The sequence below is a fragment of the Neopsephotus bourkii genome, unplaced genomic scaffold, assembly GCF_033783945.1.
Source record: "Neopsephotus bourkii isolate Nb327-2 ecotype Australia unplaced genomic scaffold, CSIRO-AGI_Nbou_v1 NB_1067, whole genome shotgun sequence".
Classification (NCBI taxonomy): domain Eukaryota; kingdom Metazoa; phylum Chordata; class Aves; order Psittaciformes; family Psittacidae; genus Neopsephotus; species Neopsephotus bourkii.
In genome coordinates this window covers 1,316,434-1,370,323 of record NW_026901555.1, presented here as the reverse complement: position 1 = coordinate 1,370,323, position 53,890 = coordinate 1,316,434, and the positions used below count along the sequence as shown (strand labels likewise).

General features: G+C 39.8%; 1 protein-coding gene across 4 annotated transcripts; it reads left to right on the top strand.

The window, feature by feature from the left end:
* Positions 1 to 12,504: 12,504 nt before the first annotated feature.
* TMEM164 (transmembrane protein 164) lies at positions 12,505 to 52,766 on the top strand. Of its 4 annotated transcripts, none has more exons than XM_061361898.1 (7): positions 12,505 to 12,784; positions 13,042 to 13,627; positions 26,844 to 26,893; positions 28,562 to 28,628; positions 36,445 to 36,523; positions 45,908 to 46,008; positions 46,381 to 52,766. In XM_061361898.1, exons 2-7 carry the CDS (start codon positions 13,163 to 13,165, stop codon positions 46,585 to 46,587), a joined length of 969 nt encoding a protein of 322 aa, XP_061217882.1. In that variant the 5' UTR covers positions 12,505 to 12,784; positions 13,042 to 13,162; the 3' UTR covers positions 46,588 to 52,766. The 4 variants fall into 4 exon arrangements, with proteins under 4 accessions (XP_061217882.1, XP_061217883.1, XP_061217885.1 ...); XM_061361901.1 differs by lacking the exons at positions 12,505 to 12,784; positions 13,042 to 13,627 and adding exons at positions 21,182 to 21,281; positions 22,124 to 22,189; XM_061361899.1 differs by lacking the exons at positions 12,505 to 12,784; positions 13,042 to 13,627 and adding an exon at positions 21,161 to 21,281.
* The last annotated feature ends 1,124 nt before the right edge of the window (positions 52,767 to 53,890 follow it).

Sequence of the window (53,890 nt, the reverse complement as noted above, 5' to 3'; positions counted from 1 at the left end):
CTAAAATGCAGTGAGGACCTTGACCTCAATAGTCTTTCTGTTTACATATGCCATGGCTGAGGTTTGTCCTGACAGAAGCAGCAAGGCCAGCTTCCTGGCTGGTCATTTTTTCCACAATTAATTCTCTTTTCTTTAGAATGCAGATAGTAAAACCTACAATGAATGCCTTGTTTGTGTTACCTTTGTTCCAGTTTGTTATCTCAGATCAATCTTTATGAAGCTATGATTAGAAAAATAACACACGTATGTCTGTGGGCTGGCTGTCGCTTGGAGTCCATCCCTGAGGAATGTGGAGCAGGCAAGTACATACAACATCCTCTGTTGTGCTCCTGTACACATTGTGCTCCTAGGCAGCAGTTGCATGTGCATGTATCCCTGTCTTTGTAATGTGAGAAGTAATGTTGGTAAGATTAGAATGCCTCAAGTTATTGCTTCTCTGTTTGTAGTCATTCCTGTAAGGTTTGGGGGCAGATATGCATCAGGAGATTTGCATGAAGGACAGACACAATCTTGGTCCAAAACATGTTTTGGAGCATGAAGAAATACTTACTCATGTTAGAGTAACTGGCTTCCTATGGAACAATTTACCTATTGCATAAAGATTAAATGGTGTGTTTCCTTGTTTCTTTCCTTAAAGCAAAAAATATAAATCAACCCTTAATTCTTAGCACTGATAGACTGTGAGATCTTTTCTGTACTTATTCATGTAAAATCACATCTAAGAGAAATTTCTGATAATTATTTGCTGATAAATTGGCAATCTCTTTATGCAAGTCTTAGAAAGACTTATTATTTTGAACCCACTCATGGCATTTCTTTGAATAAACTGTAAATGACCCTTAGAACATCTGTTTCTATGATTATATATCTCTGTGAGAATCGGTACAAACTGCTCCTAGTTTTATCAAATGCACTCTCTTTTTGTTTCAGAGACCATTGGGCCTGGAAGGCAAAATTATGGAGCCTCAACACAGAACTCCAGCCCAAGGACAGAAGTATTATATATGCTTTAAAGTGAGTAGGTAGTCTTCCAGTCTTAAAATATTCCACATTACAGCACATTACAGTCTGCCCTGACATGCTCCAGCAGCTCTCCTTCAGCTTGCTCCTGAACTTGTAAGGGAGTCCTTACAAACAAAACAGTCTTGCAGCTTCCATCCTTCCTGACATGATTCACATTAGCAGCCTTCCAGTATCTGAAGAGGGGCTATAGGGATACTGGGGATGGACTCTTCATTAGGGACTGTAGTGATAGAACAAGGGGTAATGGGTTAAAACTTAAACAGGGGAAGTTTAGGTTGGATATAAGGAAGAAGTTCTTTACTGTTAGGGTGTTGAGGCATGAAATGGGTTGCCCAGGGAGGTTGTGAATGCTACATCCCTGGCAGTGTTCAAGGCCAGGTTGGATGAAGCCTTGGGTGACATGGTTTAGTGTGAGGTGTCCCTGCCCATGGCAAGGGGGGTTGGAACTGGATGATCTTAAGGTCCTTTCCAACCCAAACTATTCTATGATTCTATGAGATGGAGCACCAATAGGAATCTTATTTACCCAGCTTGTCAGAATGTCAGGGTTTGCTGGAATTCACAGTATATTACTTTAATTCTCTCTTTGCCGCAGAAGTTTCAGTTGTATCTTGCCTTTTCTAGCACAACCTCTTTCTTCAGAGGCTGATTGATCACTGGATTGTTTCCCATCAGTCTAACAGAATCGCTTCCGTAGCACTGTGGCCTATTGAAAAAAGAGCACAAATTGCAGAAGAGCCTTTTAAAATGTTATTTATGGACAGTTTGCAGTAGTGGTACAGACCCCCTCAGCAATTTCACCTGCTACATGAAACAGTGTAATAAATGTGTGGTTTTTAATTCCTTGGTCACCTCTTTCAGACCCTTTAGAAGTCACCCACAAAAAATTCCCCATGTACACTTTTATCTTTCCCATCTACATATGTCTATACAGGCTCTTGCTGACATGGACAAAGATGCCAGAATTTCCTACAATCTCAGTAGCATTTTTCAGCTAACACGTCAAGATCTCCTTTGCATAAGTAACTTCATTGTCAACATCTTTGGGTCTAAATTCGTCTGTTTCTGTCCATAACTGTTTGCGGTACACAGAATGCTTCTCCATGAAAAGAAGGGAATTGACAGACAAAGATGAGAAGTGTCTTTCAGAAAGCTATTTGGATTTTTACCTCAAGAAGTACTTCCCATGAGATGAAGGATTTGACTCAGCACTCAGGTGTGTAAGGTAAAAGCACTTTCAATGAAGAGACCAGGTCAGTTTCAATCTTTACCACTGTGGCAAAGTTAACAAAACTGTGACAGTTTTAAATGCTCACACTTGTAACATTGACTTCCCTTTCACTGCTGAAACAGAATTCCACTTACACAATCAGTTTGTCCTATCAGTAGCTGCTACCTACTTGTACATGTTGTTCCTTGGGTTTTCTATGAACGTCATAGATGCAAGAATTATTAATAGAACATGCTTCATTTACACAATGTTTCTATGACTCTGTTTTCATTTCTGTCAGTAGCTCTATTACAAGTCGGTTCTGGGCATTGATTATGTAATTTATTCACATGACACTGGATATGCACATTGTTGGCAAAAATAATTGTTACTGTTGTAGTAGTTACAGGAGAAGTAAATGCTTGTGAATGAAACCTAGTTCTGACTATTTGCAGGCACTGGTGTTGGGGTGGGCAATGGCTGCACCCTGAGGTGTTCTCTGCTCCTGCTGGTCTAGTCCTCAGGATTCAAACCTGCCCGAAAGCAGACACCACCACATTATCTGTGGTGATACCTGGCTCCAAGGCCAGTTCAGGTATCAGTGTTACACACAGCTGACAAACACCAGTCACAGTTTCCTCTTGTTCAGATGAATAGTATCACTTACAGACCTATTTTCTTACTGGACAATGATAGTTAAGAAACATGATGCTGGGGAGTTTCAGCTTTAGCCTGTGCTGCCTAGATAATTTAACTACTTCATTAATATACAATAGAAGCATCTTCAGGTAACAGCCTTGTAGCAGCTTGAGAAAATTAGAAGGTAGTGCAAAAATAGGCAGGGTAACAAAAGGTGCATTATATTCACCAGACAAACAGCCTGAGCAATTCCATCTCTTACCAAGCTTTAGGATATTATTTTCATGACTTCCTGCAACTACATCACCGGGCCTAACAAGAGATGTTTCTCTTCACAAACTTTGTCTTCCTTATCTCCTGATTATCAAGGCTACAAACAGCACTATGGCTTTTTGTCTTTAAGCATTATTGATCAAGCATTTTGGATTGCCAAAATCCACCTACTGTTATCTTGCTTCTAATATTCTGACCCTACCAGCTTCTCTGGTACTACACGGGGCACAAGCCTGGCCCACACACCCTATAGAACTGTTGGCACAAACATAAGGGAGTTCAGGAGAAATGGTAGAGGATTTGTGATGAACAGGAGGCTTAAAGAGTTTTAGATTACTACACAGGGTTTAACTTTGGACTCATTATTTCTCTATGGTGTAACTTCATGGCAATTCCTCTTAATACTGGATTAAAAAGTTTGAAATAAGCAAGCCATATTCCCACACCACAGGAGCTCTACAGCAGTAATACCAATTAAGCCCAATAATCTCCCTCGTCTGTAGCTCTAAGATGTTCCCCTGGGTGTTAGTTGATACTTCAGCCAAATTCAGGCTAATGAACAAATCAATAGTTTCAGCAGAGTGGGATTAAAATACCTGCCATTAACTCAAAGTAATCATAAATAAATGCTGTCAAGTTTTCATCTCATGATCAGCATATTCCCAGAAGGATTCCTGCTTTCTTTCCCCATGGGCTAGGTGAGGAAGTTGGCAGGGGATGTGCAATATGCAAAGACAACACCAAGGTTTTTAGGCCTGTCTGGAGGCAGAATGGGTGCGATGCTGCAGCTGGTGAGTTACTTGCTGAGAAGTCTTGTTCAAGGTATTTCAAAGCACAGTACCCCATTTACAAAGAACCTGTGGACCCTCACCCTTCCCCTGACACCCACCCTTTAAGGATCAGGGAGGAGAGAAAAGAAGCACCTGGGAATTATGTTTTAGAATCAGATTTAGAATTTGAAAATCCCATGTTCTAGAGGCTTTAGACCACTGCACTCTTACTCCTCACAGTGCAGACAAAGTAGTTCAGATTGCTCAGGCCATTCAACATCCAAAACCACATCATGGAAGCCTTTGCTTCTCCTAATAGGCAGGCACAGCTAGGTGTCTGTGTAGCAGAACTCAACAGGATTATCAAGAATGAGATTTACTGTTTATTTTGACATTCTGTTGACACTTGTGTCTATGCAGCAAGCTCTAGCCCAAGTTACTGCTAGTGAGCTGTGCTGCTTCCATCCTTTACTGGTTTTTTCTCCAAATGATCTTCCCCCAAACCACTCTGTGTTTGTCGTATGGCAGTGACCAGTGGCACTGATACTTTCCATTGCGTTGCTAAACATCTCCTGCTTCAAAGGAAGGAAAGGGGATCTGTTTAATAGCAGGAACCAGGACAGGACTGGAAGCCTAGCTTTTCCCTAGGGGTGGAAACCAGGTTAAGCCCAAGCAGGCCGTGTGCTGCCACCTGCTGAGCCACCTGCCCTCTTCATTGGGGAAAGTTTTCCATTTTATGTTCTCAGAGATCTGGCCACTGACTTTGGCTATCCATTCACCCTACACTTTCTGCTTACCCCTTCCCTCTGTTTGTAGTAAAGGAAGCTTTAAGTAAATTATTTGAGTACCTCTTTTCAACATAAGTCAGAGTTTCTCAATGGAAAAAATCTGGTCCCGAGTCCCATGTGGTCTGCTGATAAAGGACCTGTGCTGAGGCCCACAGCCATGACCCCCTGTCCAGGCAGGAAAAGATTGTGTGAAGTCTGAGACTGTGGAAAAGCTCTTCCCAGCAATCAGCCGGGGGAAAACAAATAGCAGCTCCCTCTGAAGCATGATGCAAACCACCAGCCAAGCTGTTAAAATGCTCACATGTACATAAGCCTGGTAAATTTAGAGAGCTCTGTGGTAAATATATCTAAGACTTATGAAAGAGACTAAAAGTGGCTGAGCTATCTGGAAATCACAGACCTGAAAAAATCCTTTGCCTCCCCTGTTCTGTGACTGAAAGCTGTCAGTCAGCATCTACTGCTGTAACAGCAATAAAGGAGCCGTCGACTACAGGATTCACCTGGATCCTGAGGTAAGAACATGAGCAGAGATTAAATCTGCGTAAGATGCATATTTTATTTCCTTCAAACACTGTGCATTATATTGGCTTAAGCAACCAAACCAAACCAACCCTCATACATCAACTCATTACAAAACATGCATTGCAGGAAAGCTGAAGTTATTTAGCACTACAATTCAGTCTGGTGACTGCTGCAGCTCAGAGCTGGTTCCTTCCCACTGCAGCTCATTAGAGGACTGTAAAGCCTATTTCCCTCTTTCATCTCTAATAGGAGAGAACACAATTCCTGCCTTCTTTCCATACGTTCTTACCTGCCTCTTTTTCCATACATCCTATGTTCTGTTGATGTATGAGGTAGGTACCTCAGCCTAGGTACCTGCCAAACCCTCAGTGACCAAAAGCCCTGTCATCACACCTTGTGGAGACACAGGCATGTAGTCTTGGTCTTTACAGTAAAAGTCCCATATAGAAGAGTCTCATGTATCATGCAGGTGTGTCAAGTATCATTAAAACAGAACTAACCCAATTCTTACTATTTCATTTCCTATGTGTAGAAAAGTAGTGATAACATCACCAAGGGGTAAAACAACACAAATTGCGCTGCTACTGGAAAAGAAAGGTATTCGTTAGTGGAGCATTAGAGTGAGAATTTGGGAGGTGAACAACCACTAGAGGGCTCGTTATTCCATGCAGTGGCTTTAACAACACGGTTAACTAAATCTTCCAGTAACAACTTAAACGTGACCTCTGTCTTTCGTGAGGCTCCCACACTTCATGAAATGCACGAACCCGCAGGGAAAACATGTGAGTATACCATTTTTTCCTCAATAACTGCTTAAAATAAACTCCAGAGATATGTCTCTCCGTGGGCTGCAGGTAATCTCTGCACCCAATACCTGGAGCATCTCCTCCCCTCCTGCAGTTCACACCTTGTGTGTCTTGGTGTCTTTAGAGTTCTATAGAGTTGTTCTTACATACTTTCACTCCTCTCTTCTGAATGCTGCTTTTACACAGACGTTTTTTTCCCCTTCTTACATACATTATCCCAGAGGTGCTACCACTGTCTCTGATGGGCTTTAGCCTTGGCCACTGGTGCATCTCTCTTGGCTCTAATGAGACCTGGGGGAAGCTTTTGTCAGCTTCTCACAGAAGCCACCTGTGTAGCGCCCCTGCTACCAAAACCTCTCCATGCAAACCCAATACAAGGGTATAAGAGCAGCCTTTTGGTATTTTATAGCACCTATTTTTATGTATTATATTCAGCAGAAATGTTAAATGTGTGACTGATACCTACATAAGCTAATAAATGACAGGAAGGTCTAACAGAACCCATGGGTGGCTCAGAAAGCTTTGCTGAATATGTACAATGCCTGATTTATCCCTGTAAAAGCTGAGGTATTGACTGCCTCCTTCCCTGAGCATCACAAGACATAAAAATACACAATGGCAACACACTATGATGTAATAGACCTGATCACATACTATTCCATGATAGAATGGAACTGTACAAATTTCATACAACTTAACTAACCAGAGATTACATCATGTTAAGAGTTCTCCTTCCTGCCTTCTGTTTTGTTTCTGAGACCAGAATTACATTTGGTTTACATTACGCTAAAAATAGCAGTTCCCTGATTTTGAATACCCAGCGTCACTGTGGTATTAATAATAAAGGCAAATTCTACGCAGAAGTTTAGGGAAGACACCAGCATTCAGAACCTCTCAGGCTAAGATCTGTAAGTTAAGACCATGTCTTAATAATCAGAAGTTAGATTTCAGTTTTTAAAACCAAACTGAGTCTTAACAGGGTTTTTGGTAAGTCTTCATGGGTGTCAATGTGCCCAATAAACTATAGCAAAATAGAACAAAAAAAGGAAGCACAGATTCTTCTCCTTGCCTATCTGTGTAGATTTATAGAATCACACACCTCCTACGTATAGCAGTCATAGCTAAAATTACCTCTAACAAACGTGAACCAAGCTAACAATTCTTGTAAAACTAATAATGGCAAATTCATCAGTGGTTTCATTCACTGACTTCACTGATTTTTCTGAGACATCAGCATGAGAAGTGTTCTACAGTCTAGCCATAGATATTTCAGAGATCACTTCCCACTTGGATGCGGTTCACTGAAAGACTAGCCAAGTGTTGTGAGGAGATTTATTGAATTGTGCATGTAAGCATCTACAAATGTGCATGTTATTAATATAGTATTTTGGTTTGGAAGGCAACAGTGAGAAAAGTGCTGTTCAGGCTGAGCTTCCAAGAAAAAAAGTTTGGGTGGTTCTTAGGGAAATGGTTTTCATTAGACTTCACAATATTATGGTCCTAGTGCTGGACATGAAACAAAGCAAATGCCCTGAAAACTGAAAGAGGGCTAAACAATAGAGCATGCAAACACAAAAGGGAGTGAATGTCACAGAGCACTTTAAACTAATGTTTAGTTACCAATGTGTGAAAAGAGCAGTTATTCTTCTGTTAATTCTCAAGATACTTCAAGTTTAAGAACAACACATAGATAACATCTGGATGGACACTTTCATTTTCTGAAGGACACATTTTGTTTTTTCTTACACTGATCTCAACAAAAATATTTTTCCCCAAGCTCCAAATAACCTCAGAGAATGCCTTTACTCATCTAACACATGAGACTACAAAGAAACACATCACCATTTCTTAGATGCATCCTCAACTTGTGTTACAGTTACTGACAGTCCTGCTTGGCCTTTTAACTTCAACATGGGTTGAAGCTAATTAATTGATATGCAGGTGAGATGTTGACAGTGACTTCTTTCTCTCAAAGCAAACCTCACACATTCATGATATTTATTTCTCCCTGCTTTTACATCCAACTGTTTTGTGTCTATTAATACTGCAGCTTCTTATGTAAGGGAAAAATAAGTCAAATACTGCAAACATGACAGAAATGTGATTCAACAACAAGCTGGCTCACACAGTTGTCACCTAACAAGTTTCTCTTGGTTCTTTATATAATTATTTTTCACTCCATTGGATTAAAACCCATGAAAGGGTGAGATGCTTTTAAAGCTTCTCATTTGAATGTTTCACACTGAAGTTTACCTTTTTTTACAGTATTGTCTAGTGTATGTTCTAGCAAAATTATCTGACAGGGAGAGATATGACAAATGCAACAGCTTTTCATCTTGCTCTCAAGAAAATTCCTTGAGAGGAAATCAGCAATTACACTACCACAGCCTTTCTTTAAATTAATAAAAAGTACATGTGAACATCTGACTAAACAGAAGGGAGTCAGAACAACTGATGGAAGAATCTCTGTGAACGTAGATTTTTAGCAAGACAAAAACAAACAGCAAATGTAGTTTTCAAAATGTGAACTGGTGGTAATTCAACATGAAAAAGTATATGGAATCATAGAATAGTTAGGGTTGGAAAGGACCTTAAGATCATCTAGTTCCAACCTAATAATAATAGCATATCTAATAGTAATACCTATGTTCTTTATTGGGGAGAGACACATTTGCTGTAGGGATCAATGAAAATATAACCACTAGCTGTTGATTTTTTCACTTGTTGATATCAGCAGGCAAGAAGAAAGATACCACCTTGCTGATTTGCTGGGAGGCATCTTCTTGTGCCCTAGGAGAGAGAGCATTGGTATTTCTTCTCGCTCCTGCTCTTTTGAGCATGTTACACTTATGAAAACTACCAGTGAAGGAAATACTGAGGATTAGATGTTTTTCCTAACCTAAACAGTTTTGAAGACTACTTTTAATATTCTCCTGCGCTGTCACTGAAGTTTAATAAGATCGTTTAAAAATGGAACTCAAACCTCATCCATTTCCCACATTTGTGCTCAGTAAAACAAAACAAGTGATCAGCACTTAACCAGAGTCAGTCATGTTGAGAAGCTGGAATCACGTATGTCCATGTGGCTGGTGTTAAGACATTCTCTAGGTCAGGATGTTGACTGTAGGTTAGATTCACCTTAATGCTGGGCAAGTTTGAATCATTATGTATGAGCCACAAGGGTGTGCTCACACCTACAACACGTGTAGTTGCAGCTTTTGTGATAAGCTGAATTACTTTAGGCAGTCGTTGCTAATAATAGCCACCAGTTGGAACCTGGAGTTACCTGTTGCAGTGGAATTCCCCCAGTCATGTTCAAGAGCAGCAAAAGGGCAAAGTTTCATGTTCTCTTCTCAAGTCTTTAGTTATGCTCAATACCATTTCTTAGCCACCCTGTTGGAAGACTGTTTACTATATATGTAAAAAGGCGAAATTCATTGTTAATCTATGAAGAAATGGCAGGGCCCTGAGTGTGCCAGTATGGCTTTATGGCTCCAATTGTGGCAAGGCTTGGGTGAGAACTGGTGCAGAGCCATGGAGCTCCCAGGCAGATGGGCTGTGAGTAGGAGCCCCACACAAGGCTGCTCGGGTGGTTAAGCCTAGTGGCACACTCAGAACCCTGGCATTTCTTCATAGATTAACATTAGATTTTACTTTTTTATATATTTTGCATTTCCAGAAGCCATAGACAGAAAAATAAATCTCATGTTAGATATAAGAACAAGCCTGAGGCTCTTGTGCAAGCATTTTCATTACAGGAATTTATTGCTTTTAGAGAGCTATTTCTATTGACATAGGAGATATATTTGTTTACAATGGGTCTTACAGCCTAAATTACTTAGTGAAAGGATGAGAGGAAATGGTTAACAAACAGAAAAGAACAATGGCTTTTGTTCAGTCAATAACACTAAATTCTCATTCACAGATTACAGAGTGCTTTTCAAAGAAGAGGAAGAGACTGGAACAGAGAAAATGGAGGAACTGTGCCTAAGCCACTCAGCAGATCAAGATCAGAGAACCAGATCTCTTGGATTTATAGTGAATCTCAACCTGAATATGAATTAACAACATTGTGCTGTTCCAAAGAAACATCAGTCGCACCAGGATGTCCAGTTCATATCAACTATGCTCCTTCATTCCAATGAGTGGAAAATTACAGCAAACCAAGAAATCAGCAGGTCACCTCATCCATCACCACGACCCAAACCAGGATCAAATTGATCAGCAAAGTGCTCCAGACTGCAGCTACCTCTGGAGTTACAACAGTAATGTTAATCAGCTTCCTCATACAGTCAACCACAGAGCCCCAGAAGAGTTTATGCTGGCAGAAGGCAGTGGGAGAGGAAAGGAGTAGCAAGGGGAAGAGGAAAGGCAGTGATGATTTACACCAGGTGGCTTATCCCAATATGTGTTCAACTATGATCCATCTTGCTGAACATATTCTTCAGTTTTTTTAAAGACTATTTTAATTTAAATACATCCCACTCAGCTTTGTATCACCTGCAAGATTAATAAATAATGTTCCATTATTTATATTGTTAATAACAAAAAGACCCAGGCTAAAGACAGGCTGCAGAAACCCAGCAATACATTCTTTCCTTTTGACAGTGAACTACTTGCTATCCAGTCAGTTCTGTATAGACTTCACAAGGCATTTATCCAGACCATATTTCTAACTCTTAAATGAAAATGTCATGAAAGTGTCAAAACCCTCATCAAACTGGCAACAGGCTCTGTGTTATCTACAAGGCCTGTTCCTTAATGGAGGGGAAAATCAAGTTATCTGGTGTCATTTATTTTTGACAGATCCATGTTGACTGCTATCATTCCCTGGTTATCATTTGGTTGCTAATAATAGTTTGTGAGATTATTTGTCCCAGGAGCTTTTCAGGGATGCAAGTTTATTACGCTGATCAAGCTGTATTTCTTTGGTTCCATCCCTATCAAGCTAACCTTACTATTATTTCTATTTTACTCATAATTGGGATAAATGAGCCCTTTGAATTATTTTCCTAAAGCACTGTTCCTTTTCTTAACTCCTTTCTTTAGACTTCCCTCCTATGAGATCTTAACTATTAATTGCTTAAGTCTTTAGCTTTCATGACATCTGTTTTTATTTAGCTGTTCTCTCTCCTTCCTCTTCCATGGACAGCAAGCTGTCATTTTGCAAATGTTCTGTTTTGTGGGCAAAATACTGCCCACTTTCACACTCTCAGCCAGTTATTCTTCACTGGCATCCTCTATTGGAAATAGCGGAAGAAAAGAACTGCCAGAATATTGGTGTTAATGCTGAGCTGCTTGGTTTGATTGTTCAGGCTGTGAAGCAGGTTAATGCAGCAAGTCTGTGCTGCAGGCATGTGCAGGTCCAGTTAACAGAGGAGGTGTTTGCACCTATTCACGTTGTGCATCCAACTTCTTCATATTCCCCTTTTTGTAGCAGGTTTGTGCGTAATTAAATGAATGAGAGGTGTTCTAATGAATCAGCAATGGCTGAGAACACAGCATTTTCTAGAGGAATTCTTATCAATTTTAATTATGGAAAGAAGCCCTTGCAAATCTTGGAAAAGCTTGCTGGGCCACCCTTCTTTCCCCCCAAAAGGAGTCATTTCTTTCACAGCAGGATGGCACACACGCAGTGCTTCCAGCTTTACAGACCAGGGGTTGCTGCCTCTCCGTCTGTATGGAAATCACCTCCACTCAGCCAGTGGGTGTATCTGCCTGGTCTGTTAAAACTTATGGGTCAGACTGAGCTTTTCTTTTCAATTAAATAGGCTCTATGGTTTGGCCAGCAGCAGTGCTGTCATAGCGCTGCTGGGTGAAGGGCAGCCCTGGCACGGCCAAGGAGGGGAGCAGGTTGTATGAAGTAAAATCTATAGCCAGCTCTCAGGTGTGTCCATTCCTAGCTCTAAGTAACTCAACAACACCCCCCCTTAATGCACTTTATCTACCTGGATCTTCACCTACCTTTGCCTTTCAGATGGGAACAGAGTTCAGTGTTTGCGCTACAGCGGCTTCACAAAGCCACAAGCCGGGAGCCAGGCCTCCACTGCTGAAGGCTCACAGATGGGAATACATCACCTCGGCGCGCACACCGGGGCCCCTCTCGAGCTTGGCCTTTCGTGGCCGCAGTTTCTTGGCCAGCTAACCCCCGCTGCAGTGGCACTTGAGGAACTCGTTCAGCGAGTTAACGCCGCTTGCCGGCTCGGGTCTGGCCGGGGAGCAGCGGGAAGCTGTGCCGGGCCCTCGGCTTCCCCTTCGGAGGCGGCACAGAGCGGAGTTGGGCGTGTGGCGGCGGCAGGAACGGGCCGCGGGAGGCTGCATGTGAGGAGAAGCAGCGGGTGAAGGCAGGGGTAACAGAAGGAAGCCGAGGACGCGGGGAGCAGACGAGCACTGCCCGCTGAGGTACAGCAGCCGCGGAGGGAGGTGGGAGCAGCCGGGGCGGAGGGAGGGAGGGAGGAGCGGGCGGCCGGGAGCAGCCAATTCGGGGGGGGCTCGTCCATTTTTCGGTGTGAGTCAGGCACGTCGGTGGGGTGATGCTACGACGTTGGGAAGGGGCCGGGAAAGCCGCGGGAGGCGGCGGGGAGCGGCCCGCCCGCCCAGGGCTGTACTCTCTGCCGTGCCGCCGCTGAGGGGAGCGCTGCTGCTTCCTCCTCCTCCTCCTCCTTCCCTTCCCGCGCCGGGGCCGGCGCCATGGCTGGGGGCGCTGGGCCGAGCCGCGCACCCTAACGGAGCGGTGCCCGCCCCCGCCGCGAGGTACGGGGCCCAGCGCGGCGCGAGCCGCGGCCGTTGGGGCGCGCGGGAGAGCCGTTGGGCGGGCTGAGGGGGTTGAAGACGGCGGCCGCGCCGCAGAGACAACTCCTAGCGTTGTCCGGAGGGAAGGGGAGAGCCGGGAGTGCGAAGGAGGCGGACAGCCAGGGCCAGCCAGGCGGGAAGAGGAAGGGGTGCTCAGGCCAGGGGCTTTTGCTGCTGCTCGCAGGCTCCATTCATCTGTGGCTCCTCCCTTCTCGCAGGCTTGAGGGTCGCGTCCTGGTATCGAAAGGAAGAGCCGAAAATGAGCCTCGCCCGGAGCTGAGCTGTTTCTCCTCAAGCTGAGGGAGGACGGGGACTACACAGAGGCCGTCCTTGCATTTCATGGTCCATCAGCTCGGCAGCATTTTGGCTTTGATTCCATCTTGCTGCTACCTGTTCCTGGACAGTGTCGGGGAGGAGAAGAGGCACCATCCCACCATGTCTCGTTACAGCCTCCATAATCTTTTGGACTGGATGTATGGGGGTGTGGACCCCAGCTTTGCTGGTAACGGGGGGCCAGAGTGCGCGGCCTTTCTCTCTGGGCAGCAGCGTCTTCTGGAGAGCGTGGTCTTCCTCAGTGTGGGAATCGTGGAAATCCTTCTGTCCCTCTGGAAACTCAGGCAGCTGCACTTGAGGGACCTGGAGGGTCATCTGCTGCTGCAGCCCCAGACTAAGCAGGAGAGTTTGGGCAAGAATGTGCTGCTGGTGGTGCTGTGTCTCATCTTTGGGCTGGAGATGGGGTTCAAGTTTGCTACCAGGACTGTCATTTACCTCCTAAATCCTTGTCACGTTGTTACCATGATGCAGGTAAGGCTTGTGTACAGTCACCAGGAAGTTTGCTTTGGTTTTATACTTGTAGTGTTTTCCCCACAGTCGATCTATGGGCCAAAAGTGCATAGCAAATGTACAAATGCCAGGAACTTGTATAAACGTTTTAAACCTGATGTAGTTTTTAATCAACTGATTTGAAACTGTGAAAAATCCAAGAAACGTGGAAAGGTGAAATTATAGCTATGACTGATATCCAAATTTCTGGTTGAAAATGGAAAAAATTAAGGCAGCCTCACCGCTTTCTTTCACCTGGTCCTTGTTTCAGGGGTAGAAAATGCTGTTTCTACTGACAGCAGCGGTGAAATTTGCATCAGGTTTAATGAAACCAAGATTATTGTTAAAGCAGCTATGTGATCTACATGCAACTCCCTCGCAAGGGGCTTTTAGGGGTGTGACTGTATTTTGTGAAGGTGTTGAAGAAAACAAATCTCTCTCAATTTTGTGCAGATAGTGTTGGTTTAATGGTAAGAAAGCAAGTGTTACCTGTGTTTGATACATGGGGTGGACAAGCAGATCTGGTTTAATACCCATGGGTAACTTCTGTGCTTTAATGACTTGTGGCTTGGTTGTTGATGCATGGTAATGTGCAATTTGTGTAGCTTCCAAAATAATAGCAACATTCATAAACATTACTAAAAGCTTACAAGCTGTATTTGTCAATAGTCCTGTGCAAGTACTTAACTATCAGTTTCACCGAGCTGCTAAGGAGTGTGGGAGATTAAAAAGTTGTTTGTTTAACTTTGCTAATATTGTGCATTCAACACGGGACGATTTACAAAATTTAAGCTCAAGAATTAGTAGAAGAATGGCAAAAAGGCTTTCATAAAAGCTGCCGTGATAACAACATCTGTAAGATCAGTAACATGAAAATCAGACCATTGCCACTCTTAAGACTCCTTTTGCAGCATGCTGAGTGAACTGGGCTGTATCAGATCAAACTAGTTGATAGCTTTACTCCTGGAGAGCATTTCCTAACAGGAATGGAAACATTGTCTCTGCTTGTATCAGAGGTTTAAGGGTGATGGATATTATTCCAAGAGGGAGAAAACTAGCTTTTATAGCAGTATTCGAGACCTTTACAGGAATCAATTTACAGTTCCAGACTTGAATTAGCAGGTTGTATAGATTCCTAAGCAATGATGCAATGTTAGCTCAGGATTTTATACCATTCAACACTTGCTTCCCAGGAAGTGGGAACAATTGCTGTGCAACCAGTTAGTATTGCTAATGAAGAGGAAAGTAGAAGGTATGCAAGAGCTGTAGAAATAATTATAATATAGTCACATTCTATTTCCTGGCAATACTTAGTGTTTAGTAGAATATTTTCCTATTAATTTTCTGTGAAAAAGGTGAGCATATGTTACCATTATGATTTGAAAGTTTAGTTGTCTTGATCTGGTATTTTAATATGATGTTGTGATAAGTATTCAGCAAAAGCTAATGCCTCATGTATGTGGGTGGGAGCTGGTATGGCTTACCTCAGGCATTAATGCTCTCCTGAGGAAGATGTAACCTCTGTAATTAGCATGGGTACTTCTTGATCTCTTTTTGACCTATTGTGAAGCTTTTTTAAATAATCATATGCTAATTACTTATTAGAAATGTGGAATTGAGAAGGTGGATATGTCTGTAAAATTCAGATGTCATGCCTCTTCACCCTCAAAGGGATGTGTTAGAAATAGGTCGGGGCTTAATGTAGAGAAGGAAAATGGCTGCAAACCCAATGGCTTTCATCAAAGAAAACAGGTTAGATACAAAGACAGTCGATGATCTCCATCAGCAGAAAAGTAATACGTACTAGTTGGAATCTTACAAGCATTATTTTTCTGGCCTGAATTTCATAAGGGCAACAGGTTGGCAAGATGAAATACATGAAAAATTAATTTATCCTTTGCTTCTGTTCTTAAAGTAATTTGTACATAATCCTGTTGTTGGACCTAAGCAGGAGGATGAACAAAGTAGGATGTGAGAGGTGAAACATGCTACAGCAATCAAGATCGCTTCAAAGGGAAGCCAATAGTAGCTGATTTTAAAAGTCTCTTCTTTCACTCGGTTTCTGTTATTTTCAGTTGAGAGTGTTTCACCTTAGAGCAACAAAGGCTCTGGTCTCTGGGCCAAGAATATTTGGAACTGGAAATTATCTTTCAGACATTTTCTGTATGAAATCCCTGCTCTTAAAAGGCCTAAGACTGAAATGAAATCACAAAGTGGGAATTACACCTGTGATGTAGACAAAAACTGCTTGATAAAATGGATACAGAGTTCTACAACTGAGTCTGTTTTGATCAGGCGTTTGATTTCTGCCGATCACACCAACCTGTGTTCAAATAAAATCTTTTTCATAAGTGGGAAGAACTAGTTTAGATGTGCCATTGCGAGGATGAAGTGTTGATCAAGTTAACATATTTACCTGCCTGAACAGTTGTCATGGTTAATTAGATTCAGGGAATTCATTGCTGTCCTGCCACCTAGTTAAATTATCTAATAGTACTGCTCATTTCCAGCCACAGTCTTGGTTTTGGCTTCTTGCATAGATTTTGATGGAAGAGCAGCAGTATTTCTTCATCAGTGATGTAAGTGTAGAATCATTGAGAGAGAAATACTTCAGTTTTTAAAAGAGTTAAACATTTACCTTAAACCAAAGGTGAATGGAAACTTCTGTGGTTTCCTGGACAGTTATCTGGTGGGGTGTTTTTGTGTAGGACATCATGAGTGTGTGGTGCGGCCAGGAGGAAGTCCATAAATGAATTAATACTGAGCTCTTTCTTTACATAGAGAGTGGTCTCACTGAAAGTTGTTTGAATACCTTTATGAAACAAAGCCGAAACTTACTCTCTTTTTAGGACTGAAGCTTAGATATTAGGCTGATGATACTGCTATAAACCTGATGTGAAAGGGTATCCTGAAAGGGAAACCGTAAGTCCACCAGGGTGTTGCAAATGTTTTCTCCTTTGCATAGCAGGAAATAATTCAGCATATATTAAGGGGACCAAGTGTTATATTTTCAAGACTTTAATCCTTTTGAGTATTACAGAACCATAATTAGGGTATTGAAATTGAAGATGTTAAGGAAGTGTTTTCAAGTTTCTGATTTGGCAGTGTAAAAGGGAAGAATCGCCTTAAACCAAATTACTGCACTTAAGGACTGACATTTGTCTGGAATAAAGAAAATGTTTTTGGAGGAAACGCCTGTTGCTGGATGATTACTTCAAACAGTGATCCTTTTAGACAAAGAGAAGTAAACTAAAGGGGAAGTGATAGGTGGAAAAAAGGCAAGGGGAAGGAATATAGGGAAGTCCATTTTCATCCAGTGGTCTCAATCTGATATTCATGTAACTAAAATCAGTGCTAAGTGCATCTGCAGTTCAGTAAATACTAAATCCTGTGTTCATTATTTCCAGTTTTAGCTTCTGTGGAGTTCTGGATCCTCTCTGTCCTCCGTAGAAAGGCTACTGTGTTTTGGGAAACAATGGGTTGTTTTTGGTACTTATGTAGTAAACATAGCTTGCCTGAATTGTACATCATTTGGGAGTATGTCCCAAAATATGTATCAAATTAATTATCTGCCTTTCCCCTCCTCCTTTGTGTTTTTTTTTTTTTTTCCTATTTTTTAACCTTGGAAAAAAATCTGATTATGTGGTCAAATGTCATTTTTCAGGTGTGAATCTGATTTTAATTTGCATCCATGGCTCCTAAATGCTTTGTAATGTTTGGAAGAATCCAGTTAAATCGTGTATGGTTTTCCATATTCTGTCTCTTCACAACCTTGAACTAAAATTACAGGAACATTTGTATCCTGTTATTTGGGAATGAGTCTGAAGAGCTTTGCTTACAGAAATTCAGTAAGTTTTTAATTAAAAGACAGTGAATTGTGTTATTGGGTTACATGAGTAACAGTCAGCAAGCAAAAGTTGCTGTTATTCCATTTTTAAAGGAATAACTCCATTCTGAATTATTCCATATTTAAAGGGTAGCGGTATTCTAAATTGAAGATGATTTTCAGTAGTTTTGTTCACTGCTTAATGTACTAAGATTTTTGGGCAAGATGTAGGGCAGTGCAGCAAAATTTCCAATGAACATATATACATTTTTCAAAATGTAGGTCTCTAAATGTAAGCTTCTGAATCTCCCTTTTTGCATGTGTGCATAATTCCCTTATCTATGTCAATTTTTTTGTGTATACCCTCTATGTTCCAAAACCTGATACTGGTCCTTGCAGAACTTGTAATTTTTAAAGCAGCTCAGAAGACAGGGCTCAGTTTCAAGAGATATGATAAAACTGAAATTTAGTAGAATTTGGTATAGTAAGGATTGTAAAAAAAAAATATTTGAGAAAAACAAGGCTATGTATTGGAGTATAGTATGATTTAGTCCCAAATCGGTACATTTAGGAGATGGGCGAGACTGTTGTAGGAAGGTCAGCAATCCTTTGGGTGCTCTGAAATACTCTCTGGGAGACATAAACTTCAGCACTTTGGTGGAAGATGTGTGTAATATCTGCTTGCAAACCTCTTGAATCATGAAGTTTGCAGTGTGGTTTTTACATCTGTGTAATGCACAAGTCTGTCTTTTTACAACTGCACATTAGCTTGGGATACTTCCTCTTAATTCTGATTGCTTGAGAGGAAAATCACCAGAGTATGTGGTGAAAAAGGGCATATGAAGAATAATTAAAGCACTGAAAATACCAGTAGTTCTTGAAAGGAAGCCTTATCTCTTATCTTAGAAGTGTGTGTTTTATTGCTACAAAGATGATAGCAGCTCAGGGGCCATAGATATCACCTGACAGGTCATGAGACAAATTGTCAGTCCCTTTATACTTGGGATGCTCCAGAACTATTAATTTGGCTTTCAGAAAACCCATGGCTGCTTGTATTGTCCAATCTGCTCTTGGTTCCAAGAAGGGTCAATTTTTTCTTAATTGTTCTAATTTATTTTTAAGCTGTGATTTTGTTGTGTTTAAAAACAGTCAGTTGAAGAGTAGAGACATGAGCTGATGCCATAATTAATGTAGTAATTATTTACTCAGCTGAGGAAAAGCTTTTCTGTGATAATTTTAATGCAGTAGTTTGTTTCACCATTGTGCTCATTTTAGCAAATCCCAGCATATAGTAGAGACATTGAGGAATATTAATATGAGGCAAGGGAAGAATTTGTATTCAGAAATAAGTAATTTTAAATTTAGTATGGAAGAACAGAAAAATATGTCTTAAGGCTGTCAATCACAGTTTGCTTGCTTTGAAGAGTTTGCAGTTCAGCCAATTCAGCTTGGACAAGGTTTGGCCACTGCATTCTCTGTCTTGAGCTGAAAATGTGCGTGCTTCAGTCAGGGTGATGGGGATTGTGGTAATATGTTGTGCTACTGATGAATGTTCTATTTGAGGAACTGGAGATCCAAGCTCTAGGTTAAGCCTTTGTTTTAAAGTTGCTAGAATTTGGAAAGGAATATAGAAAGTGGGGAATTGACAAGAATTAATCTGGCTCTCTAAAAAGGAGTAGGGATTGCATGATTGTAAATGCTAAGTGAAAAAGCTTAACTTTATTACCCCAAATGTTTACACTGAGAGTTATTGCCTAAAGGCTGTTAGGTGAATCCTTAGGTAATCAGGTATTGGTTTGTTTTGATGAGATCATCAGAGATTTAAAGCAAATAGCAATCAAAGTGTAATGTTTAGTTTGAGCAACACGTTATGGAGACACAGGCTTTTTTTTTCCCATTTCTTTTTCACTCTTCTGTGTGCGTTTTGTTTGAGAATGGAGCTGTTAAGAATTGTTTCAGTGTTCTCTCCAACATATTTTTAGGATGGATTTTTTAACGTGTTTAGCAGTTTCACACACCATTTCCTGTAGGCTGTTTGCTAGCAGTTTAAACTGATGCTTCAGGAATATCTGCCTGAGGCCTTTAGGAGCCTCAGTGGAGAGGTAGGCTGATTCAAATAGCAGCAGTAACTGTATTGGACACCTTATAAGTTCCAAAGATCAGGATGCCTTTGATCTAATGATTTACATTCTAAAAGCCCCTTTCTTTGTTGTCTCCCTTTCACTGCTGGTAAATGTTTGTGCTCAAGATCACAGATTGTAAGTTTTACTGTGTCCTGGGTTTAGCAGTAGCAGTCATTTTTCTTTCTTGGTAGCTGGTGCAGTGCTGTGTTTTGACTTTTGGCCTGGGAGCAGAGCTGATAAAAACGATGTTTTGGTTTGGCCAAGGACTTTGTGAGCCTCATGCTCTGCCAGGGAGGAGGGAAGCTGGGAGGAAGCAGAGACAGGACACCTTACCCAAACTGACCAAAGAAGTATTCCATACCACAGCATGTCATGCCCAGGAGGTAACTGGGAGTTACCTGGAAGGGAGAATGGACTACAGGGTTGGGGAGGTATTGGTTGGTGCTTGGTCGGGCTGGGGGGGTGAGTTATCGGTCGCCTGGTGATGGGGTGTTGTATTCTCTTCCCTTGTTATTTCTTTATCATTATTATTATTGGTGGTAGCTGTAGTGATTTGTGTTATACCTTAGTTACTAAACTGTTCTTATCTCAACCCGTGGGAGTTGCATTCTTTTCGATTCTCCTCTCCATCCCCCCAGGAGTAGGAGGAGGGCAAGAGGGGGGGGAGTGAGTGAACAAGCTGTCTGGCTGGGTTTAAACCACGACATACTGCAGTGGTTGTACCTCAACCACATTTAATGTAGCAACTGGAGCTGTTGATGTTCACTGCAGACAAGTTCTGTACTGTGTGTGAATTGGAAGCCTACAAAGAGTGTAATGGGACTCATGTTTCTTGTGACACTTCCTCAGGGCTTTAGATAGATGTGGTAAGGGTTTACATTTATTCAGATTGCCAAGTAATTAGTCAAATGATTTACTTGTTTATATTTTAATACTTGGATAGTGCCAACATAAATTATAAGGAATATAGTGTTATATGCCATAGCTTTTAATAGATTTTGTTCTGTTTGTTTCTTTGGCCACAATTATCTGTAATAATGAAGCTATTACTTATTATCCTGCTGTATTTAAAGACTACAAATTTCTGTTGTAAAATCCTACAGGTTGAGGAATTTTGAATTGTGACAAGAAAAAGGTATTGGTGACTTGAGGTAAAGTAGAGCAGGATTTTTCTATGATAGTTTTGCTTCCATAGGAAACTGATATGAAATATCATGATTGGGGAAGAAGTACTAAAAGTGATGAGTATATATGGACATGAGAATCTCATTGTGAGCCCAGATAAGTTTTTGATTGTTGGGTTTTGTTAAAGCATTAAGCTAGGAATGGGGAATGAACTAACCCACCACTAGTGAAGAGCTGGTGCAGGTAGTGATTAGAGAAGAAGGAAGGGAAAACAACCTGTGACACTTTTTCTCTGAAATACTAATTCCCAAGATGTGATAACTAATGCTACTGCACACATAGGAAGACTTGTGTTAATAATTAATCCTAAAATATAACAAATCTAGAAATCTTTCACCTAAGACTAAAAGGGAAGGAGTGAGTACAGGTTTGTTGGGTAAACTAGCTAAACTCCCCTGTGGAAGGGGAGACGTACAGAATGTCCCAATGAATATATATAATTTAGAAGACATATTGCAGAAGATGGAAATTGTTCAACCTGCTACACTTCTTTCATCCCTGGGTAAAACTGGGAGGTTGGAAGGAGGGATGGGTAGCTCTCAAAGTCTGGTTTATATAATACAGAAACTACTTTTATTGTAGTATTACTTAATACTCTGTCAGTGATGTTCCTTTGAATGAGTATTCTTAAGAGTAGATTAACAATTCAACAGGACACATTCATTAATCCCTGAACTTGTCTGGCAGGTGCAGTAAGGCAGCTGTGATTTTTATGCTGAAATATCAAATGCATTCATCTTGTTACTCTTTAGCAATGAGAATGTCACATCTTTTGACCTCTGTTCTCTTTTCAGCTTTGTCAGTCTGAACTTGTTAAACCACAGTTACGATATTACTGGGTTTTTTTTACAAGTTACCTCTTAGAAGGCAAATAGATGGCTTTTAAGTGCTGTGGCTGTTCTGGGCTGGATTGATAGTTTGTATAAAACCATCTGCTGAAGCAAAGCTGTCTGATGGAGTTGTTAAACCATTACTTTCTGCTAAATGATAGGGTAATTGTTTAAAACTTTAATTTTAAAGTTACTTAACAAAATCTTCTACATCTTTTAAATTTTCCAGCTGCTTGAGTGTTCCTTACCTTATGTTTTAACCGTTGTTGGGGGAAAGTGGGTGGTCTTGACATCAGTAAAATACACTTAGTTTAACTGCTGTATCTTAAGATACTTCTTAATCTGTTCTCCTCTGAAGGGTACTTTGATACACCTAAGAGACAGTGGAAATTTTTATTTCAGAAGAAATTAAAATCTAACCTCTTGAAGTTTTCATTTTGGAATAGTGTATTAAACCAGTTTATGACCTGGGTGGTCAGAACAGCAATGTTTGAAAAGAAAGATATGTTTCCAGTCTGCTGCAACAAGATAACTAAATTGTGCAGGCAGGTCAGGGACAGACAAGCTGCTCTTTTGGAAGGTAAATGAAATTCGTGCTGCTATGTGAGATGCACTGGTTTTACTTGCAGCTTAGCTGTCTTCTGCCAGAAACAAGTGTACTTGTAAGGCATCGGTAAGCATTCCCATTGATATTATAAGTGATACTTCGTGTGATGTTAAATATGGAATGGTTAAGAGGTGTGTGGCTTGCTCCTTTCTTCCCCTGCTACCCTTTGAATTGTCTCATTTTGTCTCTTTAGTTTGTTTCTGATCAAACAAGATGATCTTTGTGTTATGCATGTTTCTGTCTCAGCAGGACTAAAACTGGTAGAAGAAAAGCCTTTCATGACAAGTTTTGACTGTGCTCTGCCTCTCTGTAAAAATAGCATCACTAAAATACTTCTGAAGGGAGTTTTTAAGTATGATACTTTGAAGAAACTTGAGAGGGTTTGGAATCAAAAGACCCTGGAGATTCAGCCAACCCACAGGACAAAAACCCCCAAACCAACCCAAAAACGAGCAGTCTCTCCCAGTTCAAGTTGCTCATGGAGTGAGGCAGTAACATTCAATGAATAGAATGGTACCAGGCTTAGATATTTGAAGAGGCATTTTACTTCAGGTCAGAGACAGTATTGCTGTCCCAGACCTAGAGATACCATTTGGAGCATTCTCTTTTTGTTAGTGCATGGTTAGAAGAAGAGAACATGTAAGAGACTGTTGGGCAGCCCAGTCATGGGCAAGTTCAGAGCAACCGTAAATTCAGTCTCTGAGATTTTATCTCAGTGAAGGAATAGTTAAGTGGTGCAATCCTGTACATTGCAGTCTTCAAGCTGTAACAGCCCTGCTGACCCATCATGTGTTGTGGTGTGACCTTTGTATTTGGGCTTATGCAGGATAGTGCTGACTATACAGTTCTTTATGCCAGCAGTATTTCCCATGGGAATGGACGTTGTTATTTATGGTCTTGTAATTATGAAGTATATTAGCAGAATGTCTGACTTCCTCTTTCATCTGGATCCTCAATGTTAAAGTGGACTTTAGTTTGCACGTTGACCAGTGTTAGGAGTTTCTTTGAGATTTGTTGCCTGATAACAATTGTAAAACCTTCTGGTCCTGTGCTGGTGGAACAGACTCACACAGCCTGACTCACAGTATCATCCCTGCCTAGGACTTGGTACCGGTACGTTTCCTTGAGGCCATATGTGAGTTTGTACACTCACTTGCATTAGCCTATAGTCTTTTACAGGCTGAAGAGTCTTAATGTGCTAAATCCATATACGGAAGATGTTCTCTACTTATTGATCATTCTTGTTGACCTCTATAACCCTTTCCCTTTTCCAGAGCCTTGGGTGATACGGTTTAGTGTGAGGTTTCCGTGCCCATGGCAGGGGGGATGGAACTGGATAATCTTAAGGTCCTTTCCAACCCTAACTATTCTATGATCCTGTAACTGTGCCCAGAATTCAGCCTGTCAGACAGTGAATATCTTGCAGCTTATTTTTCCCTCTGGAAATACTGTCTGTACATTTTGGATTTCTGGTTAATTCTTCTGTCCTTTTCATTTTTAATGTGAAAACGTAACAGGTAACAGATCTGACTGAGTAAGGAGGGACACTGAAATTGTTTCTTAGTGTTTCTTCTAAATTGCAAGTTCCATTATTCTGCCTTGAGCAGGGAAAAGCTACTTCAGTGTGTTTTAAAATACATGTTGTCCTGTTTACATTAGAACTCTGCAGTGTGCCCATGAAGGAGGCTCATATCTGCTAGCCTGGGTGTGTAAAACCTTGAGAGTTCTGGCAGGAAAACAGAAGCTGGGAACTATTCACAGCCATACTGCTAATTTAATATGACATTGTTTGGTTTATATAACTGTTTCCTCCTGCAGGGCAAAGGATTTTATTTCCAGTATGAGTGAAATGTAATATGATTATGTGACCGTTTGTGTTGGAGCTTGTGAGCTTGTCTGCTGTGAACTAGATATTTTAGGACTTTTTCGTTACTCTGAGCTGAATGATGACCCTTTTTATAATGGCTGAATCAGTGATACAGTCCTTTGAAAATCAGATACAAGGGTGTCTTGTAAAATATCCTGTTTAAGAGGCTGAGGTTTATTTATCACAGAAAGTATATGCATATTTAGAGAGAAAGTTCTTGATAAAACACTGCTAAAGCTGAAACATACAAAAATCTCTTCCATTATCCTGAAGTTTTAACATAAACGTTCTGGTTACAATTTCTCTGCCATCATAAAAAGTGGAAGTCAGGCTTATTTTCTGAAAGATCCCTCATAACAGAGGGACTTGATTGCATAAAACATTAAATATTTGTTTTCCCCTCATCAGTCCTGAAACTGTGTTTCTTGCAGTAGAATTGACATAGAAATACACAGCTGTGAGTCTGGTCCTCTTCTTTGCCTGTCTCCATGGTAGTGAAGAATTGGCATGTCAGTCGCAACAATACCATCCTTTTTTAATACTAGCTATTTTTTAAGCTCAGTGCTGAGATTCAGACAGTATACAGACTTGTGTTGTAGTTTTTGCTCCATCATGTGGTACTTGAAGCAATTTTCATTGTGTCAGAAAAACAACTGGTGTCATTAAGTCACATTTCTGGTTTGATTATTTTATGCATATAGAGAAAAAGGTTGATCAGAAATGAAAAAAAAAATCATGCTGGGAGAGCAGAAGGTATGAATTGTGCTTCAGAAGAAACAGGTTTCTGAATTTAAGGTACTCCTGGAATAATTTTAATTTAAAGCTCTGCATGAACTAGTGAGACTCTAGATACTGCATCTTCTTTTGCTAACATACAACATGTGTTAAAAAGTTACACTAATGCATATAAGTAGCATGGGAAAAAGTAGTGAAAGACCTGTAGAAGATATTTATGATGCCCAAAGAAGGAAAAATATAGTCCACAATTCAAGGAACTTTAGTTGGTAAACAAAGTTTACTGCAAAATATGCAGTGATGGAATAGTGAAGCATAGTGTGTGTTAGACACTTTTCCTAGAAGCCATACATGTATAAACATATTTGCAAGGTGACGTGTAGACCACTCGGAAGAATTTTCTAGTATAAAAGTTTAGCACAAAAAAGCAATCCATTAGTAGCTTGTGTTTGTTTTCTTTCTCTTTAACCTGCTCTGATGAGTTAAAATTGCTTGCCTTTTAAATTCCAGACTTATGAAAAACTCTGGATTCTAACAATATTCACTAAGGAAATGTCTTGAGGGGTACATTCAGTCAATATTCATTGCTGCCTCTTTCCTGCTGTGCTTTTATTAGAGTTCTATATGACTCAGGAAAAACAATTTGTGTGTGTGTGTGTGTATTCTAAACTGTTATTGAGCCTCCTTGAATTAAACATACAAGTAAGTGTATCAGAGAAATAAATGGTTGTATATTAACAGCTTGCATTGAAAATAAGATATTTTGAATGTGTGTGTGTATTTGTATGGTAGAGGCAGCAATCCCCTTTTATACACAAGGGCTCAGTGATATGATCCAGACTTCAACGTTTCTACTGTTGCTGCAGCAAGTACATGATCTGGGAGTAATTAATTTGAATATACATCAGAAGCTTCTTCCCAGCCTTGCAGCACTTCAAACAAACATGTTTGGTGAATTGTTTAATCTGGCTTGTCCATAAAGCACACTTTCTCCAAATGCTGTCACTTGAACTGATTTAAAGATCACTACAAATCTGTTTTGTAGGTTGGCAGTGAAATCTATTGTGAATTTACTTTAGCAACAGCAGTAAAAAGTGTGATTCATTTATTTCTTATAAAATAAATGCTTATCAGACAGTAGGCCAAAGTCTCTTCTTTGCAGTAGTGGGCAGTATAAAAGGTATGAGTTTTATCACTGAGCACTTAGGTAGTAATCTCTTCATATCTAGAGTAAAGCTTGCTGATAAGAAGTTTTTCAAGTTGCTGTGAGAGGTTTTGTAGAGCAATATCAAAAGATTATGGTTATCTAAATTTAGGTGGGGCATTGCTGCGAATCAACCATACTTTATCACATGAAAATTGAAATCAAGTCCTATTTGTGGAAGTAGTATGGCTTGTAAAATAAACATGCTGATCCAGTTGTACTCTGTTATTTTTGGTCTTGTGAAGCAGCTAATAATTGGTGAAAGTTTTTTGGTACTTTAACATACTGTATTGAGTATGGAAGTGAACATATTTAAAGATGACTACTAAGCTTATAGAGCAGATAATGAAGTAGCCTTATTTCGGGAAGCATGAAGAGGCTTCTATACGCAGCCATCTAGCATGAAGTCTTCAAGAGCTGGGTCCTGTGCTGCTGAGGGGTAGTAATGTCATTGTAAATGCTTGGTCTTTAGGACAGCAAGGACATTATGATACAGGTCTAAGGGAGCTGCTGTAGTAAGATGATTGGTAATACAGTAAACTGCTTTGTAAGAGATCTTCTGTAATGACATCAAGCAGGCTAGAATTTCACTTGTTTCTTAGGCACTGGCAGAAGTAAAATCCTAGATGCTACTCGTACTGCTTGAATCCTTTTACATGTAGATAATGTGAAACCTTTTAATTTGTTGAAGAGTTAGAGTCTTCTAGCTCTTCTGTTACATAGATCTGCTTAGAAATGATTTGTGACCTACAGAACTGGGAAGGAAAGATATAAAAAATTGAGTCTATGTCATTAATTTAAATTTGTTTCTACCATTTCAGATTTTTCTTCTTGCCTGTCCCCCATGCCGGGTTGCAATGATTCTCTTCAGGTAATGCCTCTTCCTTACTAAATTTCTATCTACTTGCATAATGTATTTTAGAAGTTAATCACTGTTTAAGTCATAAAATATTAAGATACATATCTGGTTGGAAAGGCATATTGGTTGGAATGAATAATGACACCTTGAAAAGGGTCAGGGCTTAAATCATGGGTGTTGAGCCCCACATACCCTGAGTTCTTTTGTACTGTGGTTTTGGCCTTGCTTAGCAATATGGATTAGCTCAGTGACAGGTAAGAATGCAGGCATCTTTCTACAGATTTCTAGACAAACCTATGAGTTTGTGTAATTTATGTCATAGGCCTTGTACCTCTGTATTTTCCTCACTAAAAATTAATAACTGGAGAAGGCCATGCATACAGGAAGGATCTAGTTTTAAAACTGTGGATTTAAGTTAAATAATGAAAGCACATTCTTGATGACTTGGCTCTTCCTCAAATCTACGCAATCTTTCCTAAAATATTGCATATTGTTACTAACTTCAGGAACCACATTCCTAATGTGCAGGAAGCTCTAATGGGCTACCACTGTAGAGTTCAGTAAGCAGCTGAGGAGTGTAACTGGTCATATAGTGGGGAGACACACAGGATGGCTGTAGTTGCCACCGTGACAGCTCTTTCTTGTCTTAGTCTAGGCAGTAACTGGAAAAATAATGCTGGGGATATGCCTCATGAATTATTTTGGAACTGCTGCTGTGTCTCTGCAACTTTTTCCTGCTGTTCCCCATTTGGGCACGGAGTAGGCTGAATCCAGAGATCCTGTGTTAGTGTCTCCATCTTGGAGAGGGTGAAAAGTACATCTGCTATCCAGGGAATCCTGGAATTACTGTAAGGATTTGCAAAAGACCAGTTGCAGAGCAGAGGCCTAAATATTTGTTAGTTTTCAGAATGAGCTTTTTCTGTTTTCTAACACCCTGACATCATGTAAATTAGATTTGGAAAAAATGTTTTGAAATTGTAATACCTTTTCCCCCCCTGAAGTTACTTTTAAATTCCTAAGAGTTTATGACAGGCAGTGGTTGTAAACAGTTTATTCTTTACTTTGTGTCTTATGTAAAGTAGATTGAACTAGAACTGATACAATTTTTGTGTTCTTGTGATGCAACCATGGTTCAGAAGAAGATGGCTGGAAGCTATACAAAATACAGTATTATAATACTACTTTCCTGCCTTGTTCTTTGCTTAGAACTTGCTGTTAAGTTTTGACAAATGTAATTCTTCCTTTATCTAAGGGACTCTTTCCAAATTCCTGAAGAATTCAAGCTTACTTTGAAGCTGAACATTTAAAGAGTTAGACAGGAGTAAAAAACTTTATCAAACATGCTATCTTAAGCTCTGAAAGACAAATGAACAGCAAAATTCCAACTATTTAGCAGCTTCCGTCATGAACAGGGTTAACACAAATGGGCAGTCCAGGCTTTCTAGGAATCCAAAGCTCATTACAGAAAGCAGTCCTACTTCAGGAAATTATTTGTGTATTTGAGGAGAGGTTTTCATTCTGGTGGTTGTATTTAACAGTGCCTTAATTCAAATTCAAGCCAAAAGGTTTTTTAATGAATTTTCTTACATCTCTTGCTACCTTTCATTGAAGAGATACTACATAAAATATGTGAAGACATTGTGTTTCCGTCTGTGAGAATAACACCATTTCTCTTCTAAGGTTGCAGATGCATATGCTGAATGGGGCCCTCCTGGCATTGCTGTTTCCAGTTGTTAATACACGCCTGGTGAGTCTGCTGTACTTCTCCTCCTCCTTATTTATTTATTTATTTATTTATTTATTTATTTATTTATTTATTTATTATTTATTCCTAAAATATTTTCTCTGAACAGTTAGAAGTGTGTTTTATTTGCTCTTTTAAAATTCGTGTTACCAGGCTGTATATTCCTGGTACAGGTCACTACATTGGAGCCAGATACTGATCCAGTATCTTGGATTTGATCCAATACCACAAGCCAATATCTTGGACTTTTTCGTGTTGATAAATCAATGTGGAACGGTAACACTGCTGTATTCTAAGGATCAATTCCATCCTAGCCTTTAAATGGAGGGAAAACATCATGGCTTTGAAAGAGGCCTTTGTAGGTTAGCATTGTAGCCTGTGGTCAAAATTCAGTTTTAGGCTTTTCAGAGTATATGTAAATGTATGATTCCTCAGGCATGGAAAATGCCAAATGTTGTTGGTGGCTGTCACCTCAACTCCCCTAAGATTAGGCACAGCTGGTTTCTTTTTTCCCATGCAAGTTTTCAAATCTGCTATAAAACTCCCACCTCCTGGACAAAACCTCAACCTGTTGGTGTCTCTAGAAAGATTCTTATTACACTCAGAGTTAATGGTCAAAAAAGTTATCCTTAATCTGAGCTATATGAAATATTTCTAAGGATTGTCATTAAGAGCTGTTATGCATATATATTAGAGCTGTGTGTATGTATATATGATTATATGCCTATGAAACATTCATTTTTGTGTCAACTGACTTATTTGCAAGAATCTGTTGTAGTTATTTAAATGCCTGTTTTAATATAGATTTCACTTCTATTTATCTGCTTCTGTTTATATGGTGTCTGATTAAAGTACTCATATCTATATCCATATAGCATGTGGATTAATGATATTATGAACAAAATTGGTGTGGACTTTAGACTCCATTACAAATCTCATTAGTGGCTGTTTGCAAACCTTGACTGCCCTAATAAGATTACGTGTAAAATCTGCATCTGTGGTGAACTTCACGGGTGATGCACTGTGTTCATTGGTCACACTGGTAGCTAAGGAGACCTGAAACCTGACAGTTCTATTGTTGCCTTTTAGGTAGGCTTTTTTTTTTCTTCCCCTTTTTAAGACTATGAAATTTTGCACTGAGACACAGCTCAGTTGCTAGAGAGAGGATAATATGTCTGGAGGCTTTTACATGTGACAAATAATCTTCCATAAAGCGTGACACACGCTGCATAGGAGGATGGATCATTATTTTCAGATTTCAGTGGATTTAGTTGTATAATAACCCTAGAGTTCATTCAAGATTCACGTTGTCCTTCATAATTTGGTAACTATATGTATTTTTCAATTCTGTAGCAGCTTATGTGCAGTTTGCAATTATGTTTTAATAAAACTTGATACTGCTGAAGCAGCATCAGATGAATAAAACAAGTGTTTTTTTTTTTTCTGATAAGGATTACTTTCGTATTTCAAACTCTCTAGTTTTTAACTAAATCTAAATTTAGCATAAAAATGATTTTTCTGGGTAACCTTTTCAGGGTAAAATGTTGAAATATTTAATAAATCATTAGCCTCTATTTGCTCTGCCATTATTATGTGTCTCATTTGTATTAGGGCAGTGGTAATTAAACAGGAAAAAACGAGGCTACTTTTTAATTTCTCCTTAATTAGGCTTAGAGGAGCCAAAGGGTAATGTCCAAGAGCAAATATTTTTTGAATAAATACAACTTAGGATATATTTGGCCTGACAGCTGCTTGCTAGGCTGTTCTTTTCAGTGTTTCTTCTGGCACAAGATAATTTGGGTGATGTTTTATAGCACTGCTGCTTTGACCCAGATTCTCTATTGGTAGACACATTCTGCTCTGCAACTGTTACTGTAGTTTTTTTCACACTGATATAGTCCTGAAAGCAGTGAATGTTTCTTAAAGCTTAGCAGGGAGTCCAAAAAAGCAGTAACTTTGTCTGTGCTGTCTGCTTTGGTTTGTAGTATCCGAGTCTTGATTCTCTCAAGAATTGTTGTCTCAAACTTTTAAATCCAGTTTTAAGATACACATTTTAGTGTGTACATGTTTTATATAAAAATTTTGTATACTTAGTAATGTCTGTAAATTGATGTAATATATAGTGTATGGCATAAAAAGCATGAAGAATCAGACACCCCAACTATTAAATTAAGTGAGGAGTGATACGTTGTCTGGGGCAGAGAGAGTTACAAGGTCAGTGGGAACTGGAAAGCAGGAGGCTGCTGCCTCAAATGGGTCTATTGCGTAAGCACCAAAATGCTTCACTGTTACCTTCGATAGTGTACAGTGTATTTTATCTTTAGAAGTTATTTGATGTCTTGGTGGTGATAGTTTTCATTGTCTTCATCCGATATTCTCCTAAGGCTCTCTTCCATGTGGATTGCCTGAATTATCTCACAGGCAGCAGATGATCACTGTTGAGCTGCAGTTTCTCTTTGGAGAAGCCTAATAATTTAGGAAGTTCAGCAAGTTCAGCTGGCATTTACACATTAGCTAGTAAACTGTGTGCCATGATGGAGGTGAAAGCAGTGAGATGCACAAGGAAATGTGCTGTTTTATTTGTGCATATCAGTAATCTGGAAGGGACAAAAGACAGAAGATACAGAATGAAAAATAATCATTAATTCACCAGCAAATGGCTGTCAGGATCTTGGTTCTAAGTGTTAAACTAGTTGGAGTAATTTCCCGAACACCTCTTACAACATCTTGTGGCACAGTCTGTTAGGGTCATGTGTTTTTGCCACCAATCACTTTACTTAATGCATTGTAAGTATTACTTTATATATATAAGTCAATGTTAGATTATCCTGAAAAAATAAATATCTGGTAGCTGGTAGCATAACTCTTCATTTTCTTGTATCTGTTGAAAGTTTTTAGAACCTGAGTCATTTCAAAACTATTCCTAAATATTAGTCAGTTGCCAGTGGAGAGTTGAGATATTCATTGAGACTACAGTAGGTTTCTACCTTCTGTTGTTTTAACCTTTCAGTGACATTATACCCCTTAAAAACCTTGTTGGGCTGTAATGGGCACGTGGGGTAGTATTCAAAGAAAAATGTAGCCTGAAAGATGAGGTCAGTCTATCCCCTTCTTTGCAAGGAAATATTTTCCTGCCTTGGCATGATGTTGGAGTACCAGCAATTCACAGCCTTGAGCAACAGATGCACCCACTTGTGTTTAATTGGCAAGTAAATATTCCAGTTATTTGCTGCATTACTTACCATGTGCTGATGATGTTAAACTTTGTACATCGGAATAGTCACTGGGTAAAGACAAAACAGTTTGTTTCTTAGGTGATGTTTTTCTTTCAGCAAAAAAAGTGTATTTTAATTTTTACTCACAATTTCATTCCTTTCTCGTGATGTAAATCATTCTTGTCAGCACTAGTAGTTCACATGGAAAATCGAGTAATCTTTTATGACCCTTAAGTAAATAGAGAACATGATGTTAAGGGAACTGGATTGCTAGGTTCCCAAGTAGGAGCCAAGAAAGGTATAAGAGGATATACAAGGGTGGAAAGATCTCTTCCTACTCTGTATTTATATTATATAGAATATGATATAGGTCCTGATAAACTTACTATGCAAATAAATTTATTTAACTGCCACAATGACTCCAAATGTTGTAGAATAATTGATTTTGTTAACTTTCATACTGTGTTAATTTTTAAGGGGAACTCTTTCTGCTAGTTTAAAAGTAGGGTTTTTTTTGCAAGCTGATGTCCTGAAAATGTTGATATAGATGAAGTAAAAAAACAGGACATGTCCCAGAGGCGTTGGGCTTTGCTCACACAGCTGCAATGGTGCAGTTTTAATATTTCCAGAAGCTGCCATATTCTATTATTAGAATTATTTGGCTTGAGAGATATGCATTCTAAATCTGGTTTAGGAACAAATCATACTCTGAGCAGTACTTCCAATGCACTCTGTGTAGTGCCCGTGATCATTGCCTACTGTATTGCAGTTGCCTGTTAAGATAGGTAGTTAAGGTACAAGTAATTCACTGTACTGAATAGTTTGTCTGAAATGCTTGTGCCTACACAGCAACATGGAATAGGTTGTGGTAGCACAGTATGTGACATCAACACTGGCTTCATCTAACTGGTACAAGGAAATAACAAACAGTTGCACATTGGCAGATGTTGAGAGATTGTGCTTTGGTTGCTGGTAGGTGCTCAAGTCAGGGAGGGTTTCTGCAGCTTTAGGCAGCATCTGTGCTGTGTGCATTAAATGGTATGGGTGTGGAAGTGGAGACTAGACTCACACATTTGATAACTGTAAATCTACTTTCTGCTGGTGGTCATAAGTAGTCCTAATATTCTCTCTAGAGGAACTGGGAAAATACTATTTCTGAAATTATTATCTACCTCTTTTGGTCTTGACCTTACAAATGCTTTATTGTGTCCATTGTGTCATTAATGTGAGCTAGTTTGCATAATGAAACTGAGCAACTAGAAGACAGTAGTGCCATTTTATGATACAATAAACATCAAATATAGTGCTAGTCAAATACTCAGAACACTGATAAAAGTCAGAACAAATGCATTTAGTTGAAAGTGCACTGAACAAAGACTTTTCCTGATTTTTCTCAATGAGCATCATCCTCTGTAGTGACAGGCCTCATGTCCTGGTTTAACCCCAGCTGAAGCTCAGCACCACACAGCTGCTCGCTTCCCACAGTGGGATGAGGGAGAGAAGTGGAAGGGTAAACGTGACAAAACTCATGGGCTGATAAGATAAAGACAGTTTAATAGGTAAAGCAAAAGCTGTGCATTCACAGGCACAGTAAAAACAAGGGATTAATTCACTGCTTCCCATCTCCAGGAAACAGGGCTCCATCACACCTAATGGTGACTTGGGAAGACCACTGCCATCACTCTGAACATACCCCTCTTCTTCTTCCCCCAGCTTTATATGCTGAGCATGATGCCATTGGAATATCCCTTTGGTGAGCTGGGGCTAGCTGTCCTGGCTCTGTCCCTTCCCATCTCCTTGTGCAACCTCAACCTCCTTGCTGGGGTAAGGAGCAGAAAAGGCCTTGACTGTGTGTAAGTGCTGCTCAGCAGTAACTGAAACATCCCTGTGTTATCAGCACTGTTTTCAGCACAGATCCAAACCATTGCCCCATACCAGCTACTGTGAAGGAAATTATCCCAGCCAAAACTAGCACATAAAGAAAAAACTCTCAGAACTTGTAATAATTTGGGTTGGAATCCTGGGGCCTTTAATATGCTCAACAGACAGTTTAGATTACAAGTCTTGCTAACAAATATTTAGTCATTCTGAAGCTCTCTGGGTCGGGTTGAAGAACAGAATCACAAACATCACTGGTTGGTTACAGGGGGAATACTGCTTTTTGGAGAGGCTGCTGGGTTTCTACAGGGGCACCTGACAGGAGAGGACAAGCCAAGCCTCTTGGGGCCTGTGAAGAGGGTCTGCTTTGGAGATTGTTGGAGTCTGGACTTATATACATGTGGCCTTCATTGGTGCCTATGGTCAATATTGGTAGAGGGACTTACTTTGTTCTGTAAGTGTTGCTTTGAGTTTTTAATTTCTCAGACTTCACCACTTGCTGAAGTGCTTGTTTTCACAAAGAGGTTCATTAAATCCTAGACTGCTGTGGGTGACCCCTTCTACTTTGTCCCTACTTGCAGTTTCTCTTTGCATATCTGCTATCTGTGTGTCCCTTATGGCTAAGACAATTTATAGCTAAAACCTTTAGAGCCGGGTGAGTTGGTTGCACTGAACAACTTATAGTTCACCTTTTGTGTTTGTTCTTTTTGTGTGTGTTGTAGCCTGGCTGTACAACTTGGATGCTTGGTTGTACAGAAATTCTGCCTTTGTAGCTCTATACCAGCAAGTGAACTTGCTGGTTGGTCAGGCTTCAGAACAAGCAATCTTTTATAGTGAAAAAAGATGTTTTGTTTTATAGAAAAAAAAATATTGTCAACACTACTGCAGGAAAACAACTGCTACTCTGTTCTCAGAAGTGTCCTGAGCATAGTGTTTGTGTAACTGGTGCTCACAACTCAGCAAGTGTAGAAGCCCTTATGAAACCATAGATAAATAGAGAATGCTCCTTGGCAGGAGTGGGTGCCTCACGTTGTGCTGTTTATATCGGGAGCTATTGTTTCTGAAGTGTGTCACTTCCCACTGGAAGAAATACAGCTCTTTCTCCAGTTAGGAAAACTGCCTGCTTTAGTCTCTTCCCAGATAATTTGGATTCCCTCACTTTGCTCTCTGTGTCTTTCAGCAAGGGACAGAAGAAAAGATTCAGATTCAGGAAACCTCACAGCTTCTGTGAAGTTCTTGCTTTTGCATACTATTGTCTTGCTTGGTTTTATGTTTTGATACAGAGTTCTTGGAATAAAATAACCCAACAGATTGTATGATAGTTGTGAGGGGGTTCGTGTTGGTCTTTTTTTTTTTCTTTTCTTTTTTTTTTGCCTTAGTCTCCCAGGAGCTGGCTGAACATCTTGGAGGTTGTAATCAGGACACTGATACTGTGCAGCTGGGGATGCCAGGACTAGCTGAATCCAGCTGCTGGGTTTAGCATCTTTGGCATTCAAAATAAGATATAAGAATTATTGTTGAATTTCAAAGATCACTGTATTAATTACCAGCAGTTTATTAACTACTGTTATTGGTAGGACTTGTGTCTGGATTCTCTGTGGAATGATAGAATAAGGCTGTGTTTGAACCAAAACTCAGGGCTTTGTGTGAGAATTTCATACATGTGAGATGTGAGATTTCATACATGTGTGGTGGTATTTTCCAGTTTTCACTTCTGAAAAAGAATGGCAAAGTCTTTTCAGGTCTGTAAGTGAGCTGCAGCAAGAAGCTGAATTCTGGATTTTGAGTTGGGATCTTTTCTACTACTCTTCAATTTCAAATGTGTTGCTTTAGTTTAACAAATAGATACAGGCAAAGGCACTTACAGATGGGAATAACTTTCAAATATGGCACATCACATTTTCTAACTGATAAAAACTAGAATTAGTTTGGTCTGGATTAAAGGGTTCAAATTAAACACTGAGTTGTGGGTCAGGTTATTTTTAGCACAGTCTGTCTGACTTCTCTGAGAGGTAACATGAATTCAACTAACACGTGGTCACCAATTCTGACTTCCCAAAAGTTGTCAGCCTGTGAGAAATATCTGATTTAATACGAACTGGTAACTTGTTTATATGTATCTTTCTGCAGCTTCTCTTTAAAACCAATAAAGTACTGATTATTTTATATTTTGTGGAGCTTATAAGTTTCACACATATATACAGATTGCTATAAATCAGGTCTTTTGATTTTTGCACAGATCTCCTCAGCAATTACTTATGTATATATTTATTTATATACTTTTATATATAAAGGACCTCATTTATAGAATGCTATAAATAGAATTTTACCACTCAGAAGACAGCAATTATCTTTTTCTTTCTAAATAGACTACTATCATATGGGGTGTATACAGTTCCTGGTTTGATTATTGAGGGTTTTGCATTGTTAATGGTAATTTATAGTTAAGAAAGGGAAAAGAGCAATTTTATTTTATTCCTTCTTTGCTGTGCTTCTAGCTAATTTTTAGAGTTGTCTGCTTGAAGTGCTGCATTTGTGTCAAGGGGAATGGAATGGGTACACTTAGCTGCACTTTCAAAGCACTGGCAATGAATGTCATCTCTTTGTTAATATACATAGGTGATGCAATAACCGAAGAGTTTTTTGTGGGTCATGAGGAGAATGGTTCCTTGAAACTCAGGTGTCAGTGATGAAAAACATTTACAAATATTTTCCTTATTCCACAGCTTCCATTTGAAATGGAAATTTATTACATCCAGCATGTGATGCTTTATGTTGTGCCCATCTATCTGCTGCGGAAAGGAGGTAGGTTGGCAATTTACTCTATACATATTGAATTGGTCCCGTACACTGAAAAAACTGTGCTGAATGGTTACCTCAGGCTTTACTCTTACTCATATTTCACCAATTTTCTCTGTGTTGTTAAGTAATAGTTTCCCATTTTAAGCTGGAGTTGCAACTGAGGTATCAAAGACTTTTGTCATGCAGTGAAAGGAGAATTTAAAAAGGTCTTTTGCCCAAAGGGTATTAAGAATGTGTTGGCATAATGTGCACTCTCTTCCTGAGTAGCATCTCTGCCATCTTGCAACACTCTTAAGTTGTTGTTGGAGTGTATTTTTAAGACTTTTGCCTTCTTAGATGCATCTTGAAGTACTGTGACTTCAAATGAGCTGAAAAAAGGTGTTATTATATTCCCATGTAAATATTAGTTGGCTAGTGAGAGAAACTCCTGGCTTTCTGAAGCTCTAATGAAATGTAGGGACACATATTAATGAAATGAACTAGCTTGCTTCTTATATCTTCTGATAAGTTTACTGTCACTTATACCATAGTAGTTCAGAAAGTCTGGGAATCCCGAACTGTTCTGCTGGCAAATGATTTTTCCGATTGTGGAAAAGGGAACGCAGGATGTGTTGATCTGGTGTGATGCTCTGCTCCCCTCTAGCGTTGACATGCCTCCAGCTGCATTTTCCAGCAGAGCTAAGTTGTTTCATCCAGGAAATAAAAGATGGTAATTTGTGGTCCGTATGTTCAGTGGACTTTAATGAAAACCCCAGGACTGTGATATCAAAGAAATGGGATACAGGTTAGCAAATGCTCAGGACAAGCAGAGTCAGTCTCTTCCATTATGGTGAATCTGCTCTATTTTACAGCAGCAGTTACAGTGCTTCATACTTCCTGCACTATAGGTTTGTAACCTTTTTGTTTTTCACTGCTGAGAGAAACCGAATAAAAATTATCCAAAGGAAAATGTGAAGTGTAATACTTCAAAAGATTCCGTTTCTTCCTCTTACCAGAGTAATATGCCACGCAAATTTAATTTTAATATGTCTTTGAGATCTTAACATTCTGGCAAATAATGCAGAAGTGCAGTATAGCTGTTCAAGTTACACAAACTTGGTAGAGAGAGGGGAAAGGTGTAAAGAGCCTTGTAATACACTGTAGGTAATGACAAACCACGCTCTTGTGATGTTGCTAAATTACTTCTTTTGATGGTCTCAAACTTCCTATATAACATCATTTTAAGGCATGTTTGGTTTGGGGGCGGGGGGGTTATTGCTGTAAGGTTTGGCCTTGGATGTCACTTGAAGTATTCCTCTGACCTTTGTTTTAGTTTCTTGTTGGTTTAGTTTCTTGTTAGTTTTGAGGTAAAGGTTCTCTGGGTTCCTGGGTGCCTGTTTCCTGGGGCTGATAGGGCTATATCTGCATTTGGAGGGCTTTGTGTTGCACAGTTATCCCCTAGCTTAGTTTCCTACATTTTTGCCCTTTATTAATTTACAGGTATTTGCTGCCATCTAATGTTGACCTGGTAGCAGTGACATTTCTAGAACTTCAGCATCGGTTGAGACTGCCTTAGGCTGTGACTAATAGCAGTTCCATTGCTTATGCAGTTGGCTCTCATCACCTGACTGACTGTAATACCTCCTTAGCAAAGCACCCGTGGACTTTTGTAGGAGTTATGGCTAGTGAAATAGGAAGACCTAGTGTATGGAAAAAATTACTCAGCTTAAGAACATTTGTTACTATGTTGTCATTTCACTAGCACCTTTGTTTAAAGTACTTTCTGAGTAGCTCATACCCTATATTCTAATTATATGTTGTGAAAATTGCTTTTTCATCACCGATGTTGATTGGCATGCAGCTTTATTTCTGGATTTAAGATAGAAATTTCTATCACTGAATCTATGGATTATGACTGGGAGAAGTAATTGAAGGGTAGTAAAATTGAAAACATTAGAATGAATGGATTGCATATGGACGTATATACTAAACCAGTTTTACTGGGAATCTGTCAGTTACTGATGGCCTTAGTAGAATCACAGAATCCCAAGGGAAGCTCAAACTTTTCTCAAAGGCAGGTTGAGCAGAACACCTGAAGCAGAGCTGCGTGTGCAAGTTTGTTGATATGCTACTCAAGCATCATACCAGTCATGCACACACATCCAATTACCTGTTGAGGGGGTTCCTTTTGAAAGGAAACTGGGTGAGAGTAAGCAAGGGCTGTAATCATTCATTTGCTTCCTCTTCCTGCTGTTCATTACAGTGGTGAAGACTGCTCATGTTACACTGGAAATGTCATCTTTATGTCCCCCCCATGTAGGTGCAGGGGCTTTACCACACTCAGGATCAAATTGATGAGAGAGATGTTCAGAACTCAGGCTGCTGTGTTGCAGTGAACTCACTGAAGCTCAAGGATGTATTCCCTCTTAGGGATTAAGACGTTTTTCTCTCTTCCTCTTCCCTCACCTTCCCCTCTGTACTGAGTGAATACAGACTCCTGTATTTTCCTTTCTAACATATTTTCCTTCCAAGTGTACAAATGCATATGCACTCCAGGCTAGACAAATAAATGCTTATACACTATGGCTCAGATCTTTCTTGGCTGCAGTGAAGCTGTTATGCAAAATAGATGTAGTGTAGACATAATAGGCCCGCATAGAAGATTCATAACTCAAGGCAGCTCTTACATCTGCAATTGGCAACTTCTTTGCTGAAGGAATCTCACCTTGTATCACCTGTGAACTCTACCAAAAATTACAGTATGTGCCTGGGCAGGACACAGCATTCCTGAAATAGCTGAATAGGCTATTTCTGTTTTCTTTTGTCCTTCGGAGGTGAGGCCTAGCTTCCCTGTCAAAACAGTATGAATGCCTTTGTCACTTCTGGATTGGTTTACTGTTGCATCAGATGACTGCTAGGATTGGCAGGAGGGAGGTGCAATGAGTGAGTTGTCAAGGTGCAAGGAAGAAGACAGGAACCACAGCAGGGAAAATCTATATCATGGCACCAACCCCTTCATTGAAAAACTCCTCAAACCACATTCATCTGCACCTAAACTGGTCTTCTGAGGCATATGAGTATGCTCTGATAGTTATACTTTATGGCCCTGGGATAAAGGCTTGAGATGACAGCTGAGCATGTGTAATGTCTCTTGTAACTGCCACAGATATTGCAACAGTGCACTGATCTGACCTTTTAAGATCAAGGCATTGATTTACCTTCACTGGTGTTCAGGGTAACTTAGTTGTTCTAACTGTATATCGTTAACATAATGAAAATGTCATTAAAATCTAGCCTGTACTGCATCAGCCTTAAAGACTAGCAGCTCTTGCCTGGCTTGGTCCTTAAGTGAGTTTGGTCAGATTTTCAGATGGGTTTGACAGGATTAGATATACACCTCATTTCAGAGCTTCAAATCGTATTGAAATTTGATCAAAGTGGAATTTCTATTTCCTGAGTGCTGTAAGCAAATGATACCATGCCACAACAGTCTGAAATAAGAGTTAATTTATAGCAGCTCCCTAGTACTGTGAGATCAAGAGAGAATCTTTCTCGTGTTTTGAGATTCTCAGCATTATTTAACTGAATTAATAACTTAATAAAGCAGAAAATGATGTTAGTGTTGAGGTGTTTTAGGATTTTGTTGCTTCAGGGAGCAATCTGATGTATGAACCTCTACCTGAAGTTCCTCTACCTGAAATTCCAGGGTATCGGGTATGTTTAATCGGAGGCCCTTGTGTTGGTGTCGGAATGGTTGTGTGGCTCTCGCACTTTAGCCTGCAGGGGGAGATAGTCTCCAGCACCCACTGTCGAGGTGGCTATGCAAATTCTCAGCAGTCACAATTCAAAGGCAGGTTGTCCAAACTGTGGAGATAGTAAAATTGATTTGGTTGTGTTTTTTTTTTTTTTGGGGGGGGGGGGGGAAGGTGGGGTGGGGTGGGGTGGTTAAAATCTTCTTTTGATGCCAAAACTGACAGCAATGGCATTGCAAATTCTGGGCAGTCCTATGGTCTGACCCCATGTATTTTAAAAGCTGAATGACTGTTGTGCAGCTGTGCATGAGCAGACAGACATATACACCCTAATTAATCAAGTAGGTGAGTTGTTTGCTGGGAGTACAGTTACAATTTTCAGCTTATAAGGCAGGTGCTATATCTTGATAACCAATAAAGAAACTGTCTCTCTGATTCCAAACATAAAGCCCTTTCCTTTTTTGATCCAAGTATCTTCAAAAATGGCATCAGAAGAGATGAAGTTCTATGGCAGTGTCAGAAAGTCAGAAGTTGATTATTTCTTTCCCCCCCTCATGGAGAATGTCTCTGTCATACTTCAGCAGATGGACAGGAGGGGCTTTCCAGCTTTCCTAAGGGCACTGCAGTGTTTCTCACCTATTGAGAAGCTGGGCTAAGTTGTAAGATGTAGAACACAGATACCAAGTACAGACGAAAGGATCACGTTTCCTGGGGCTGTAAGCTAGGAAAGTGCAAATTGAAGCATTTGAGGATCTAAACTTGTGCTTTCCATTGCCTTCCAGAACTCGCTGGCAAGGGGTGGGGGGCTTACCACATTTAAAGGTATTTCAAGGTGTTGTATTCTTTCTCAGCCACTTCCTCGCTTTTTGACAGTTGACTGTATTTAGCTGTATCTTTTCTTAGCTTTTAAATGGAGTTATAAAGCAGACTTTATTATATACCTTAGTAGTAATGCAGGAAAAAAAATCACTATGTACTTGGATATAGCTAGGACTTCAGTTTATCTCCATCCTCAGTGAAATACCTGATCATGTAAAGCTCTTTAACTGAAACTCCTGGAGACCTGTCAGCTCTTGTGTATTATTTTCCTACTCTTTTGCTGGCAGCTTCCATGTTATTATTTCCAGCTTTACCTCCTGAATCCCATGTATTAGATGTAAATGCCTGGTTCACTGCCCGGCTGTGCTTGCACTGTGGCACGTTGAGCAGCAGGGAAGCTGTTGTGCTCAGCAGCCGGAGGTGTGTGCTGTTGCTCTAACTGCAGGCTAATGCTGCAGTCTCTCTTCTAGCTTGATCATTTCAGGATAATCTTGTTTGATGATTTAAGAGAGCTGGAGAAGAGGAAGAGGGGATATGTCTCTGTCATGTGACCCTTCCTTTGAAATGGTGGGGGCCTGTTAAAACTAAACAAGGAAGTTAATGTGGCATTCTCTGAGTGGGCCCAGGGTCAGTTCTCAGAGCCAGAGAAGTTTAGAAGGGTATGTACTGGTATGTAGAAGAATTACCATTATATGAAGGAAGAGGGAGAACTGCTGCTGCCTTATGGAATATAAAGAACGGTTCCTGAGAGGAGCAGGGAATGTAAGACCTCTGTCTGAGCTGATTCTGATGAGAGTAGCTGGCACTGAGGGAAATGGAAATCTCCTGGCATAAGGTAGTGTTTTGAAATCTACACAGATTCAGAGCAGCTGTAGGGGAAACAGTGGGTTTCAGGCGCATCCTCTTGAGAACATTTTTCCTGTTTTCCCCTGGAAAGGAAGTTTTGTCTCGGCTAGTTCAATAGGCTTCACTATTGGAATTAAATTAACCCTTTGATCAAGGAATCTAAAATGGAAATAAATCTGCCTTCACATTTTTATAAACTTGAAGATGAAGGAATGGTAATGGTTGCTTTGAGGCTGTGTTGGGCTGGAAAACTGGAAAAGCTCTATCGAGTATAGTGGGAAGGAAAGCAAGGCATGAAGTAGGAGAAAGATTTTTCTAGTACCATACTAAATTAAAAAATTATTCTACATTTAGGTTCTAATGCTCTAACTCAAACAGGGGAGTAGCTTTTTCCTGCAACAGGTTTTCCTATAAATACAAAAGGAGCCTGTATTTTGAGAGCTTCAAATAAAAATAATAGTTCATAAGAACACTAGAACTAGCACAAGGCATCGGGGGAAGCAATGTAAAAGAAATTGAGTTTCTTTGTCGATGCTGAGAAGCCATGCTTCCACTTCCACTTCCAGATTAACTTGCCATGTTCAAGGTCAACAAATTCTTGTTGCAAGAGCAGATGATGAACCCCAAACCCTTCAAACTGTATGAAATCCTTCCTATCAATGCTATTGAAAGAATGAAGTTTAAATTGAAATAGCTGCTGCCTTGCTATTTCAACACAAGAGCAAATATACAGCCTACTTGGATGACCCTGTTTGGGAATGGTCTCAATTGTCTGGGGCATGAGGAGTTTTTAGATAAGTGTCAGACTGGTAGTTGGATTAAGTTCTGAAGAGTGCTTAACACAGAAGAATTGCATGGGATCCTGAGTGAGCAGAGCAGTGAAACTCACTTCTACCTATGGAAATTGGTTTCCTATGTAAACAGCAAATAGTTTTTGCCAAAGCCAGCACAGGCCATTCAAGCAGCTACTCAGCTGGGTCTCAGTTTTGCTGTTTGTATGTTTCTGTTAATAGACTGTGTACTACAGTACATTGCAGTGTACCACCGCACGGCTGCCTTAAACAGGCATCTGCTGAATAGCAGGACCATAGAGTAATAAAATCTATAGTCATTATTTTTCTGCTGATAAATGTACAGAAAATATCCCAGGTATGAATTTAAAATGAGTTTTCCAAAGCACACTTGGAAATCCAGAGCACTTTGAAGTGTTTCTGTGTAGAGGTCATTGTTTCCTTTTTGTCCCTTGATGTCCAAATAATGATGCTGCTGAAAACCACACTGTTATTTTCATTGTGAAGTCTAGCAAGGAGGGCTTTTTCTATTACAAAGTGAAATCAAAAGTGTGCAGAGAGCGAGAGCTGCTAATGGATTTTTGTGAGTTTTGCAACAGAGAGGGGATGTAGCAGAGTGAAATTCTGTGCTGCAGGAACCTGAACAGCTTTCCTAAGAGACTTCTGAAGTACGATTCCCTGATGAGATTGAAGCTGGACATGAGAAGCTTGAGTTCAAAGCCAAATTATGTCACTGATCTGTTTTGTCACCTCGTGTAATTTCCTCACTCTTTAAGGGACTGCTTTGTCCCTCCAGTCTTGTCACATAGCTGGGTTCACTGGCCTATTTTAGTGTTTATATACTACCTGCACTGTAATCAGGCAAGTTCACGTGAAACCCGGTTTGGTGTAGCACTACTCTGCCAGTTCCTGGCAGCTGTTTCAGATACCTTATTTAAATTTTATCTTTTGTTTTACATCTATGTTAAACATGCACCTAAAACTGCAAAGACAATAGAAGAAAGCTTTGCAAGTCAAACTGTTTTCTTTGCAGATGAGCACAAAGCATTTCTGTATAGCTTGACCAGGTCACATAAAGTTAGTTCAGCCAAAAATAGAGCCATGGTCTCCTGAACTCTGACACTAAGGCTGGTTGCTTCCTCTCTTGCTCTCTGTAATGAAAAACCATATTCAATGTGGTGTCATGTATCTGATGCTTCAGGCAGTGGAGTTTAATGAATATCATTGCTATTAAAGAACAGTCTCCATATAGGATACCACGCTTAGCTCATGCCTCCTGAGTGTGTTTGAAGAATTACACTGTTGTGAATTTTTCCTTTAGCTGTAGAGCACTCTGAGTTAGTCATGTAGAGGTCTCTTTTACCTTTGGGTTTTGCTTGTACTTGAGACACTTCTGACCTTCACCTTCCCACTGGATAAGGGATCTTATAAGCTGCCTTATGTTTTCAGGGTAGCTTCTCTGCTCATATTTATCATGGTCGCACCAAATCACAGCTGGCTTACTAAAGCATAGTGTGCAGTTGTTTCTTAGGTAATTACACTAATACTGTTGCTCATTAAAGTCAATGAGTGATACATGGGATGCATATGTGCTGTTGTCATACAAATATACAGTCAACTCCGTACTAGCAATAGGGAAGATGTGTTACTGAGCGTGGACAATGAATGGATGTATAGTTTTCGGATAATAAAGTGATATTTAAATTAAATTATTTCAGGTTGCTACTGCAAAATCAATCTGCAATGGCATGATGGAAGAAAACTATGCGGAAAAGAATTGTAAAAGGGCAACAGGGATTGAAAAAGCATCTCCAGAGATTTTAAACCTGAGACAGGGTGCAACATTCTATGGTGGTGTGGCAAAGCAAATAACAGCACTTACGTGCCTTTAACTACATATGATACCTTATGTAGGAATACTCATTCCAGCTTTACTCTGGTGAGTTCTGTCATAGGTAGCTACACATGTGTAGTTATTTGAGCTCTCAGTAGCATTGTACAGTATATGCTGAAGTCTGTAATTACTTCCTGGTAATTACAGCATGTGCCAGCTAGCAAAGGCTGATATGAATATTGCACTCCGTGCTGTAAGCTATCCTTTGAGTACTGGATGCACGTTCCTACATTTGGTAGTATCTAATGGATCATAGAGGAAAGACAGACAAAAATTGCCAGTGTATTTTCGTAACTGTCTGAAACTCTGCAACTTCTGACAGCAGCTGAGCAGCATGACATTGGGCATCTTTTGTGTCCCTAGGTTATTAAAGATGTAAGGAAAATAATGTTTTTTCCTCATATCTTATGCTGAATTTGTTATGCCTACTATTGTGAGTCTTGAGGACTCTGTAAACTGGTTTTGTGTTCACTTTATGATGCTTGAATATCTAATTCCAAAAATAGTCTTGTAGCTAAGGGTACTTTTATTGCATTTGATTACCTTGGTACATTCTACATTATGTCACATTGCTTGTTGTCAGGAGGTTGACAAAACCTAGTTTCAGGAGGAGAGACAGGTGAACCCAGGAATAATGTGATATCTGCTACTTTGTTTGGAGGGATAAAGTATTTTACAGCATCTGTGACATCTACTGATGATAAAATTGTTTATTGTGTATATCTGTCAGTGTCTCCAAAGCAGTTTTCAGTTAAGAGCGCAGTCTATCATTATGGATTGATTACTCTGTACAGTCTTTCTGTTCCTAGGCATGATTGGTGCAAGTTACTTTCTAGTCATTGTTACAAACAACCATAAAATTAGGAAATGACAATTAGGCTGTGCTGTAATACAGTCCTGTGTTCTGCATACGGAACTTGTAGCCCCCATGAGATACAGGTGTTTAAGTATGGATAGCCTGATTTTTCAGGATTCACTGTATACCATTGCGTTAAAGTAATTTAGTACTTCAGTGGTAGAAGGAAACATAAGGTAAAAATCACTGGTGCTGGTGAAAAATAGGCGAGCTAAACGAGGTAATATATTGTATATATTAGTGCTGGACCACAAGGAGGGAAGGTACTGTTGAGAATGCTCCAGGTAAGAAATGAGGCTCTCAAATATTATTGCTAAGATGGAATTGAGTAGGTTATCAGCTATAGCCAGATGCCCTAACATCTACAGAGCAGAAGAGAGAGGATTATTCATGAGTGTTTAATGGACACAGCAATTCAGCTGAACACTAATGTATTCCTTTCTTTTCAAGGTATCTACACTCCAGAACCACTCTGCAATTTCTGGTGGGCTCTTTTATCCACGGGGTTTATGTTTGTATATCATTTTAGCATCTTGCAGATTCTGGGCTTGGTAAGTAAATAAAGATTAATAAATGGATAGTTTGCAAGTACATTCAAAGCTTATGGCTAGTTTATATATGGATAAGTCTGCTTGCATGCAAGTTTTTAATTGCATGTTCTAATAAGCATTTGTATCATATATCACAGGTATCATTACAATATTTCATAAACTGGTTATGTACCTGCATAAATCCATCTATTAAATGAACAACTGAATTTGGATCTGCTTTCCTTCTGGAAGCTGCCCTGTTTGTGTTGAACAAAGGAGTGTCACCTAAACAGTTTTGATTATGATGGTAATTTCAAAATTACCATTTTAGGTGTCTGAATTGGTGCAGCACAAAAATAGTGTTAATTTCTAAATTTGTTGTCACTTTCTCAGGTTACAGAAGTGAATTTGAACAACATGTTGTGCCCAGCCGTCTCAGATCCTTTTTATGGGCGCTGGTATCGAATTTGGGCATCTGGACACCAGACTGTCATGACCATGACTCATGGGAAGCTTGTAATCCTACTGTTTTACAGTGCTGTCCCCATCTTTAAATGTAGCATGGACTTGCTTAGACTCCCAGCTAAGAAAATAGACTGAAATGTCTCCTCACGTAGTAGTACATACAGGAAGCAGATATACTTATACTGGAAAACAAAGAGGAGGGATGAGAGGACAATGGGTTTATATTTCTCCCCACAGTTTATTGCCTCAGAAACACCTCTATAACCAAGTGAGGTTTTTTTTAACTGCTGTTTCTCACTGCCTGTTGCCAGTGGCAAAATTAGTGGCCTTATTCTGGAAAAGGTTCATGTTTTATACATTTTGTGTAGATTACAGTAGAATCTTACTAAGCCACCGTTGAAAATGAGGCCAGGATCTGTCCACATTCCAGCAAAGACAGTGGCAGTGCTACCTCGTTTTGACTTACTTTCCATTAAATATAAGTACACTTATAGCATAGGAAATTAAGCACCACTCTAGTGATGTGAACAGAACACATGTTGATATGCATCATCTTGGCTTAACTCTTAGCACTTGGAAGTTGAAAAATGATCACAGTGGAACGGTGTACACTTGATCTCCCAGTCGTAAGTGCAAAACGGGGAGGTTCCCCTATATTTCTTTAAGCTGGTTGAAAATATTGGGGAACAATAACTCATTAAAAAAAAAAAAAGGCTTTTTGGTTGACTGTTGAATTTCTAAGCCGCTGTGGATGAATATCTGTCTGGCTGAGTCCCATCAGGTCTTGATGCTTTGGGGATGCTTTTATCTGAGTGAGTGGAAGAACACCATGTTGAAACAGTTTCAAAAGACCATGTTACGTATAAGATATGATGAGATATTTTATCCACTGTTCTGACCTGACTTTGAGCAAAATGTTGTTTTTTTCACTTAGCTTGTACAGGAGAAGGAGTGGAGATACAAAAACCAATGCTAACTTTAGAGTTTTCTTTTTTTTTTTTTTTACTCACTAGCTTTTGAAACATAAACATTCCTCCTCTGTGTTCTGCACTGATCCTCACTCAGTAGAGTGGTTAGTGAAGAAAAAATGAAACCATGTTCTCTCTCCACACCTCTAATACATTCTTTATACTGATTGCAGAATACACTCATAAAAAGGAACTCAAATCAGTGTAGGCCTCTACTGAGAAGAAAGTGTTCCAGTTTACTAGTATGACTGAATCTTCCTGTCAACATGTCTTTTGGAGAACAGGATGTAGATAGAACGATAAATAGTAAGGTGTGTGTACTTGTTCAAATTTTCCAATGCTAGAGAAGAAACTGTTGGGCAGAAGATGGGAAACCTTAAGTGTGTTTCTCCCGATGGTTAATTGTGAGCCTCTTAGGCAGACTGTTGTATTTCAGGGCTGCAGGAGTTTTGTTGTACAGAAGTTTGTTGCAATTTATAGATTCATTGTGTTGTCAAAGCTGTGACTTGTAAGATAAAACCATCATACCTCCTCCAGCTGGGTCACCTGAAGAGATGTTTGATATATTGTGAAGTTAAGGTACAGTCATTTATACCTCAAGAAGGAAAAGTAAGAATGAGAAGTGGTTGCCTTTTTTTTGTTGCTGTTGTTTTTTCCTTTCTCCTTAAATGTTTCATGGTGAGGGAACAAATGGCAACTTCAAATATTTTTACTCCATATGATTAAAGAAAAGGACGAATCAAAGATCTACTGTCCCACATTCTAACTTACAAACTAGTATCTGGCTTTCTTCCATGCCTTGCAGTGTATATATATACATCACAAATATACTGTACTCTCCCAACACGAGACCATGTGGCACATGCCCAGACTACCCATCAAACATGTATAGCTTGGCTTAGTTATACAGACTGTATGGTTCCTTGTGTTTTTAATCAGAATTCAGAAAGCAAATCACCTGAAAACAACTACCAGTATTCAGAGTTACCTGTCAGTTGTTGAGCTTTCAAATGTTTAAGTACATAATGAATTAAATTACATAGTAGTCCCACTGCTGCCTCAGTAAAGCGGGGCTTGTATTGCTTGTGGATTGGAGCCTGAAGGAGGAATCTGTTGGTACTGAAGGCCTGAATCTGTGGAGTTAGCTCTGACTGAGCTGCTGAAGTGATAGAAGTTCTTGCTGTTTATTTCAGCAGATTCAGTATTTCCTGATGAAATGCAGGGTGTTGCTGGGAGATGCTGAGATGCACAGTGCTGGATTTTAAAGCATGTCCCCAAAATACTTCATGAAATAGCTGAATGAAACCTACAGTGATTCTTCCCTCCCCATCGTTACTGTCAAGTGCATGATGGCTTATATATTTACTTAAGAATTTGGCAAAATGCCTTATGTTGGATGCAGTCCTGTTGGGAAGGAATGTTTTGGTATCACAGTAGAATGATTTTAGCCACATTTTGCAAATGGCATTTTTATTTGCTTTTATTTGCTTTTGTTTGTAAGAATTTTACCTTATTTTAAATATTTTCTTCAAAATGTTGTAGCTCCTGGAAAAAATTCCTGTGGAAAGTAGCAGCTTTTTTTTTTTTTTTTAAACTCAACATTTCCTCTCTATATTCATATGCTTCAGGGCATTCTAAACAATTATGAAACAGCTGCTGTTTACCACCACTGACTGCCTCTGGTCAATGAAGACTGCAGAAGCATTTAAATAAGCTCAGGTGTCTCGCTCATTGCAGGCTGGTTTGGAATGCAAAATATGAGCTCTTCTGACTGACTGACTGGAATTCAGTAGCAGGAACGGTAATGGAATACAGCTGACAGGAGGGAAATCACTGGGGCATTTTGGATGAAAGGATTCTTGGTGTAGTTGTACCACTTGTGCCATTTGACTTTGATAGCAGAGCCACTGTAAGTGGTTGTTCCTGCCTTCCTCCCACTCTGTACCACAGATGTCTCTTTCAGTCTCTGTGCTGTGCCACTTGCTTTTCTCCCTTATGCTGGTCCAGTTGTTTTGAGTCACACTAGAAACTTCAGGCATAATTTCACAGCATGGAGTGTGCTGACAAAACTGCTCATCAGAGCCGATGGGACACTTGCATTTCCACTCCAAACCATACCAGTGCATGTTCTGGAGCTTGTAAAATTCTTCTGTACTAATTTAAGTTGTTTAAATGCTTAACTGAACACGGTAATTCAGCAGAAAGCTAGAGAGATAAGCCAATTTCTACACTTAGCAAGAATTTTAGAAGTATTTGAGCTGCTATAAAAGGGTTGAATGGTGCAAGTGGAGTCAGGCAGGAGGGAAGGCAGTAGAACCTTCACCTCTTTGACAGTCAGCTGTTGCTTTTTTACTTGTACAGCATCAGTGAAGCTGGCTGAGTTAGAGCAGAATCATTTCAGTTGGAAAGGACCTTTATGAACATCGAGTTCAACCATAAACTTTACACTGCCAAGTCCATCACTGAGCCATGCCTCTACATGCCACATCTGCATCTGTTAAATTCCTCCAAGGATGGTGACCCAGCCATTTCAGTGGGCAGCCTGTTCCAATGCTTGACAACCATTTTGCTGAAGAAATTTTCCCTATTATCCAATCTAAGCCTCCCCTGGCATAACTTGAGGCCATTTCTTTTCGACCTGTGGCTTGTTACTTGGGAGAAGAGACTGACATCTACCTCATTACACCTGCTTTTCAAGTAGTTGTAGAGAGTAAGCTTCCTTTGCTCCAGGCTGAACAACCTGAGCTTCCTTTGCTCCAGGCTAAACAAACCCAGCTCCCCCGGCAGCTCCTCAGAAGGCTTGTGCTCCAGATCCTTCTCCAGCTTTATTGCTCTTCTTCACTCTAGCACCTCAATGTCTTTCCTGTAGTAAGAGGCCCAAAAGTGAAGTTATTCCCTCCCCTTCCTTGCCCCTTTTTGAATGTTTTTCAAACTTAGTATTTCATTTTAATTTATGATATGGTGCCACAAAAGATTGTATCAGCATAGCTGAAACACAGGCTTCACAGAGAGTGAAGAATGGGTCCGAATGGGAGCAGAAAGAGAATGAACTTCTGAAGCCAATGTCCTGGAACTTCACATCCTATATTCCTCAGCTGTCTCTGGTGTCTGTTTGGAATATGCATCAGACAGAATTTGTTCAACGTGCAGGATATTGGTTTGAATGGGAAAGTAGAATACTTCATCTCCAGAGGGGTTATTTATCCTGTTCCCTGGCAGAGGCTGATTTTCTTTTCCTAGAATGGTTTATTTTATATGGATGATCTCTTCGGTTGCTTTTATCCTTATGTATGCTGGAAATTAAAGAGCAAAACTCTACTGCTGTTGTTGAAAGCTAATTGGCATTCTCTCCTGGGGTATTCTGCACACTATCTATGTCAAGAAAACTTAAAGCTGTTGCCCAATATCTGATGATGAGATTTTTCCATAGCAGCAGTGCAGTGTACAATTGGAAGGGTCCTCCCTGGTCAAATGTTCCAAAATCTTTGGTCAGAGTGCTAACAATTATGACAACATGAGCAATAGCTATGGGGCAGAGCAGAAGGTGGACCACAGAGCCAGACAGACTGTTCCTTTCAGCAGGAGCTTAAGCTGACTATAAAACCTCACCACTAGCAACTCAGGCACTGCACCAGAACCAGTTCTTGTGTGGTGCTAATGCCTTGACTTCACACAGAAGTTGGTATGTGTCGAGGTGTCTAAACACAGCCCTCTACTCTCTTAAGTTTTGGTATTGTAGGCACCTCCTATTTAAGAACTAAGGAGTGATGAAATTACTCTTTCTGCCAGTGAACAACTGTTTCAGTTTGCCTCCAAAAGTACACGTAAATGAAGCATTATCAACTACAGTAAATTTGTTCACTGATGGGTTTATTTATGTAGCCTTACAGTAAGTAGCCCAGAAAAGTCAAATTTCTGCACCCACCATAACATCTGGCCATTCACCTATGAATGTTGAGGTTGTTGTGCCAAGGCTTTAGCTGTCCAGGATACATGTGGTGCTGTTCTTCAAGGATTCAGGCACTCTTTGCAGTGTTTGAGCTCCATCTGTTTATTTTACATTCTCCTATTTAAGCACCAAAGAAGAATTTGCATCTTGTTTCTTTCAAAGGGTTAAAATTAACAGCTCTTGAGCATGCTCGTATAAATCAATGAAAAGCCACAGTCTATAAACACAACTTGGTTTTGGTTCAGCTTCTTGGGGCTTGATACATGCTGCTTATAAGCAAAGGCTCCTTGTCCTTAAGCAGATGCTGCCTTGGAAGACAAGAAAAGTCACTCCATTTACATACCTTGAGATTCTAGAGTACCTCATTGTAGATTTATCCATCTGTTTCTGGCCACAATCAGGGTTTTGATATTTCTGTATATTTGATATCATTTTGTAAAGCCCAATGGTATTTTTCTTCCCGAAACGGCTATCTGCAACTGTTAAATTACTGTACTTTTATGTCTTAAGTCTTGCATATAAACCCAAGGCATCTGTTTTCTATGCATCTATAGCTGATGGAAAATCTGAATGTGCTGGTGTTCTCAGTGTTGCCGTTGTTCACTAGAGGTGGATTCTTAGGAATTATGTTAGTCCTGTTAGTTAACAAAGCTCTGAAAAGGCCAAAACCCAGGAAGAGGATGTATGTCAGCCCTGTTAGGAGGCAAAATGTTTCTGTGGGCAGACAAGTCAACTCCGATGTTTTCATTTTTACAGTGACAAGACTCATAACAAACCTGTTGATTTTTGTGATCTTGTACTTAAAGTGATATTGCTGTAAATCTGTCTCGCAGCTTTTAGTGTAACTTAGTCAAAGCCAAGCTGGTTTTTAAATGATTTTATTTTTCTTCAGGGCCAATTTTGTACTTTTTTTAACTTATTTCTGCATTTACTGAGTCATTCTCTCAATGCTGCAGAGGACGCAGCAGGCAGAACAGTGAGTATACCCACACCACTCTCACCAACCAGGCTGTGCTGGGGAGCGGGGCTCAGGCACTGCCCTGAAGCACAAAGCAGTCTTGAGAAGCTTGCAGTTCTAGTTCTGGAACTCTCTAGTTCAAACATGGCATTATCCAGGCACAGAATGGTATGGCAAGGGTGAGGATGGATGTGGAGAGGCTCAACTGCCACGTATGCTGTTAGTTCTGAATAATTTGTAAGAGTGTTATAAATTTTGTAAACTTTTTAATGTGCTAAAACTTGGTTATGAGGTAACATTTACAAATAAGGGGTAATTTGTGTACTTGGTTTTATATTTTGGTCTGACGGTATTTTTTGTTGTTGTGCCCCGAGCCCAGATTACTGGGCAAATAGTTGTTAAACCTTTGAATTAAAACAAATAAATGCATTTTAATGGATGCTGTATGGTTTTGTTATTCAGATCGTGCCAGGCATTGCGCCTGTCTTGCTTAAGACTTCTTGAAACTAGATAAGAAAGCCAAATTAACTTTGCACTTCAGTTTGTAATATTAACCGAGTCATGAAGGGATTTCATTATTAGATAGCTAATCATCAAATGAGGTAAGAATATGGATTCTCCTGTCTTAAGCAGTCTGTACTACTAAATGTAGCCTACCTTGTGCATAGCAGTTACTGTGTGAACAATGATTACCAGGATTCCTGGAAATTTTAAGCAATTAGGTATGACCCATGCCTTTTACCTGTCAATCCACACAAGCCAAGCCTGAGTTTACTGGCAGACCTCACTGCAGGACATTAATCCTTTAATCGCTGTTGAAATATTCCCTGTCCATGACTTCCAAGTAAAGAGCTCAGGAAACAGTATTACAGTATGATGATGCTTTCTTTATGCTTTCTCCACTGTTCTTCCCACAACCTTGGCAGTTTCCTTTAGTTCCTGTTCTATGTCACTTCAGTAGAAGATTGTAGCATGTACAGAACTCTTTAGCTCAAAGCTTTGTTCTGAAAGCCCTTATGATTAAGGTACTCACACAACCTCATACCATAGATGATGGCAAACTAATGTCATGCACTTCTGAAATTTTTCTGGCTGTAGTTTAAAAATACACTTAAATAGACTGCAATGATGTGACCTAGTAAATCTCAGTCAAGCAAGTTATTTTCTTGTGTAAGATTCCTGGCAAATACTGTTCCTGTAAAAAGAACATACTGGATGTGCTGCTTCTATTATACGTGCATTGTAAAAGTTTGACGTTCTTATGCAGCTGGGGATCAGAACCAATTCTCCAGCTTCATTTCTCTTGAGCAGTATAAAGACTGATACAACAGCTTAAGTAGAAATCTAGTGTGAAGTGCTTTATGGAAACCTGGGATGAACCAAGCAAGCAATTTCCTTTTTCAGGCACTGCTAATTGTCCTCTGCATCGCTCTATAGCTAATTGTAAGTCAGTCTTTCATTGTTTAATACCAACATGTATGTAAGAATAAGCAAGTTTCCACCCCTGAAACATCATTAATACTCAGTACTATTTTACTAGTTTGATTTTTATAGCATGATAAT

Excerpts from the sequence above, each read along its gene's own strand:
- TMEM164 (XM_061361898.1), top strand. The coding sequence starts at position 13,163 with ATGGTCCATCAGCTCGGCAGCATTTTGGCTTTGATTCCATCTTGCTGC. Across the intron at positions 13,628-26,843 it reads ACGTTGTTACCATGATGCAG|ATTTTTCTTCTTGCCTGTCC; the intron begins GTAAGGCTTGTG and ends CTACCATTTCAG. Across the intron at positions 26,894-28,561 it reads GTTGCAATGATTCTCTTCAG|GTTGCAGATGCATATGCTGA; the intron begins GTAATGCCTCTT and ends TTCTCTTCTAAG.